The following is a 72089-nucleotide window of genomic DNA, read 5'->3' as shown; positions in this document are numbered from 1 at the left end:
CAACGTAAACTTCAAGACGTTATGAATGGCTTTTTGTTTCTCTTCCTTAGTCTTTCCACATTCACTGTGTCTTGTGAGATTATATGAATCCTGCTGATTTTCAACCCAGCACTAAACTTTTTAAAAGGATCACATGTTTAAAAGGCTAGTGGACAATTTTTTAGAAGACAGAAATCCTAAGATTTTGGTCCTAGAGTTGAATCTTGGTTAGTGGTGAATGAAAATTCTCTTTAAAATTTTAAATTCAGTGATATCAAGTTTTAAAAATAGTTAAATATTAGTAAATTTCATTAAACACTATAGCATTTATTTAGCTTTAAGCCTGTTTCTGGGGCAATTTTGCAATGATTCCCTCCCTTTATTGATTCCCTCTTTAACAGAATCCTTGAGAGGCCCCTGTCATCAATGTCAGTATCATCATCATCATCATCATCATCATCAACATCATGGAACTGATTCCTCTGGAAGATTCTAGGAAAATAAAGAGATGGACGGGGTTATGTGTAGGTCAGTGTGTGTATATAAAATAAGAACAGCTGTCAGACATTAGATGCAAGATACCTATTTCATTTAGAGAAGAATGTGGTCATGAAATCCTGATGTGGTGAATGAAGGAAGCAGTGGGAACAGGATAGTCAAAGGAAAGGAGGAGGAAGTGAGCACAGCGGGGAGCATAGATCCTTGGTTAGGTGATCAGCACATTGTTGAGAATGAGGGGAGTGTGATAGCAGAATCACGTCCCTCCCCGGCCACAGGGTAGCCAACTGTGACATGTTACTCTACATGGCAAAAGGGATAACAGATATTTTAGGACAAAAATCTTAGAGGATTTCTGTCTCCTAAATTGTCTATTAGTTAGCCTTTTAAATCCATAATACATTATTAAATATTAGTGCATGGGCACAAATAAAAAGATTCATATAATCTCACCAGACATACTGAATGTAGAAAGGATAAGGAAGAAAAACAAAAAGTCACTTATAAGTGCCTTGAACCATAAATTGCTCATGAGAGGAAATGTTACACAAGGTGAATGTCACAGCCACATACATAATGCCTGAGTGGGATGGGGCAAGGGGATCCTGAGATGAGACAATAGGGTGAGTAGCCTGGATTGTCCAGGTGGGCCGAATGTAATCACAGGGGTCCTTAAACTGGAGGATATTTCCCAGCTGAGTTTAAAATCAGAGGGAGGTGTAGCCATGGAGCAATGTTCAGAAAGGCTGCTGACCATGAAAATGGAGGAAGTTGTGGGGCACAAGCTAAGGAAGGTGGGTGACCTCTGTAAACTGGAAAAAGAAATAAAACAAGGAAAAAATCTCTTCTAGACCCTCTAGAAGGAAGGAACCCTGCTGGTACCTTGAATTTAGCCCAAGGAGAACTGTGTTGCATCTCTGACCTCCACAGCCATAAGCTGATAATTCTGTGCTAGTTTAAGCTATTAAGCTTATGGAAATTTGCTACAGTGGTAATAGGAAAATAACATAGTGAGCGGTAGTGTAAGAGATTAAAGGTATAGGATGGGGTGTGGATAGAATTCTGACATTTACTGCTAAAAAACAACCAGGTGAAGTGGGAAGGTGTTTTAAGGAAGACCTACCTGGCAGGGCTGTAAAGCAGACTGGAGCGAGGGGAGCATTGGAGTTAGAGGAATCAATTAAACCTCTACCAGAAAAATAAGGAGTAAAATGTAACAGGGCTTCAGTGTTAGTGGATATAGAAATGGAAATGGGCAGAGAGATATAAACACTACTTTGAAATTAGCTACAGGTTTGATGACTGCATGTTGGGGAGAGTTAGCCGATGTGTGGACTGAATGTTTGCATCTCCTCAAAATCCATATGACGAAACCCCATCTCCCAGGGTGATGGTATAGGGAGGCGGGACATTTGGGAGGTGATTAGTAGGATAAAATGAGGTCATGAGAGTAGAGCCCTCATGAATGGTATTAGTGTTCTTATACAGGGCCCTAGAGTGCTTGCTTCTCTCTGCTCTCTGGCCCATGAAGATAGTGGGAAGACAGCCATCTTCGAGCTGGCAATCCTCTCCCAGATACATTGACCTTGAAAGCATCAGCCTCCAAACCGTAAGGAACATGCTGTTTGTTTAAGCCACCCGACCCATGGTAATTTGTTACAACATCCCAGACTGACGAAGACAGTGGAGAATGCCACTGAGTTGACACTGATTGCCTGGAGAACGCTGAAACCCAGGGAAGTGGGCAGCCCAGACGTTTACTCATTTAATCCTGCCAACACAGTAGGGGATAGAGTCTACATATTCCTCGCTATTTAAAAGGTAAGGAAAAAGAGGCACAAATAATAACAATGACAACAACAACAACAATAATTTGTCCAAGATTCACACAGAACCCCTGGAAGGAGAGTGAGAATTTATACTCACGCAGGCTGGCCCCAGAGCCCCTGCTCAAAACTACTAAGTCAGATCACCTTGCTTATGTGGGTCAGTGTTTCTCAACTGTGATATGAGGGTACTGTGTCCAGTAACATATAATTTCAAAATACCTCACTGTATGGGAATCATTAGTCGCAGGCATTACAAACCACAGAGAGCTAGACATACAAAAATAACTTGTTAGGGCAAGATAACCAATAATGTTTTTAAATATTATACCTGCTGACCCTTTGCAATAAAATGTTTATTTATAATTCTGTCTGGCTACAGAATAACATCATAATCCTGCATGTGGCTGGTGGCTCCCATGTTGGACAGCACGGGCCTAGAGAATTTAAATGACTTGCCCAGCCTTGCCCAGGAAGCTCGTGGTGGGATCAGAGGTATAGTCTGGGACTTTTCCTTCCTATCCAACAAGTTCCTCATGGAAGTTTAGAAGCTTCTCCTTTGGTGCCCAGCTGTCTATCCATACTTATGACATCTTGTCCGGTGTCCCAGCCTGCTCCTGAATATCAGCCAGAACCCACTTCTGCTCTTTTTTGGGCTGGTAATACCTTCTAGCAACTTCCAGTGCATTCTTGGCATCAGTTCTTACCTGGAAGGGTAGTGGCTAGTGATGGAAATGTGTCCACATGACAAGTTTTTCATGAACATAGCAGGAGTGGTCAAGAGAAGAAAACGTCAGGAAGACGAGTGGAAGCAGGTCATTTAATATACCAAATGCGTACTTTCAATATATGTTTGTGCTTCCGAGTCCAGGCTTGTTCTGCTCGTGCCTTACAGGCCAACATATCAGGAGACCAGATTTTGGGGTAAGAAATATCGACTTTAAATTGGAAAGCCAGCTGAGAAGATGGTAGACCAATGTCCTGGAGAACCATCAATCCAAGTCAGAATTCAGGCTCTTCTTATATTAAAAAGGGGTAGCGGGAATGCTTGGTTGTTGCAAACTTGGTGTGTGAATTCTTTGTTGTTAGAATCGTTTGTTCTTGCAGCTCTTCACCTGGGTCAGATCCGTGTAAATCTCCAACAAACAAATGTTATTTTCTATTCTGTATCTTGTTATCTTTATACAAATGGAAAAGTGTTAATATCCTTCAAAGTCAGAGCCTTGAGAATAGAGTCTCCTGTATATTTCAGGCTCTAGGCAACATTGTTTCACAAAAGCTGCAGAAACAACAAGACTAAGCCTAGGAAACAGGGCACAGTGTCAAAGTCAAAGGAACAGATCTAATATGGAGTCAGATTTGTTCTTTCCTATTTCAGTAGTGCCATGGGGAAAGCACTTTGGGAAGCTTTCTGTAGGGTCCTGGAGGCTTTCTCTCTCAGCCTCTGGGCGCCTCTATTGAAAACTCATCATCGCTATCTGGCCTGCTGGAAAACCACTCCGCCTGTTTTGCCCTGAAGATGTGTTCTGTTTATAACTCATCTCTACTCCTTGGAAAACAACTCAATAAAAACTCAGTTGGTTTTCCACCAGCCCTGGGCAGGGGTGAGGGATAGCATATTATTATTTAAAAAAATGTATAAAAGAAGTCTTAAAACAGCACTGGGAACATAGGAGAGAGACAATCATTGCTTCCTGGCTTAAATCAAAAGTGATGATTCAGTGATTCCATGGCTGCTGTATTTGCTGAGCTAGTTACTCTTTACTCCATTACACTTTTATTTTAACTGAAAAAGAAATATATGCATATGGTTAAAAAATTCAAACAGAGCAAAAAATACTCAAGTGAAAGAAGTTTTCCCTCATCCTCTGTTCTTACACGCCTCCCTGGAGATGCCACTGTTTACAATCCTTTGTGTGCTTTTCCAGGTATGCTATGCACATTCCCAGCAATGTATGTAAATTCCTTTAAAGTTTAACTTATTTTTAACATAAAGGGATTTAAATCCTCAAGTGGCTTCTGCCACGGTAATAGAAAAGAACAAATCTGACTCCATATTAGATCTGTTCCTTTGAATTTAACTCTGTGCTCTTTCTCCTAGGCTTCATCTTGATTGTAAAACAGTGTTGCCTAGAGCCTAAAATATACAGGAGAGCCTATTATGAAGGCTCTGATCTTTAAGGGTATTTTAAACTTTTCCAATCATATAAAGATAACAAGTTGCAGAATAGGAAATAACGTTTGTTTTGTTGGAGGTTTACAGGGATCTGACCCAGGCAGATAGCTGTAAGAACAAAGGATTCTAACAAGAAGGAATTCCTATACCAAGAAGTTCGCAAAAACCAAGCACATAGGAAAGGAGCCTTAATTCTGACTTGCGGAGATGGTTTTCCAGGACATTAGTTTGCCATCTAGGTCTACAGAAACTATCTATTCCATGCCCCAACACCTTGTCTCCCAACTTATTGGCCTGTCCTGCACTGAGGAGAATGAATTTGGACTCAGTAACACTTCTACCTACCTGTCAAGCTGGGCACTGGAACTGAGGGCAGCTCTCCCACACACAGGGGCCTACTGTGAGCCCTTGATTATTCCCCGAGGTTGGGGTGTGGTTTACCCAGGAGGGATGGGGACTATGCACCAAGAGCCAGGCAGTCGGCTCCTTCTGGGTCTCTGACATTTTACCTCCCGCTCCCTGCCAGCCCAACACTTGGGACAGTGGAGCTAAGGCAGAGATCGTGCCTACCTGTTTCCCAGCGTGTAAAAGGGGAATGTGTACACTTCCCAAGGTAGTTATGAGCGACACCTGCGGGTGCTTCGTTCCTGGAGAAACAGTAAACCCAGCTCCTTGTGGGGGCATCGAGTGTGATACCCGTAGGGGTTCTGCAGAGACCTTAGCTGGAGGGCTGGGCCAGGGACGTAAAATATGAACTGTGGGCATTGAGGGTTTAAGAAGGGTGCATAGGCAGGACTGCTGCCTTCTTTGCGGTGCCCCCAGAGGTAAAATGCTTTCTCCCCATCTCTGCTACTCCCCTCCCAACTCCAGATACCTGCCTTCTCTCTGCACCTCCTGTCCATCTGTCTCCCTCCACTTTTCCCCTCCTTCCCTTCCCCTCCCATATCTTCCCTCCCTTGGTTCCCCACCTTCTCTCTCAGGACCCAGAGCGGATCGCTGGCCCTCCCGCGCATGAGCAGTCGCTGCCAGCTGGACCGCGGGTTGGAAGCTCCAGCTCCGAGCCGGGGATCGGCCCCAAAGGCTTCTCAGCTCTGTCGCCCGGTAGGCCTTTGGCTCCTGCCTGGGGCCGGGGATTCTGGCTGTGGAAGTGCAAGGTGGGGGGATCTCGGGAAAGGGGTCAGGCGGCTGCGGGAGGGCGGTAGGCGTGTCACAGCCCCCCAGGGCGCCAGTCAGCGTGTTTTCAGCTGAATTCCTCAGGCCAGTCCCCTCTGCCCGCGCCACCTGCCCCGGCGCCCCGGCCACAGCTGTCCTAGGCCAGGTGTGCCCCTGCCGCCTCTTGGCCCAGCCGGGCTCCCCTCAGTCCGCGGATGGCGACCGCGTCCCCTCTCCCGCCCGCGAGTCCTCTCCTCCTGGGCTTCCTCTCCTTGGCCGCCTACCCGTCCGCATCACTGAGTGGGCTATGTCGCGGGCGGGCGGGGTCTGCGGACCCTAACGGGGGCGGGCGGCTGGGGCTGGGGCTGGGGCTGGCCTCCGAAAAGGGCTGCAGCCCGCGTTCCCCACCCCCCGCTTTACCTGACCCGCGAACCCGGGGCTGCCCTCCTCTCCCTTTCCCGATCCCTGAGGTCCAGATCAGCGGCGTGGGCGCTGCTCTCCAGGCTGAGAGCCTCTGGCTGTAACGCCCAGCTTCTCCTGGTGGAGTCGGGAAAAGGGAGCGCCAGTGCTGAGGGAGCTTCTGTCTCCTCGCTCAGTATTTCTGCCCCAGGTAAGTACCTTGAACACTTTCAGGTGTTATGATGGCAGTGCTTGTTGATGTTACGTGTTTTTATAGTAAGAGGGATTAAAGTGGTGAAAGCAGGGCTTGGTTCAGTTAAAAATGAGCTGAAGGCTTCAGGCTGTGACATCCTCCATCTTTCGTTCTCCCAGGGTGAAACGTGAGACCATCGATCTTAAAAAGATACTCACAGTCCCTAACTAGCCCAGCCCAGTTAGTGTGTGTTAACAGGAACAGCACCACCTGAGGCGTTGGACTCCCAGGGACATTGCAGTCCTAAAGAGCTCCTGGCAAAATCTGGTTTGTTTTGTTTTTTTGGTTTTTTTTTTCTTAAATTGTGGGACAGACTAGTAGTATAGAGGGAAAAATAATTGGCAAGAAGCATTTTTTCATATAACAGCTCTATTGTGATATTGTTCACACACCATGAAGTCTACCCACTAAAATGTTACAATTCAGCAGCTTTTAGCATATTCACATTTGTGCAACCATTATTATTCCAGAACGTTTTCATCACATCAGAAAGACCAGTGGAAATGCATGACCTATCCACCCCTACCCAGTGGTGGTTCTAAAGAAGTTTCTTGGCTGTTCCTGACCATAAATTAACTTGTTACATTCCATGAAATATCTGGGAGGAATTCTAATCAGAATTGCAATGAATCTGTCTATCAAAGCAGGAAGAATTAATGTCTTTATGGAATAAACTTCTTCTACCCATGAATATATCTGGGACCCTATATTTTCATCTGTCCAGAGCCAGACCTTTGGGAAATCCTCATTAATTCTTGGGTTTGTGAATGATGAGATTCAATACATCGTTAGATGCAACTGAAGCCTTTCACAGAAGAGAAAAGTAACCTCGTAGAAGCCAAGTGATTCTCTGATATTTGGAATGAGTGACAGCCAGTGCTGGAGTGTTCGAGTGGACTTGGTGCTTGCAGAGTTCTCCACCACCTACAGCTAAGGGGATTGCCGTGTTCTTTTACTTTTTTTTATGGTGTTGATTTTATTTTTACTTATTATATAAAATTATTTTTTATTGAAGTGTAGTCAGTTTACCATGTTTGTTTCAGATGTACAGCAGAGATTCAGTTATAAGCATATGCATATGTATATATATGTCTTTCAGATTGTTTTTAGTACAACTCATTACAAGAAATTGAATATAGTACCCTGTGCTATATAGTAGGTCCTTGTCATTTAGTTTATATTTATTAATGTGTATCTGTTAATCCTCCCTTTCCTGCCTGCTAACAACAGTTTGCTTTCTATGTCCATGAGTCTATTTCTAGCAGCACCGTTGTTGCTAGTAATATATGTTGGTTGGCTGCTTTCCGTTTCATTAATTCCATCTTATGTGTCGGCGTTTTTCTTCTGGTGGGCCTGTGTGTGGTTTGCACACGTGATAATAGAGATCTGTATTTGGGAGAACTCCAGGCCTCGTGTAGTCCCTCCCTGGTACAGAGCGCCCACTGAACTGATGCTTGAACTTGGAAAAAAGCAGCAAATGTTGGAATTTCCACTATGGTTGAGACTTCCAGCTTTCTATAACCTGTTTAGTCCACCTTAATGTTGGCTGCACCCATACTGGAAAATTTGGTGGAACTTCATGCTATGGTGGTATAGAGACAGGGCCTTGTATGCTTCTTCTCTTTCCTTTCTCGAACACTCATTCTCTTGGGCCTCCCAGATCCTCCCCCAGAAGGGCCCAGGACTGGCTTGGTGCTGTGATGAGGCAATATTTGTTAATAAGTCCCTTTCCTCATCTCTTCTGAGCCTCCTTTTCCTTCTCTGCACAATGAGGGCTTAGACTAGATAAGTGCTTTTCAGTTTCTTTTAAAGCCATGTTTCCTTTGAGAAACAGAAAATGCAAATCTCTCCTCCCATCCCAACCCTTTAGATTTTGACACGTCCTCCAAGGAGTGACATAGCTCTTTGTGGTAAATTGATGTGATTGTGGTTCCACGTGGCACAGAAAAGACTGTTCAGAGATTTATTGCAGGGAGAGGGTAGGAAGGGGGCAGTATGTCACACTTTGCAGTGTGAGCACTGGAGCAAAGGCTTGGGTTTAAATACGGTGTTTGACGAGGCCTCTCTCTAATCTTGCACAGTGTGATAAACTTCTCTACCTCAGTTTCTTGATGTGTCAAGTTGGGGTGATAATATTTTAAGGCTTTTGTGAAACATTATACATATAAGACATTTGTGTCTCGGTAGAAACAAGACCTGCAAGGAATTCAGGGATTTGTTTAAAAAAAAATCTTGTCCATAGCACTCTGTCTGTGTGTATTTTGAAGTTCCTGGAGGGTGAGGGTGAGTCTAAAGTCCATCGTGGGACAGGTGACCCATAGTTGTCTGTGCCCCAGATTACCCCCTCCTCCCCAGTCCTCTTCCTCAGTCCAGGATGAAGTTCCCTAGTAGATTTACACAGAGGTCTTGTGGAAATGGCTTTTCGTTTTATTGTTTCACCAAGGAGGGTTGCCATCATGATCTGTGTGGTCAGATTTTGGTGAACTGAAGGCTATGCAATTGGGGATTTCTATTTCATAAAAAGAAAAAAATTACAAATACAAATTAGACCTAGGGTGATGGCAGGGGATATTGAAAGTGGGGACCAATAGCTTTGTTAGCTTTAGGTGCAGTGGCCTCTGGCCACGAGGAACCTTCCTCATGCTCTGAAGTTGGAGGGACCAGTGGGTTCAGTGGGTATATTTACTGAGTGTATCTCATGGGCTGCGCATTGTCTTATTTGTACTGTCTGATCCTTATTTGAGACAGTGAGCTCATTTAACCTCAATAGCCTCTTTAAAAAATTAGACTTTTTATTTTTAGATGTTATGTAGATTCTCATGTAGTTGTAAGAGATAATATGGAGAGGGCCTATGGACTCTTTGCCCAATTTTCTTTAATAGTTCCATCTTGCAAAGTTGGGGTACTATTCATTCGTGACTCACTAACGCTTTTATGTTTGTGTTATTGCCCTCATTTCTATTTATGAATAAACTGGTGTTTAGAGAAGCACACAGGCCTGCCCAGGTCACCCACGTGGTTAGTGTAGAGTCGGGTGGAACGTGGGCTTGGCATTTTCAGGCAGTACCATTATGATGGTCTGTGGCAGGGAGCAGCATTCACTTTGCTTGTTTATTCATTCATTCAACAAACATTTATTGAATAAACTGTATGATTCAGATGCTTTCATAGGGTTATCTGATTCTTCAGCAGTATGGAGAATCAGGTAATATTTTCTTTTTTTTTTTTAATATGAGAAAAATATCTCTGAGAGGTTATGATCTCCCCAAAGGAAAAATAGCCCTTAAATGAGGGATAGCACATTTGTATAATTCCTTCTTATGCAGGTGGTACTCTAGGCATTTTACAATTGCAAACTTCCATAATCCAGATGTATTCTTGTAAGGCAAGGATTTTTTTAAATTGTTTTATAGTCAAGTTTACAATGTTGTGTCTATTGCAAGGTGTTTTTATTTTGAATTTTTAATTGAAAAATATTTTTGAGGGGGTAATAAGGTTTCTTTATTCGTTTCATTTTTTAAAATGAGGTACTGAGGATTGAGCCAAGGTCCTCGTACATGCTAAGTACGTGCTCTACCACTGAACTGTACCCTCCTCCCCAAAGCAAGTTTTCTTACCCATTATTCTGCACCTTCGGAGTTCAAATAAATTGGAGTTGAAATCCAGATCTTTTGATCCCACTATGGTTCTTTGCATTATATCCTGCTGAGAGGTGGGGAAGCAGTTCCTTTATTCATTCCTTTATTCAGCAGTTTTGAGCACTGACTTTGCATCAGGGCCTGGCTAGGTGCTTGGAAACAGAAAACAAAAAATGACCCTTTTCTGCAGGGGATGGAAGCCTAGACCAAAAGCTGGGTAATGTGATCTTAGCTACAGTATCCATGTGCAGACGCTGAGGGCAAACTTACCCCTGATTTGCTTGGGCTTCCCTTGCCTTCTGGCTGGTGCAAACCAGGTCGCCTCAACCCAGTGAGGCCCGCAGCCCACAGCACAGTATGTACATCGGTTTACTCTCCCCTCTCGGCAGGGCCTGCAACATGAGCGCCCCTGACTACGTGCAGTGTGCTGAGGACCACCAGACTCTCCCCGTTGTGGTCCAACCAGTGGGGATCATCTTAGAGGAGAATTTCTTTTTCATTTATAATGGAATCTCCTTGGTGAGCCAGATCAGCCCGTGCGGCTCCCAGTGGGCACTCTGTATCTACTATAGGTATCACTATGCACCCGAGAATGGATGGAGTGACTTCCAGACACACCGCAATGTCGTGGGCCTTGTCACCATTACCAACTGCCTCTTGGCCAAGACCATCTAGAAGCTCCACGCACAGAGGAGCTGTATGGCACCACGCTCTAAGACTCTCAGCTCTTTGTCTTTGTGCTGTATGGGGAGGTGGCCGAGCAGCCGCGCGCCGACATGGCCTTCAATCTACGAGGACTGCAGGGTGGTGGAGAAGAAGATCAAGGACTTCACTGAGTCTCTCTTGATCTTGCCCAAGTCCAAGTGGCTGGATGGGGCCCCCGAAAATTCTGGGGAGAAGACTCCCTTCCTCTACATCCTGTTTGAGAAGGAGGACTTGGTGGGACTGAACACAGACAGCAGGCAAGTCAACCTGGAGGCCGGGCCACCCTGGTTGTGTGAAAGGTTGCTTCCCTACATCCTGAATGGGATCAGCAAGGAAGAGGGCTGTCTTGTAGCCAAGGCGGGAAGGAGGTGCAGCCCGCCGGTTTTCAGACGTTTAAAAGTGAATCCGCCTTTGTTTCAGAGAGATCCTTTTAGGGTTAGTGTGGACACTTACTCCCCCTTTTCAGCCAGGACACTTGGTGGGACCCCTGGAGTTGCAGTGCAATAGAGTAGCCACAGCCACTGATGCTAGGAGCGCTGGGGAGGAGGCTGGTCTGAGCTGAGATGTGCTGTAGGTCAAATGCACATCAGACACTGAAACTTGTCTAGTAAAAAGAATATAAACTATCTTGTTACTTTCTATATTGATTACATGTCAAAATGATAGTATTTTACATACAGTAGAATAAGTAAGATCTGTTCTTAAAATCAGTTTCTAGTTTTTTTCTCTTTTTTTTACTTTTTAAACGTGGCAACTGGGAAACGTTATTTACATGACTCTCATTTCATTCCTGTTGGACAGCCTGTCCTTGGACAGTTTCATCCCTTTGCTTATAGATGAGACTCTGAATTCTGAGACGCAGAATGAGGATTTGGTTGAGCTGGGGGTGGAGCCGGTGTCTCCTGCCTCCCAGGACCAGCACCAGCACAGCTCAGGCCCTCTACCCTGCCTGACGGCCGCCATGCCAAGTTAGGACATCAGAAACACTGCCAGGGGCTTCCGAATGAGCTCCTTATGCAGGGAAATTGGTGTCACGGAGAATGGGACAGAGCAGGGAAAAATTCGTCTTCACTTTTTCCCTGTGATTAGGTCAAAGACCCCACTCTGCCTTGGAAGTGCAGATAGCTCTTCTGGGCTGCCTACCCCCTCACCCTCTACGATGTTTCCCTGTGTATCTTTCAAGTTGTTCCTCGGGCAGAAGAGGGTGAGATGTGTTTGCCGATGGGTGGTCCCCCTTTACTCGGGAGATTGAGGGTAGCTGTGTCCCCCCGGCCTGCGGCCTCGGGCCTTGAGTCTGGAGAGCGCTCATGGCGGTCCCACAGGTGACGGTCGGAGGATATGGCACGTGCTGCCAGGCCCGCTGTGGAGGAGGTACTCTGTGATTCTCTGATTCTAACGTCAGATTTTACTTTCTGTTTGTTGGTAAGTTGGAGAAAATGCCAGAGAATTGATAAAAAGAAAGTCCACACCATTCCTGTGAATGACAGGCACAGGGGATCCGTGTCCCACCGGCGTGTGGTGCCTGGCGGGCTCTGGATTAATTTTCACTTCCTCCGCGGACATGCCTCTGTGGCTTAAGGAAGGGGAGAGGCATGTCGTGGCCATGATCTGTACTTGTCCTGGTGGGGCCCTGTGATCTATGCGCCCGCACTCCCCTTCAGCTCCTTGTAGATGAGCTGGCAAGTTTAGTGGCCTGGGCAAAGTTGAGGGCACAGCTGCCAGCACCGGCCACTCCCAGGCTGGCTCTGTTCACCTCACCTGTCAGCTCCTGCTGAGCCCCCAGGCGTTAGTCAATGTAGGTGCATCGGTGCAACGTAAGCAGGGACCACCTTCTCACCCTGCACAGTCTGGTGAGTGAGCAGTGGAAGCCCGGATCCCTGCCCCAGCCCCCAGGCCAGTGCCTCCTCTTTTGTCATAGGAGGAACTGGTGACATTTTTGCTCAGCAACTGTTTGGCTCTGAGTCTGCAGACCCACCAGAGAATGCCAGCTTGTTTTTCCCTTTTGAAGTCTGTCCTTGGGATTTGGCGGAGTAGCTGGATGTGTGCTTAGCCCATAGTAGTTGACACTGTCACCATTGTTTACCCAGAACCTCATGTACCAGGCATGGCTCCAGGCATCAAAATACAGCAGCGCATTCAATCTACCTCCTTGTGGGTCTGTCTGTTTTGGTACCATAAGGGCTCAGCCAGCATCTGAACGTCAGTGAGGTAACGCGGCTAGTGAGCACGGGTCAAGCACTTTCTCTTCCAGTCACTTTTACTCCATTGTTGCTTTTACTATTCCACAGTCATTAATTTTTAAAACAATGCTTTGGTGCAGGAGCAGTGCCTAAATCTCCCCTGTTTCTCTTGGTGGCAGTGAGTAAAATTGTCCAGCTTGTAATGTGACCACATTTTGTATCTCAAAAGCTGTCTACACGCATCTAGGTGAAGTTTTGGTTTGGAGCGCTGACCACGTTGGAGTCCCCCGCAGCCCCGCTCCCCTCAGGCCCCTGCCTTCCCTGGATCAGGAGGTGAGGGTGGGTCTCACCGTCCCCGGGTCCCTGTCCTCATCACACTCACGTAATTTCTTGTAAATGCTGTCAGTTATTTTTGTTCTCGTGTGTTTCTAATTTTCGCTGTTCCTCTTTTCCTTTTTCTATTTTCCTTTTTCTCTTATACCACCCTGTGAGCATGTTGTTGGGTCTGAAAATGTGGGCTGTGCACACCCTGCATTGGAAATAGCCAGATCGCCCTCTGTGCTGTCTCCATGGTTTTAAAAAGCTAAAACTTAATAGTTGCCTTGATCCATATATTATCCTAGTCATCTTTTTATTTTCTAGTTTTTTGGAATTTTTGCTCTGTTAGCCCATCGCCCAATGGAGTTTGATATCTGTTAAATTCCTTGCTTTGAGGAACCTGTTTGTTCCTCCTTATATTTGGTGACAAATGCGCTCTTACTAATTTTGTTTATTTGTTTTGAAGAAGTGAGATGCGAATTGATTTAGGCGGCTGCTGAGGGATTTTTTTCATGGAGTATTTAAACTTGGAAAGTCAAAATCTGCAGCACCTTGCTTGATTCCGTGTTTTACACAAACATGGTCGGCACGTGGTTCCTGGCTGTCGCTGTGTGATGGGCGTCACGGCGCTGCCTGGCTGGCAGTCACTGGTGAGGAAGTGGTGGGCTCGGGGCTGAGCAGCTGCAGGGGATGCTGTTGGAGGAAGCAGTCACCTGTTTTTTGTTTTTTGTTTTTTGGTTTTATTTTTGCATTCACATTCCCAAGTGCCATTTACTTTACTTTGCATTCTTAGAGGGGCAGGAGCGGGTCTAAAATCCATGCCACTCTTCTGTTCCCTTAATGAGGCTGGTTTCTCTGAATATCAGGACAAAATGGCCTTCTCCTTAGTAGCTGGCTCACCTGGATCTGGTGGACACAGGGACCGCTAAAGGGGACCGTAGCTTCCTCTCTGCTTCAGCCAGTGGGCATTCAGAGCCGGGCATTCTCTGGTTTGCCTCAGCAGCCGTGCAGGCCTCCCTGCACCGGCCTTTAATTTTACCCCTTTTTGTCAGTAAGTAGCTGAATCTGTGTCTGTTGCAACTGATTCCACCACTGACGGCCGTGTCGTTATTTTGAGGTAGTGAGTCTCCAACACCCCTGTCAGCCTTGAAGGGACCTTGCATTTTCACCCCCACCCTGGTTCAACTCACCCAGGGGAAGTGTTTGGCCACCACCGTCATACTGGCCATGAGACCTTTTTTCTCCTTTCATGCTCTGGTCCAAATGTGGACACTTCATCCTTCACTGATTTGGTCTCGCTTGAGACAGGCCAGACTTTCTAAAAGAATGTATCACATTCTGGGGGGGAACAGAACAGAAGTAAGAGCCGCAAGTAGGATTCTAGGCTGTCCGGGTTGGCAATGCAGGCTGGGATCTGTGATGGCCGGGCTGTGCCCTGGAAACAGGCTTTTCCCGTGGCTCCCGAGAGACCAGGGGTCGGAGCGAGAACAGCCTTGCCTGGGTTCTCCCATCCTCATCTGCTAACTGACAGGAGTGTCAGCTTATTAGGAGCTCCCCCAGACCTCGGGGCCTTCAAAGCTCAGACTACAGGAGAAAGTTGAGTCCCTTCTCCTGGTCCTCCTTTTTGAGAATCCAGTGCCTTCTGACGTGACCGGCGGCAGGAGATGCCTCCCCCTCCAGGGAGCTCCCTTCAGAGGACTGTGACTCAGTGCACCTTGCTGTGAGCTTGTGGGTTTCCGTCCGTGGTCCCTGCAGAACCAGTCTTGAGACTGGCTTAGCGACAGAAATGATAAGACTGATTCCAGGGCAGGGCCGGGTAGAGGGAACAAGGGAAATTGAATGTGACCTCAAACACCTAGGTGGGTGCTGGGGCTGTTACTAAAATGGGAAGCCTGGGAGGTACCGGCTAGGAATCGAAGTCTAGAGTAAATGGTGGACACAAGGCTTTTTTTTTTTTTTTGACATAAAGCATTTTTAAGATGCCATTTGTCATTCAAGTTAGGACTTCAAAGAGACACTCGGGTCTGTGAGCCTGGGGCTCAGGTGAAGGAGCCAGACTAGAGATACACGTTGGGAGTCATCATTCTTAGGTGGTGTTCACAGCCGTGCAAGTGGATGAGCTCATCTCAAGAGGTGCAAACTGTGGCTGAGGGGGGGACAGGGTTGTGCCTGGTTTGGAGGAAAGCCCAGACCATGCAGCTTTGGTGTGTCAATCAGTGGTGTTTACGATTTTCAGAGCAATGGCATTTATCCTTAAAGTTCTGGTGGGTGAGCAGAGCCACCCAGGAAGAAATCTGAAGGGAGGGTTGTGGCCACGTGTGCGCATCTTGGGAAGATCCAGAGGCTGCAGGGTCCTCGAGGGGATCCTCCTCAGAAGCTGGAGTTGGGGTGGGAAGAGGGGAGATGGTAGTCACACTCTCCTGTGGGGAAGGGAGGGAGGCCTAGGGAGTCCGCACCCTAACGGACTCTCTTTCCCACGAACAAAAGGCAATCAGACAGAAGATTTGAGGTGAGAAGGGATGGGCGCGGGGAGAGGAGCAAACCTGGAATAAGGTGATTGAACAATTCTGGAATCGTCTCCCTGCAACATAGAGTTAAAAAAACCCAGACTTTAAAGAACATTGATAGTGACTGGGGAGGAGATAGTTCTTTTTCTGGCCTCCTAAGGGTAAGGCATGTATCTGGGGATACACAGAAGAATCGGGCAGTCTGTTCCGGGGTCTTCACCCTTACCAGGGGGAAGAGTGCAAGTTTAAAGGGGGAGAAGTTCAGCGGAGTGAAACTAGCCAGGCGCCGTGTCAGGTACCATTCGGCCGCCCTTCTTGGATGTTGCATTCACATCCATGCCTCCCAGGCGGGCGGTGGCAGCCCCCTTTTGCAGATTGGGAAGCCTTCTCAGAGGGGTTAAGGAATTGGTCCGTTTAGCGGCTAGTAAATGCTGTAGCAGGATTCAAGCAGGGCCTTGTCAGATTTCAAGGGCATGTTCTCTCTACTAATTCCGGTACCTCCCTGTTATGCCTGGAATGGTGAAGTGGGTCAGTTTCGTAGCCTTTCAGAAAAAGTACGATTTAAGTGCCTCAGGACTGTTTCACAAAGCTCAGTGTTCTTTGATGGTTCGGAAGCACCGCAGTGCTTTACGCCCTACAGATGTATGGTCTTACTCCTTTGATGATGACGTGGTTAGAAATGATGTACAGGTGCAAAACCAGACTTAGCAGCTTCTGAAGGGAAACACTCCTGTTCTCCCTTGATCCTCTTTCTTCCGCGGGATGTAACCTACTGCAGTGTAAGCCTGAGCTTTCCGTATGGAGTGAGGGTTTGATATCCAAAGTTAGCATAAAACAGTCAGATGGAAAAAATCGAAGATGACAATATATTTTTGGGTTCCATTAGTCAAGATATACTATCTGTTAATGGCCCATAATGCGAATGAAATTGAGTACAGAACATTGCATTTCTTATTTTCTACCGAGAGCTGTCTTCCAACATAAGGTTGTCTGCTTTGGAACTTCAGCTCAGCCACTAGGGCACCTGTCATTGTGTTGGTGTGATTGCACTTACACAGTGTATGTAATCTGGGCTTCCTTAGCCCAAACACTCCAGTGCAGAATCATAGGCTGTAGCCATCTTAGTTATACAAATACTTCTAAAACTATATGATACCAAAAAAATAAATAAAAATGAAAAGAGAGAGGGAGATTGCCTTTATCAAATTTCCCTTGGATTTTAACTGCAAACTGTTGCTAAGCAGCTTTGGTTTCCTTTGGATATGAATATATACATTTCTTTGAATGAAACTTGGATTTTAGACTTGAACACCAAGCTCTTGTTTTCCATGAGCCACAAAAATCGTAGCCCAATGACACACGTATGAAAAATTTTATTCTTTTTTTCTGAGACAGATTCCTTGAATTTGGGACTTGGGCTGTGATTTTGTTTTTTGCTCTTCCCACCCTTCTTGTCACCTCACTCCTTTTTCCCATGTGGCCTCTAAGAGGTCATGGTCTTAAAGGAGCAGGTGGACAAATACCAGTTGGTCGCCAAGCAGTGCTGCTGTAGAGGGAGCCCAGCCAAGAGCTAAAGGACATCATCAGAGAGGACTTCCTGGAAGAAATGGGCCCTACATTCAGTTCTGAGGACAGAGTAAGAGTCAGCCAGGAGAAGGAATCAAGAGGGTGATTCAGGTGGCAGGAGCAGCCTGGGTAGAGGCCTGGAGGCTTGTGGGGTGTGGACACTGGGAGAGTGCCCTATGTGGTCCAGGGTGGTGGGTGCCCCTGCTGGGAAGGACACTGGAGAGGGCCTAGGCGTGGAGGGCTTTGGAGGAGCTTGGTTTTTACTAGAACTGACACAGAGGAGGCAGTGAAGGGTGTCAGCAGGAAGTGACTCTCAGGAGAGCAGCTCTGCCTGTCCCTTTGAGCCCCACCCCTTCATTCATTTATTCATAACACATGCAGTACTGAGTGTCTAGGGGAGAGGAGGTGGACCCACAGTAGTAAGCAAAATGTACTTGCTTTTTGAGAGCTTAGCAGTATCAGAAGTTGACTTAGTTTAGAATGTTCTAGGGACACAGCAGGGCACCTAACCGAAAGTGCGGAGGTTGGAGGGAAGGAAGGCTTCCTTGACAAACAGTCAAAATGAGCCTGGAGGCAAGTGGGAATTAGCAGCATGTCACGGGGCCCCTGAGGTCACTGGGGACCTGGGTACTGAAGTGAGTCTGGGCAAGCAGGGTCGGGGGTGGGGCTAGAACTCTTCCAGGGAGCCTCTGAATGGTTTGAAGTGGGGCTGATGTAATCAAATTTGTGCTTTAGGAAGGCTGCCTTGGCTCTGTGTGTGTGTGTGTATGTGTGTGTGTAGCGGGGAAGTGGGAGAGGGTGCCATCAACTGGGAGGGTTATTAGAAGACCATTCATTCAGGCTCAGAGGCCACCAGTGGGAGAGGGGCATCGAGGCTGCTTGGGGATGGCAGGGGCAGTGTGGATGCAGGATTTCCTTATGGGGAGGACTTGTTAGCGGGGTTGCTCTAGCGACACCTTGTGGCTGGAAGAAAACAGATGGAGGCCGCCAGGTGGACTTTCCTCTTCTCTCCTTCCCTGCCTTGTGTGATGATCTCAGCTCAGCCAACATATGGAACAGAAGGGCTGAGTTCCCGAGTAGCCCAGGACATTGCTGAGCTCGTTCGAGTGAGATCTGATAGGATTTAGGCTTGTTTTGAGATCTGCATGTTCACTTAGATAGAAACGTCCCGTCTTTTGGATTTCCATAGGGGTATTAATTCTTGATTAAGATTGCTTTCTTGGTGAGAGGAAATTTAATACAACTGTTGTCTTTCTCAAAAATAAATCTCCTTTAAGAAATTAAATATTCAAAATAATAGAAATATTTTAAAATGATAAACTAAGGCTTTCGTGTAGTTTCTTCTGTTTTCTGAGTTGATGTGTAGGTAGAGCCTTTGCATTAGTTAATAGCACATCTTTGTCAGTATTTAAAGAGCTGTTAGTGAGCGCCCCAGACCCCACTTTTGAAAGCATCATTAAAGCTTGCTCTGAAATACTGAAGACATATAGATCTTGTTTGCAGAAGCCAAATATTTGTTTTATAATCTGCCGCATAGCTCCCTTTATAAAACAATAATAGGTTCAAATTATGAAAGTGAAAGATAATTGATTTTTTTTAAAACTCAAACATAAACTTTCTTGTGCTAATGTTGCAACTGGAAATTTCGAAAAGAAAAATCCTACTCTAATATCATCTACGTGAAATACATATATGTCTGTCATGTTTGAAAAGTAACTGCTCAGTGGTTTTTGAATTCAGGATCATTCCAGCTCAGATACTGGCAGTGATGGTTGCTGGTTTTCAATGGAAGAGCCTAAATTTGCATCCTTAGCTTTATTCTTTTCTTTTTCTTTTTCTTTTTCTTTTTCTTTTTCTTTTCTTTTCTCTCTCTCTCTCTCTCTCTCTCTTTTTTTTTTTTTTTTGGTAGTGCGAGGGTTGAGTAGCGCTTTGCCAGCATGATTTTGGGGCAAATTGGAGGCAGATGTCGTGCACCAGCAGTGAGATATTTCCATGCATTTTACTTTCCGGGCATCACCAGGGAACATGTGTGGTTTGTGCCTGCAGACTGGGATGCTGCAGGACTCCCTGGTCCATCACTGTTATGTCTTGGAGCTGCTCCGGTCTGTGAATGATTTTCTGTGACTTGGAGGTAATGTGGTCTGATGCAGATGATCAGATGTGTAACTTAAGTACTGTTACTTGAAATAAGAGAAAAGCTAGCAAAAATGGCTCTAAAATACAGGAGGAGGTAGGAGAATTGGCTGAGCTTCTTGCAGTGGGGAATATTCTTAGGTGACTCCCTCACTGTGTCTCCTGTCACTCTCCCCCACAGCCCTGCACGGTAGTCCTACTGAAGCAACCATGCACTTTCTCAGAAATGTGCTGAATACCGTTGTGCCTCTGATTGTTCGCTTTTTTTTCTTGAAAGCACATCTTGCCCTTTGCTTAAATGCCATCCCTGCAAGCCACCTCTTACACTCATTCTTCTGGACCTCGTCCATATATAGCTGCTGAATGGATGAACAAAATGTAGTATCTCCATTTAGTGGAACATTATTCAGAGATAAGAGTGAATAAAAAAGAAAAAATAAATAAAGGGGAATATGAAAAAAGCAACCTGCTCTGGGAAGTCCACCCTGACTGCTCAACCCGGCCTTTACCCTTTGAAACCCCACCCCTTATAATCCTCTCTACTCTTTTTGATAGTATTTACCACCTTCTAATAAAGTTTAATATTTTCAAAAAAAAAGAGAGATGCTAATACCACTTCAACATGGACAAGCCTTGATAACAGCACGTTAAGTGAAAGGAACCAGACACAAACGGCCACATATTGTTGATTTCAGTGATCTGAAATGCCCAGAATAGGCTCATGCAGAGGCAGAGAGCAGATGATGGTTGCAAGGGGCTGGGTGGAGGGGGTTTGAGGAGTGACTGCTAGTGACAGGGGTGTTCTTTTGGGGTGATGAAGTGTTCTGGAAATAGATGGTGGTGAGGGCTGCACAACCGTGAGTGTGCAGAAGACAGCTGAGCGCTGTGTCTGGGAGTACCTGTTGTTGGGGCGGCTTTATTTTGTTCTCATCCTGCAATGTGCAGAGTCATCTTGTGCTGAGGCCATTCTACTCCTGTGAGAGGTGAGGCTAAGAGACTTTGCAGAGTCATGTTTCTTTTTTCCCCCTTGCTGAGTGTAGGCAAAAATGGTTTAAGCCTCAGAAAGTGCTCCATCTGCAGAAATGTCTTTCAGTTTTGCCTGGTGTAACAATCTTGTGAGCTTTTTAATCGTTTAGGACAGTCTGTTGGGGGAAACAGCCCGTGAAGCCTGGGTGAGAGCTGGAAGAGCCGGGCTTCCCTCCCAGACACGGGTGGGGATTTCACCCCCGTTCAGGCAGTGAAGGGCCAAGACCCGTGAGCGGAGTTGACAGTCGTGAATATTTACGTGTATCCGCTGCTTCATCTTGGATTTTAATTTCTATCTGAGTCATTTTGTGGCGGCAGCCTCATCCTACATCAGGAATTTATAGTATCTGTTTTTTGAGGTGAAGACCTGACAGACTTGATTATTTAACAGTCTCCCTTGAATTGATATCTCAGATTCCTTTGTCAATCGCAAAACAGCAGAAATACAGACGTCCTTTAATGCTGATGTGACCTGGAGCAGGTTTAGTTTCTGTGCCTCAGTGGCCTTATCTGCGGGCGGGGAAGATGATAACAGTGCTTCCCTCAGAGGGGCTGGTGAGGGGAGAGTGAGAAGCACAAATGGAAGACTTTCACGAGATGCTCATGAATGACAAAATTTAGTGCTCTCAGCCTGGTGAGGCCTCAGGGGCAGAGATGTCAGAACAGAGCAGTCCGAGCTGAGCTCGATCTGCGTTGGCAGCTTTTATGATCAGTATAACCACTGTGGGTTATCAGGTAGTTTGAAGACTTGGTAATATGAAATCATGAATAATGTTAAAAGACTAGGCAACTCAGATCCGGTTTACATAGTTCTCAAGATTTCCTGTGAGAAATGGATTTTTTTTCCCCATCTTAAATCTGAGTTGAGTCTCTTAAAAAATTCTGTAGTCCTCCATCTTTTTGCTTTAATTCTCCATTTAAAAAAAAAAAGTTTTTAAATGGAGTTACTGTGGACTGAACTGAGGGCCTCATGCATGCTGAGCACATACTCTCTCAACTGAGTTATACTCTCCCCCATAATTTTTTTTAAACTTTACTTTCTTAGTATTCAGAAGTTAGAGGCCTCTAATTCTTTTTCTGGAGACTTGTCCATGAACTTGTAAATCTATAATTAATGGACAAAATTTGGTCTATTAAAAAAATCAATAGAACGTTCTTCAATCCATTCAAAAGGAAAAGCTCATTGAGTTAAAATGTTTCTCCTTAATGGTGATTTCTAATTTTTGGTCTAGCTTAACTTATTAAAAGTAATCCTCATCATCATAATGACCAAGCTTGCTGTGAGTGGACACCTACCAAAGGCTAAAATGTTTTTCTCATGTTTTAGTTCAAAGCAGGAGTTTGACGGTAGGTATCATTGTCTCTCCTTTTTTGCTGCTGAGGGATTGAGAAGTGGACAGCTTGTCCCAAATCACACTCAGCTGGCGGTGGCTAGCTCGGTGCTGGAACTCATGCTGCGCAGAATGCATTCTCAATTGCTCCTCAGATCAGCCTCCCGTTGAGTGGATTCCCGAACACCTGTGAGTGTATAAATGATCGATTTTGGCAATCTCAGCCTGATGAGGCCTTCAAAGGAGAGACACCAGTGAGAATGTGAGACAGAGTGGCATAAATTAAAATTGTACATTTTCACAAATGTTGCATTCTCAGGTAATGACTTAAATAGTTTATGTTTTCTTTATTTTAGTGCTATGTAAGCACTAAAAACAAAACATTAAAAATGATTATAGTACAAAATAGGAGTGGGCTTTGAAAGTCCAACCATTTCTAATGATGTTGCTTGTTTTCCTTTTGTGGTGCTTATTGACAGAATAATTTACAATGACTGAATTTGTTTTATGTAGTATTAGTATGGAGGAAAACTTTGTCAGTGAATATTGAAAGTAAAATCTTTACTCTTTTCTTTCCTGATGATAAATATGTAAGTTGTTTTCATGGCTTAAGTATAGTTCCTCATTTGTGAAATTTGAGTGATGCCGTTTACCGTGTCTGACTGTGAGGGGTAGACGCCTTGTATACAAAGCATCCAAGAGCTGCTTAGTAAAAATGTGCTTTCACAATGATAGATAGTTTAGAAGGATCAACTGTGAAGACTAAAGAGGGTGGCTTGTTTCTGATGCACATTCAATATGGATATATATGAATATGGCTTAAAATAACAAGGATTCAGGGTTTTGTGTGTGTGTGTGCGTGCAGTATGAAGTTTTAATGAAATCTGTATCATTCTATTGAGACAGGGACTAGTTAAATTGACTTAAGCAGACGACCTTGAAGATTATTTACACAGAATGTGTATTGTTACAACTCAGTATTCATGTTGCCGTGTAACTATACACTCAGACGTTTAAATTCATAGGAATCTGACCAGAAGCATTAAGTTTAGAAAAATCCACTTTGATCATTTTTAGGGAATAAGCTTCTCTCTTTTGTGGTTAAAGAAAATTTTGATTTATTTTTCTGCACTCTTAAAAGGTTTTAAAATATCTAAACATTGATTTGACATGTCAGCTTTTTTAAAATAGAAAATAGCTCATGCTGTTTTAATATGTAAATAAATGTTTTTGAATTTCAATACACTTGTATGATTTTCTGGCTCTTTGAGAAGTATTTTGCAAGAAACTTAGAGTACCTACTGTTGGAAAAATACAGACATGACTTTTATGAATATAGGCCTAGTACAGGTTTGTTGGTTTTTGCTACAGTGCAAGACATGAGGACTAGGAGAGCTTTGCTGCCGATGGCCAGGAGGACAGATCCCAGATCTCAGTCTCCCCTTCTGTAAAATGAAGTGGCTGGACTGGATTCTTTCCACTTCAAAGATGAGTTTCCATGAGTCTGTGTGTTTTGTATATATTCAGGAGTATTAGCAATACCAGATTAAATAGTGAATACCCCTCCCTTTCACGAAGCGAAGTGCAGTATGTGCTGCATAAGCTTTTAGTTATCTGATTCTTGTTTCTGATCCACAGGCAATTTTTGTGTTGCATCTTTAGCGGCAACCTGGAAGGTCTTTTTAGCCATAGGTGGCGCTGTTACACCTTCTTACAGTCTTAATATTCCTGTTTGTAAAAGAAGGTTTATCCAAACTTATTTTGTTTTGAATCCTTTGCTTAGTGCTTCAGGATAGCACAATGTCCATTATGCCTGACTACCTGGATATATTATTCTGCTTATATCTTAGTTTTATTCTATCATCTCACTGTGAACATTTCAGACTTCCTGTGCAAACAATGGCAACATCGGACTTTTCTTCCAGTGTTAGAAACCAGTGAGCCGGAATTTTATAAAACAGCTAGAAGCGGCCTCTGCAGGACCTTAAAGCTGAAAAATGTACTGATTTCCCTAAGTATTGACCCCACCGCTGTGTGTCAATTGGTGGTAGGAGATTTGGTACATATACGAAGGGGTGTAGTGTTTTGACTTGGGTTTGCGTGTACGTGCTGCCACTGAGCCACGTGATCCTGAGTCAGTTCGTTCTGAGTTTTTCCCTCGTCTGTGAGATGGGGACACTCATTTCTGCTTTGTACAATTGTGAGAATTAGAAATTATGTAAAGTGGGTATGTCAAGAGGACCCATAAACTTAAATGCTGTTTGGTGTGAAGCCATCATTTGATAGTCTTTGGCAATTACTGAGAAACAGGAAAATAAGAAAAGCTGGTTTTATGATGAAAGATATTTGAGGAGGTTCCATAGTTCCTATACACATAATTTAGCATCAGCAGAGTCAGGTCCGTTACACAGTCGCCCTGAACCAATGTTAAGCCACAGAATTTTTTGTTACTTCATATATGTTGGGGCTTAAGGGGACCCAATAATTATACACATATTGTCTCCAGCAGCCAACTGAGAGATGACAAAGACGAACAGGCAGGCGATAAATGTCTCCTTTATTACTGATGAAGCCACATTCTCCATGAAATTTAGGGCTGTGGAAGATTGGGTATCATGATACTATGTCCCAGAATTAGAGACTCACGCATTCCCAGGTAACTCTGGGCCACAGCGAGCCTTCCCTTGAGAGGATCTGACCCATAATGCACAGGACTGTCTTGTCATGGAGCTGAGCATCCCGGGTGCTTCCTAAGGGTGGCCAACACTGGAGGGAAAGGAAAGGTTTCATATGCCCTGCTTGTCTCCCCGGACTCACACCTCAATCTGTTAGTGTGAGGAGGGCTAGCCGTGGGCCAGGAGTCAGGGGTGTGAAGGGAGAAGCAGTCTCCCATGGACCAGAGGAGTGGGGATGAGGCATCCCCTCCCTCAGTTTAAACAGGTGGTGGCTTGGAAAAGAAAGGTGCTCCCCAAGAGTTTATAAGAGGGGAAATAAGGATTTCCTTTGGGACTCAGACTAGCCATGAAACACAGAAGATGATTAGATGGGAGACATGTAAATCATTTTCTTATTAAATTGACATTTGTTGGGCACCAAAAATGTGCTACATTCTTTTCTGAGAGTTTTACAGAAATGAATCCTTCAATCTTCACAACAAATGAGCAAGAAAGATTTGATTGTTATCCTAGGTTTACAGTGTGGAAATTGAGACACAGAGAGGGTAAGTACGTTGGCCAAGGTCACAGAGCTAGTAAGTGGCAGAGCTGGGATTTAAACCCTGGCTGTCTGGTTTCCAGGCTCCCAGGTATGGGCTTTGGGTGTTTAGAGGTATCTGCATCCCTGGATCTCTGTACCGCTGTGCATCAGTGAGACCAGAAAGGACAGGGAAAGGAGAGGAATACAGGTGCTCATAGTCATGTCTCAGCCACTGTCCACGGAGTGTGCACCGTGATTGGCGTTAATTGTCTTCTGGGCAGTAGATCTGTTCGTATAATAGAAATTTAGTTCATTGAGTTAATCTAGAAACCCTTCCTGCTCCGTTTCTGTCCATGCTTGCCATGTGACTGCCTGCCCGTAATTGGGCCATTGAGGAGAAACTGTACTCATGGTTGAACTCTGATATTTCAGTCTGGTTTGTAGTTTCACATCTCCTGTTACATTAATAAATTAAATTTCTGGTTTTCTTGCATCAGTGTGTCATAAGTTTGGTTAATGTGAAACCAGTCCATGGGAGCACAGGTGTGCTGACTGTATAACTTCTGAGCACGTTGTGGCATTTCTACCCGTGCAGACATGGCTGGAGGATGTCCAACTTCCTCACTGATTTCTCCCAACAGCAGGGTCCTCTCCCACCCCCAGATGTGAGGATGGGAGCTCTCTGATTAGGCCAGTCAGAGGCCGAGTCCACCAATCAGAAAATGATGAAGTACCTGGAAGTGAGTTTAATAGAAGAAAAGGGCTTCCAGGTAGTCCGATGGGCTGTTCCAGTCCGTTTGGTGAAAAGCTGTCCACTGTCTGTGGTTGAGCTGCTTCTTTGCTGTTTAAAAGTCTGTATTACATGAAGGGATTTTAAAAAGCAGAAAGGTGTGATTTCAGGTGGTACATCCGCACCGGTGAGAAGTGCTGGATGACCGCCTGTGTGAGGCATAGACAGAGTCTTACAAACTCCATAAAACAGCTTTAAAAGCTCTTGCATCTGAGTGCACATCATATTGGGTCCAGTTCATCACTGGTCACGCTGAGAGGGCAAGTAACTGATGATGGCAGAAAGGACACAGAAGCATCGAAAAGGACTCATTTATTTTCCCTTTTTAAAGGATGTGGCACACTGTAATAAATTTGAGCTGGTTTTTCACTGAAAAATTTTTAGCATTTTCTGGGACTCCCTAGTGCCCCATGGTTCCATGCAGCTGGGTGTCCCCTCAGTGCAGCTCTGCCAGTGCTTGCCCTAGGCTGACGCGGTGTCACGGGGTGCAGGACGGTCAGCATCCCCGGCTCCTCCGAGCTCCGTCTCCTCATCCGCAGCACCGGGTTCCTCATCCGTGTCTACTTAGTAGGGTTGCTGAGAATCACACGTGATGGTTGTCAGGTGTGATTTGTGGTTGTCTCTGTGATTGGCATATAGTCAGTATTTGATAGAAACACTTGTTTTTATTATAATTGTGGCTCCTAGATTGCAGTGGTGTTTGGTCTGCATTAATTTTTTTTATAAATTTATTCTTATTTTTAAATAAGCACTTGTATTTATTTATTTTCATGAAGGTACTGGGGATTGAAGTCAGGAACATGTGCATGCTAAACGTGCTGTACAATGGAGTAATACCCACCCTCCTTGTTTGCACTTAAAAATAAATATTTGAATACACAAAATAGTTTTTAAACACCATCATGGGACCCACTTTCTACGTAGAAATTTGAATACATATGCTATTTCAATAAGAATAGATGTCGTAGGGACATATCTTTCTGAATCTGCTAATATGATTAAAAACGATCATAGTTAGTGATAAACACGAGTCTTGGATCCACTACTTCTTAGGGTCTGCTTTGCCATCATGGGAACTTACATTCAACAGAGAAGGCTAATTGGGTCTCGTTGATATTTGGATGATTTAGCAATGTTCATGTCTTTCAACAGCTGACAGTTTTGTATTTTAAACTACCTTCAAAGTTATTTTCTAGAAGTTGGAAGTCCTCAGCTTGTGAAGTGCCCAGTAATTCAGTGTGTATATGTCTGTGTCACTGTGAACGTTTGTGTGTATGATTTCAGGAATGTAGAAATAAGTTCCATATAGCCTTCTGATACCTTTCTCCTCCCATTTCAAGGTGTAGGTATATATTTACACAAATAAATTGATACTCTTTTGTCATTTGGTATATTTGTGGGAATAAGAGGTTCTCATACTTGATTCAGAAGGGTTGGGGAGCATGAGCTTAGAAAATGGGAGGAGATAGAGGCAGGGAGGTTCTTTACACTTTGTGCAGGTTGAGAAACAGTAGCTTTTCTTTTTTCTACTAAAGCAAACTGGCACTGAATTGTAACATACTAATACTCAGAATTGCTTTTCTGATCAGAGACAAGTGCCTCAGATTTTTCAAGGCAACATGAATGATGAAATGTGTTTTAGCATTTATCTTTAAAAGTAGTTTTATTTTTCAAGTAAAGGGCTATAGCCTGTTATTCTTTCCAGCTGTGTAAGAATTTCTCATTGATCCAGGTACGTGATCAATGTGTTTAGTTTCTTTGGGTTTTTTTTTTTTTAAGTGCTTGTTTCATTCTGGTGTGAATGAATGTTTAAAATTTCTGGATTTTGATCTTTAGAACATGCTGATTTATCAGAACTGTTAAAAACCTGATGTTTGGTCCTCGTTTGGTGGGGCAACATATTGATTTATGTTGTCTGTTAAAGAGGGAAATTCTTCCTCTAGCCTGCAGATAATTAAGTCAATGGTTTGCAGTGTGTCTTAAAAATTATTTGAATGCATTGAGCATGTTTGTCCAGTGAATTTTGAATTGAGTCATAATAATGACTTTGCTTTGATTCTGTGGCTTGTGTCCTCTCCACAAGAATTTGAATTTTCTGTTGCATTTTGTATTCGTGTTCTTAACAGGGGAATAAATTTTGCATTTTTTACAGAGGTGGGTTTTCCTATCCCCTCTGAATGCCTTCTGTAATTGATACAGCGAAAATCTGTTATTTCACTGCTTAATTATTTCATAAACAATTTTTTGGCTTAATCAGAAACAATGACAAAGAACGATAAGAAAAAATATAAAAACCTTCCTTCCTTTGAAGAATAGAAATGAGGTGGTCAGACTCAAGCATGCTTTGTACCTGACACACTTACTTTCATGTCATTGTGTATCATTATTCGGAGATGGATTTGCTTCAGGTTTATAGATTTTTGTTTTAACATTTGTGTTGAATTCACTCTCTAGGCATGATGATTCCTGTTGCCTTAGTGGAAAGTGTAGATGAAGGGAAACAAATGCTTTGTTTTGTTTTCAGGAGGCCTGAGATGCTGATGAGAAGAGAGTAGAGGGTGGGCTGAGGAAAATAGTGACACTCCCTGAACTCCAGGCTGAAATTGATGAACAAAGAAATCAATTATGTGTATCGGTATTTGACCAATAGAAGTCAGACAGCCCAGACTGTCTAGTTATGCCCAAAGGAAAGTACTGAATTCACCTGCAGAATTAGGTGCTTTACCAAGTAGAAGCAGCTTAGAGCAATCAGAAAAATCAGTCTTATAATGAGATATAAAAAGAATATAATATCTTTTATTTCTGAAACTTTTCTATGTAAAGTTGTGCAGAGCTAAAATTAAGTTTCAAGAGACAGGAGTTAAGAGTTTAGGTGGTTCTGTGGAATCGTTATTCAGGGATGAGCCTAGACCCTGCTGGAGTGGCTGAACCTGGCAGGAAAAGACCCAGAGCCAGGATTTGTTATCCTAGGATGTCTTCTAGAATGGTTCCATGTGGGAGCCCATGATTGGGTTAACAAGTTGTGATACACCCCAGCCGCTTGTCAACTTTAAGAAGAAAAAATGTGCTTACTAAGTGCTTTTAAGCAAGCACCTGTGCATCCTCACTCCTGTCTCCTTACCATAACAAGCAGAGACAATGCCTTGCATATTTGAGGTTTTAGATAGCACTCTGCCTATTTTACAGCAATGACCCAGGCCCTCAGCTATAAACGCCGGGCCTGCGTGGTGTTAGATAGTCTATTACCCCCAAAACAGGGACCTGGCTGGTCTGGTGGTCTGCTTTGTAATGAACATGTCTAAAGAACGTATCTTGTTCCCCTCACCCCATGACTTCCCTAAAGGTAAACTAAGCCTTTGTACTCATGGTGGATTCTACAATCTCTGTCTCATCCCTTCTTTCCCCAAGTTCCTGCCTACTATCTCACAACTGTTAATGACTTTTTCCTTTGATTATACACAATAAATATGGGAGCATTTGTGAGACTCGTGGAGTTGGCTCCCTAATCCCTTTTGTTTTCTTTCCTCTTTCCACAGTGTTCAGTAATTCATTCCGTGTCGGTAAAACTTCTGCCAGCCAGAACCCACAGTTCCAGGTGAGAAGGATGCAGGCTTTATCTCTCCTACCCGAGGGAGAGAGAGGAGATAATTGAGATATGTTCCCCTGTGGTCCCTTCCTGCCCCAGGGCCACTCCAGTTCACCTGCATCCTTCTGGCCTCTGCTCACAGTGCCTCTGTCCCAGGACTGACCACAGCCTTTTATTCCCTTGTCAACTTTTCCTGCTCCTTTCAGAAGTTGGTCTCTTCTCTGCAATTCAAACCTGGCAAATGTGATGGTGGTCAGTGTGCTGGTGGGCAGTTACTTGGGGACTCCCAGGAGCCATCTTGATTCTCCTGAGTCTCTCATTCGGGGTTACAGAACTGTCGAGCACCAGAGGAAGCCCATTCACCTGAGGTCAACACAGCATTACATCACTTTCATTTTATTTTTGAATTTTCAGTGGAGAAATTATTTGTAGCAAACTGTTCCACATTTTAGACTGTCTGCTTTCCTCACCACCATTTCCTTGTTGCCTCTAGTGCTTGTTTAAGAACCAGGTTTCTTCTCTGGTCATTTGTAGCAGCTGGGCTTGCCGAATCCTTGATTTGCATTTGAAGCAGAATGCTTCTTCGTTATGTCAAACTGATTTTCCTTGTCATGTCTGAATATTTCGTGTACACTCAGCAACAGTTTCAAGTGAAATGCTCTTGTCCAATTTCGGTTAACTGATATTTGCTGATCTCCTGCTTTGATGCTGGGGGCAGTTTCTTCTTCCTGTAATAAAAGTTAGCAATTTGCATTTACTATGGAAGGTACTAGCCCGAAGTGCTTTTGTTCTTAACAGTTTTAATACAATTCACCCATTAAAATGTACAGCGGATTTTACTCTATGCCCAGAAATGTGCATCCCAGTCAATCTTAGAACATTTTCATCCCCCCAACTGGAAAACCGGTACGCATAAGCTGACATTATCAACTTCCCCATCTTCCCCCAGCCCCAGGGAGCCACTCTTCTCTCTCTGTAGATTTGCCTGTGCTGAACATTTCATGCAAATCGAGTCACTTCATGTAAGTGGAACCGTCTATTGTGACTGACTTCTTTCACACTGAGTAACGCTTTCAATGTTTGTCCACGTTGTGGCCTGGGTCAGTACACTATGCTTTGCTATTGCTGAATAATATTCCACTGTATGGCTGGGCCCCTCTGTTTACCCATTCATCACGTGATAAACATTTGGGTTGTTTCTGTTTTTTGGCTCTGAATAGTAATGGCACCGTCAATATTCCTGTAGAAGTTTTTATGCGGACATTTGTTTTCAGTTCTCTTACGTGTGTGCGTGGACAGCAGAATTGCTGGGTAATTCAGAAACCAAATGTTCAACTCTCTGAGGACGTGCCAGGCTATTTTCCAATGTGACCACGCTGTGTTATGTCCTCACCAGCAAGGGCTGCGAGCTCCACTTCCTCTGTGTCCTCATTAGTGCTTGTTACTCTTTTTTTTTTATTATTATAACCTATTGTAGTGAGTGTGAAGCGGTTTCTCCTAGTTGTTTTGACTTGATTTCCTTTAGGGCTAATGTTATTGATCATCGTTTCATTGTACTTATTGGCCATTTGTATATTTTCCTTGAAAAAATCTTTCCAGATCCTTTATTCATTTTTTAATTGAGTTGCCTTTTTATTGTTGAGCTGTGGAATTTTTTTTTTTTTTGAGATACAAATTCCTTATCAGATAAATGATTTGAAAATATTTTCTCCTCAGTGTTGTTTCTTCACTTTCTGGATGGTGTCGTTTGAAGCAAAGTTTTAAATTTTAATGAACTCCAATTTATTTCTGTGTTCATTTTTCCTTGTGCTTTTGGGGTAATATTTAAAATCTGAGGTATTTTATTTAAACTTGTATATATAAAATAACTTAATTCATAGGACCGTTCTAGGAGATGGGTACTGTTGTTGTCCCCAGTCTATGGATAGGAGACTGAGATGCAGAGAATTTGACTGACATATCAGTGTCACAGCTACCCAGTGCTGTGGGAATTCAGACCCTCATGTTTTTCGCTAACATCTGAGCTCTTCACCACCATGCTCCACTCTTTCCAGGAATCGTTAATGAAAACGTCTTTTCTTTTTTGATTTCTTGTTAGTTTCTTTTCAAATTGGGGACCTCATCTCCTCATTGTCCTTACAGAGATCAATGTAGGTTTATTTTAGGTCTCATGTAGGGAGAAGCATTGCTATCAGTTAACTTCTTTATTACTCACTCTCAAGTGATGATTGTTGCTAGTTGACCTAATCAAGTCATGCTTAAGTCTTTCCTGCTCATGACACTAAAAACAGTCATGACTTACAGAATGCTCAAAGAAGAAAGTACTTTATTGATTTTATTTTGCTACCCAATCAAACCAATCAAATAGAAACCCCGGTGTTGACACAGACTATAAGCCCTCCAGAATAGGGTCACTGTCTTCCTTGTGTTTCATTTGTTGGGTCACAGTGTCTGGATAGTGCCTTGCTGTCCAGCAGTTTTGTGAGGATACGGTGATTGTGAATCATTGTAAGGACAGAATTTTGACAACAGACTGTGTTGTTCATTTCACGAGGGAAAAGTTAATATAGAATTACTGCTCAGATCTGTTTTAAAATTAAGCTTTGAATTTTGAGAATAGTTCAAGAAACCATAGAAAGATTTTTTTCACTAATTTTAGATCTATCTTAGACACAGTATGTTTACATAGCAGAGTAACTTATCAACTAGATTTGACAAGAGGAGTGTAAGATTGATTATTTGTTTTAGTTGAAATATTCCACGTGGGATAAAGTAATCAGTGCCCATAAATGAACAAATTTGTTTGTATTTCTATGCAACATGGGTGCAGACTTCATATGTTTCTATATAATATATATGACTGTGTGTTTTATTCTTTCTGTCAGTGTTTTAATAGTTTTTCAGCAATTTTGTAACTTTAGAATTCTTCTAAGAAAATCACCCCTGATACTACTGCAGTTTGTACTGTGTATCTTGTCTTATGCATGGGATTCCATTCTCCCGTCAGTGAGGAATTTCCTCTCCTATTGAGTTAGTAGCAGAGTTAAAGGAACTGTGATTTCTAGGCCTTTGCTCTCCATGTGTTTGCAGTTGGCTGTCAATCACGATTTTCCCTTTCCTGAGTTTTCATTGTTAAATTAGAATTTCTGAAAATAACTATTAATATTTTGCATTGGTCTCCCTAGAAACTTGACGTGTTTGTGCTTTTCAGTTTTCAATGTATGAAAAATGTGAATGCACTCTTGTTTTTAGGTAGTCATTTTTCACTACATATTTGTTTATCTCTTTATTGATAAAATTTTTCCCAGTGAATGAATCGGTGTGCGTGTTTTAAAGGATAACTTACTTTTTAGTTTTCTTATTGTAACAGTTATATTCATTGTAGAGAATTTAGAAAATAAGGATAAACACAGTAATAACTTCACAATGGCCTCTAATCTCACCCGGAGATACAGTTGTAAGGTTTGAAATTGAGAATGACAAGTCCTCTCAATTTGTCCTTCTTTTTCAAGTACGTTTTGGTTACTGAGACCCTCGAATTCCCATATGAATTGTAGCAGCAGCTAGTCAGTTACTGCAGAGTAGCCCGCTGGGATTGTGATCGAGACCACGTTGAATATACGGATCGCTCTGGGGAGAACTGCCATTCGAAGAGCACTGTCTTTTGATAGAGAAATGTGCGTGGAGTGTCTGTCCTGGTATTTGGGTCTTCTTTAACTTTTTTTTTTTTAACAATGCTTTGAGTTTACAGAGTATTACTTTACTTTTTTTTTCTTTGCCTTTATACTGAGGATAACTGTGCAAGGTACCGGGGTCAGAAGTGTATTTTAGCCCCGCAACTTGCTGCCACCATGGACGCTGCGCTCTTGCTTTGCCCGCTGTACAGAATAGGACCCCAGTAACTCTTTCTTGAATGAATGATTATATGATTGTTGGATGGTGCTTGAGAGTCATTGTGATGACTTTTTTCCCCCAGCCTTTCCCCACTTCTTAACTATGCCCTTTCTATTTCTAAACTCCAGCCTGGGTTTCAGCCTGCCTGTGGCATTGATTTTCCCTGTCTGTGGACTCTTCCTTTCACTGGTTCACGATAATGTTACATGTGGGCTGCGGAAACTTGCTAGATATCAAGAAAGAGCAAATGCATTGTATGCTAGTATTTTTAGAGTGTGTTATTGTTTTATCGATTGAAATTAAATCAGGTTGCCCCCTGAGCCCTCCCATGAGCTCTTTTCACCTTCCTATAGCTGATACTGCTCTAGTTGCTGCATGTGCCCATTCCCCAGCCTTGGTTTTGGAATTGAGTAAGTCACCATCACTGGAGCCCTCTCTTTAAAAGATGAAGAGAACATTGGCTCCTTCTCCCTGGTTGGGGACTTGGATGAGATGAGGTACCAGATAAATAATGGAGCCCCACATCATTCTGACCCCCACTCTTTCCGTTCCTATCTCCAGGGGAAAAGAGTACAATTCAACAGTATAAAGATTGATTGTGACCTGATGAGATAGACAAGACAACCGATCATTTATTAAATATCCTTTCATGCTAGAAACAAATGTATCATACACACAAACAGCACACAAAGCACGGTAGTAACGTGGTTTCAAACGTGGGTCCGAGTTCGAGTCCTCCTCAGGAGTGACTAGTCCTGTGAGATGGAGAACTGGTAGGTCGGCTTAGCCTCTTCAGGACTGGTTTTCTGTTCTGCAGAGACGGGGCTCGCTAGGCGTCCCCCCCCGTAGAGGTTCTGTGGGGCGTAAATGACGCGCGTGGGCATCCCGAGCACAGCTGCTCATTCCTCATAAGTGCAGGATAGCATAGCTTCTGCGGTGATGGCTTTATGACCGCCCCGTGTAGACTCTCAGTGCTCCGAAGGGATGCCTTGTGGTTTGGAGATGGGATTCTCACTTCTGTAATTACCCAAGGATTGTGTTATTGGGCCCTGCTGATTTGAATCTATTCTTTAGAAAGTACATATTGTAGATATATTTTTCAATATGCGTGCTTTTTTCTTTTACTATTTACAGTTCTACCGTCTCATCTTTTGGTGTGACATTTGATGGAATCCAGGTAACAGTCCTAAGCAACCTGCCTCTTCACACTTCTCCGTGGTGGTTTCCTTCCCTGACTAGAATTGGGTTTTGCATAGGAAATTTTATTTTTTCCCCTTTTCTTGGAGTCTCTCTGTCTGTCTGCCCATCTCTCATCTCTCAATCTACCTATTTATCTACCCACTGATTCTTCTGACATGTTCCAAAATGCATTTCAGGCAGCTTACAGAAGAACAGATATCAAATAAACAGGTGAGAAAATGAGGCCAAGTTCAGACAGTGAGGCTAGGAGGCGAGCCTGTTTGAGGTTTGCAAGCTTAAGACACATGCGTCTGCCCTGTGACTTATAAGATCGACAGCAAGAGTGTGCCTGAGGCTCCCAGCAGACACAAAGAAGCAGGGTTTGTGGGAGATGCTCACTGGCTGTGAAATAAATAAGTGGTTTAGGAGAAGCTCAGCCTATCCAGCTACTAAGGCTCAGGAGAATTATTTGAGTGTCTTCCAAAATCAGAGTATTGTATCTTTTATTTTCAGAGTTCTATGTATAGTTGGTTACATTCTATACCTGGAAATTTCTCCAAAACTGCTTCCCACATGAGTCCCATGGCTCGGGAATGGTGTGCTTCCGTTCATTGACGGGTGTTGGCCAGAAACAGAAAACGACAGCCTCAAAGGAGCCTTGGAGTTGTTACTTAAGTTTTGTCAGTGCTATAGATTTCAGAAAATGCTTTCACTGTTTCTCTCCATCTGAGGCGTGAGCGTGCTCTCTTAGCAGCATCAGGAGCTCATGGCCGCGGGATGGTGGGGGCTGACTGCACTGCCATCAAGACAGCTAAGGTAGTCACTACAAGCGTGGTGTTTAAAGTAGTGCATATCATGTTCTTTATTAGGTGTCAACAGGTAGTTAGTTAACTGAGTTAATTAACATTAAATAAATATGATGCTTTGTTGAAAAGACAGTTATAGGCAGAATATAAGTTGTGAACACTTTAAAAACAGTTTCATTACTGAAATTTCAGTAGGGAAGATTCAGTTTATCTTATTTATGCCTGTCTCTAAAAGTAACAAAGAAACAAGACAGAAAAAGCAGAGGATGATTTCTGTTCTTCCTCTCGGCTTGCAGGTGCCCTCACCTCCAGTGGCATCCATCCAGACACCAGCACTGACACTTGGCAGTGCTCAGAACTGCCTCAGCCCTGAAGACACAACTGACAAATAGAAGGGGGCCATGCCCTGTTACAGCAGGTGCTCTCACTTTGTGGGTCCTTATGTAACTGTGCTGTGTTATTCAGGATCACCCATTCTACACTGTGTGACGCTGTTACGGTGTCTCCTAGTTATTTGTTTCTGTAAGTACTCGTATATTTTTTTAATGTGTGGTACTAGACATCTAAATATGCTTTTTTCAGATGAAAAATAATGTGTATTTAATATAAAAGTCTGAAAAAAGGGGCAAAAGTGTCTATCCTGGTCACACTACTCAGAGATAATAATTAACACTTTAACATCTATTTTCTGTTCTTTTCGTCAGTGTGTATCATCTCTGTCATAAAAACCAGCGAGCACTCTGTGCCTTTTTACTGTGTGGATACCTCCATTTTCCATTCGGCTTATTTCACGTTTTTCTACAATATTCTATCTCCCCTGGCATGATTTTTAATGACCAGTATAGCATTCTGTCTTGTGGAGGCATCGTCCATTTTACTTCGGACTTAAATAAACCTTTAAATTCCAAGTATAGTTTACTGAAATATTGAAAAGAGTACTGTGGTGATACCGAAAGGCCCCTGCACTCCTTCCCATTTTTCTGAGAGTAAAAACTGCTGACAATGAGGTGTATATATTTCATGACCTTTATGCCTATGTCATATATATATACACACACATATATAAAAGTATATGAGAAATCTATGTATATGTGTGTGTATATATGCTTTATTGAAAAATAAGGCCATACTATATGTTTTCTGCAGCTCGGTTTATTCACTCAGGTGTATATCATAGACGTCCTCCCACTCCAGACTCACCCGGTCCTTTCAGATAGAGTAGAGGGGTCTCCTGATGTGCAGGTTTGGTGTTTTGTGTAAGGACACCTTTGGTGGGAGAGTACTGTGGACAAGGCCTTGGATCACGCCGCCTTGATTTACCGCATCATTTTCTTGATCGTGGACACTTAAGTTTTCTCCAATTTCTACTATCAGAAAGGATGTTTGACTGGCCTCCTTCTTGTACAAACATTCCTGTGATCTTGTATGAGTATTCCTTTAGTTAAGGTTTCTGGAAATTTAGTCCCTGGATGTGACAATTACATGCATCACAAGCTCCTTTCAAGTGACTCTAGAAATTCCTTCTCCTGTGGGGAATGAAAAGATGTAGAATAACTTATGTAACCAATGCTCTATCGCTGAATATGATTTCACTTCAGCTTTTCTTCCCACCATTGCAAACATTGTTGTGTAAATGCTCTGATGAGTACATCTGTTTGAACTGATTTTTATTCTTAACGAAATGATTCCTAAAGTGGAGTTCATTCTGTGTGTGCACACGTTTTTCAGGGTTTACATATCCATTGACATGTCGTCCTCCAAAAAGATTGCTCACAGTTTGTTCTCTCAAAATAGACACTAGCTAGATTATCTTTTAAAAATATTTGCCAATATGATGAGCAAAAATACTTTTTCATTGTTTTAGTTTGCACTTGATGACCAGTGAGGTTTTGAGCATTTTTCACTCATTAGCCATCTGACTTTTAAAAAGTGAATGATCCCTTTTGACCTTTGCATACATTTAAGTGAGGGAGCTTCTTGTTGCTTTGTGACAGCTCTTTGTATGTTATGAACATTAACCACTTGTCTTCATCAACATGTATCACAGAGCTTTTTCTTGTCATTTCTTGCCTTTCATTTTGTTCAGTAGGTTTATCTTTGTTGTGGCCCAAAATAATCTTAAGATACTAAATGTCTACTTTTTGGGTTTTATCCTTGATATTATTTTTAGAAATAATTTCTTATAATGGTATAAATCTCTTCTGTAGGTTTTTTTTAATCTCTAAGATGGAGGTGATAATAGTACTTGTTATAGTGAGGAGAAGTTGAATTAATATGAGCAAAGTGTTGTATTTCCTGTTATTAGTACTTTCTGATATTTACATCACTATGTGTAATTTTTTTTGTGGTCATTATTACTGGAATAGAATTTGTTTGTTCCAGGTGATTCTCTGATTGTCCCAAGACAATTATTGAATTCATACTTTGCTCTTTGCTTTGAAATCCCACCTGTACAAAATACTTATGTACACTAGAGTCTCTTTTTGAGCTCATGGTTTATTTCTGTCAATCTTACTTTCTTACTCCAGTGCTATATCTTACATATTGTAAAAATTTATTTAATATCTGACTGCAATTTTTTTTGATTCTTTTTTCCATCCCTAATTTTCTTGGCTAGTATTATGACTTTATTACTCCTGAAGAATTCTAAAATACTTTTTTCAAGTTAAAAAAAAAAACAGATAAGAGATGTCATGGGATTTTTTAATAAGTTTTGAATTATCTTTAGGAGAACGTACATCTTTACAAAACTGCTTTCCTCCATGCAATATGTTGATGTCTCTACATACACACCTCTTACTTTACCCCGCATTACAGTTCTGTAATTTCTCCATGTACAACATGGGCATTGTTTTTGAGTTTATTCCAGATTATTGTTGATGTTTTTGTTAATTTTGTATGTGAGAATTGTTTGCTACTATATTTTTTAACTGTTAAAACTGACATCAAGGATGGCAGATTCAGTTTGTAAATACTCACTTTGTAACTTGTCATTTAAAATTGTAAGTATTAAGTACTTGTTCCAGAATCCTTTCTTTTCTGTTTTTAAAAATTTGTTTCCAAGATTCTCAAAATGGTCATAGCTAAGTAGTATAGGTGGGGAGACAGATGGAGAGAGGTAGTGTGGCTCATGTGCAAACTGTGACCACTTTCATGGCTGCCTTTATGCTGGAAAAGCCGCTGAAGAGCCCAGGTCAGACCAGGGGTGGTTTTGAATGCACTTGAAAGCCAGCTTTCCTGCCTGTATGGTGAAGCCTGGTGGGCGAGGCTGGTAGATGATCAAGGTCGCATGGAGGTTATTGGCTGCACAGAGCGCTGTGTCTGAGAACTGGAGACCATCGCCATGGGAAATGCTTGCTGCCGGGAACAATGCAGTGGAGCTGGGAAGCCTGTGTGTTAAGGATTTTCCAGCCCTGTGAGTGGGAAGATCAGACTCTGCATTCAGATCTGAGTTTGAATTCATCCTCTATAGTTTACTGGTCCTCAGACTTTTGTCAAGCTATATACCCTCTTTCATTTCCTGTTTTCTTGTCTCTCAAAATAGGAGAATTACGGCCTGCTGCTTGAGTGATCAGTGTAAATAATTTGTGTCTATAAGATGCCGCGTACAGTCAAAATCTCAGTGAGAAATGGGCTGTCGCCTCTTCTGCAACTCAGTGCTTGACAAGAGATGGGGGAAAGCCAGTCCCTAATTTGTGTGTGATGAAAGCAGGAACAAAATTAATGTCTTGCCTTTCCCTAGCAGTATTCGTACTCCTTTGCTTCATTTACTTCTTTCCTCCTTTCCTTTCCCCTTTCCCATCCTCCAACAAAAGAGCCTGAGACTGTCTCAGAACACTAGTTTCAAATTAATTTAAAGGTTGGCTCATCCTCATGAAATGACAATAACATAAAAAAAATCTGTACACATCCCAGAATACATTGTATTTGATTTACACAGACACAAACGCGTGCACACACACACACACACTATCAGGCTACCTCCCACTTGCAGAGGGAGAAGGAACACTTTTTCTGAGTTTTCATTCACTGAGCGTGAGAACAAAGTCTCTTACGCAGAATTTCACCAGGCTTCGTGCATGGTGTTTTTAATTGGATTTCTGCTTTATGGCCATGGATGTAGTCTTCTAATAGAAGAGAGAAAGTGGAGACATAGACATTCTGCTGAGATATTGGTGTCATCATATTTGAGTTGGAAAGGACTTAATCATCATGGAGTTGTAACTTTTTATGGGTGAGAATCCATGATGGTGTAACTTGGACAAGAACCTGGGTCTTCTGCCATCTTGTCCACGTGGGTGAAGAGGCAACTGGGCAGGGAATGGCAGGGATCCATCTTGCTTGAGTTCCATGGTCTTGCCAGTTTTCATTGCTCAGCTGCCTTTAGTTTATGTCCATGGGGCCTCTCTTGTGAAGGTCACTCTGCCCTGATAGATTGAGTTTCTTATCAGTAAAAAGCTCTGGACACACTCATATTTCCCAGAGTTTTCTGCTGACCTGCTGACACTTTATATAAATGAGACCTAAGAAACTACTGAATATAAAATCCATATTGTTATCGTTTGCCCTCGAGTTCCAAAGGAATAGGGTGTTGTCTCAGGCTGTCTAAAGCTAGAAGTGAACAAAGATAGGGTGATAGGCTGTGGTGCTGGACCTCCACAGTTGAAGGGGATTTCCACCTTAGTTTTTAGAATCAGGCAGATGAGTCCAAATCTTGCCTTTACCAGTTATCTTTGTGACTTGTGGGAGAAACTACTTTTCTGTGTCCAATTTTCTTTATCTGTAAATAAGTTCAGTATTTATTGTAAGGTTTCTGTTTTAGAATTGAATGAGCTAATTCACTCATTTATATATAAAATAGTGATCGCGTAGTTCTATGCTGGTGCCTTGGTAGTTGATTACTAAGGGAATCGGCAGTGAGAATGGGGGTGTGGGACCCCCGGATAATAGAGCATATATTCCAGGATATGCTTGTAAAAGACTGGATGTGCAGTGGATTTTTAGTAAATATCCACTCCTTTCCTAATCTGCATTGATTGTGTATACATCTTTATACGACTATATGAACAATTTTTATTGCAATTTAAATATCTTTGTAGTATTTACAATATGTAGCTATAAGGAATACGTGAAATAAAATGATTTGACTTTTATTTTCTTTTCAATAAGCAAAACAAAATAAAATAGAAAACAAAAAATGTTTTGAATGAGTAGAAATAACTTTATTTCCATAGAATCAATTCCCTAAGGGTGGTTTTCTGGTGGCATATAAAATTGATAGGTTTTGACATACTGGAAGTTAGGAAACAGTGGAGGCATACTACCTCTAATGCAGTCATTTTGTTACCAATCCCAAACTCGTTCTGCTTGCTGCATGACAGGCCAATAAATCGGGAGATGAGATATTGGAGTAAGGAATAGTGACTGTATTTGAAAAGCTGGCAGACCCACAAGATGGCATACTGATATCCTGAAAACTCTCTTCTCCAAGTCAGAATTCAGTCTCCTTTTATACTAAAAAGTGGTGGGGCTGTGGTTGGTTGTTGCAAACTTCTTGCTGTATGAATTGTCTGTCTTTGGAATCCTTTGTTCTTGCAGCTGTCCATGTGGGTCAAAACATGGTGCCCCACTAAAACCTCCAAAAAACACAAAGGCTATTCTCTATTTTACAACTTGCCATCTCTATATAAGTGCAGAAGAGCTAACATCCTTAAAGATCAGAGCCCGGAGAATATGCTCTCCTGGATATATCAGTCTAAAGGGAACTTTCTTTTACAAAATGTGCAGAGCTAGCAAGTCTGAGCCTAGAAAACAGGGCACAGGTTTAAAGCCAAACGAACACATCTAACATGGAGTCAAATTTGTTCTTTTCTATTTCAACTTCTTTTTCCACCTCATAAATAATTTTACTAAGAAACATGAGCAATTTTTTTATTTTTGCTTCTTAATAACGGATAAGTGGGCCAACTACATTTTTGTGAACAGGGATGCTGTGCGTGCATTGTGGTCACAGCAAACTCTTATTGGGGGTGGTCGACCCTGCAACATGTCTGATGCCCCGTGACTGTTGGTGAGGGGCCCCCTAACCAGGGGCTCTCTTCAGGAACCACCATATGGGCATTGACCTCTGGAGACCTCTTTTTCAGGTGAAGGAAATTTTCTCACATACTGTGATGGAAAAATCACTCCAGCTGGGGATAATCGGGGAATAAAGGAAGAGGAAAAGGGTTTGGAGTAGAGTAGAAGAGAAGGACAGAAGATCAGGGAGCCTGGAGGCTTGGCTGCGGGGCCTCGGGAGAGAGAGGAGCAGGGGTGGGGAGGGGACTGGCTCCGGAACCAGCTCCTGCACCTTTGCCCGCACCCAAGCCACACACTTTTTAATTGGGCCCAGGACTCTCTCCTGTCTGGATGTCACCCTGGGCAGAACCTTGAGAATCGAAGGTAAGGGGTGGGCAGCACTCCCCTAAGGGGTCACGGAGGACTTTGGTCTAGTCCACTGTGCCTTTTCTAGTCATGTGCCTTCACCTGTTCTTTATCTCAGGATCTGAGAAGCAGGAGCAAGGAACTCAGGGAGAGATCCAGGAAGACATCTGACTGTGTTAAGAGACGACAGTCACAGCGACACGGGGAGCGAAGACACTTGCAGCAAAGTAAAATAAATTCACAACTATTGCACAGAGCTGCAGGTGTGAGAGAGCCCAAGCCTGTCTCAGAGTGCAGGGGACAAGCAGAAAGTAATGGTAAAATTAACACTGACAATTGAAATTTTGTTAAATAGCCTGCTACTCTTACTTGTATCACTTGAATGTATGTAGGTGTATTTCTATGAGCATTTATAGGTTCACACAACCACACCAGCCCCTCTTGCCCCCATCGGGGATGGGCTTTCTCAAGCACAGTGCCCCTCCTGCTTGGGTGGGCCACGCTGCGGGTCCTCGCCTGGGGCCGGACTGCTGCAGGACACTGAGTCCCCGAGGCGCGGCCTGGGAGACATGACAGGAACATTTCTGCTCTTGACTGGGGGCCTCCTATTCCCCCTGCAGTGTAAGAATGCCGGTGACTCAGTTAGAAGCATGCATCCAAGCCGTCCTTCTGTGTCATCACCATCTAGAATCGGTGCCTGAATCTTCTGAATTTCTCCAGAATGTGGTTTACAATCACCTTCGACAAGTGAGTGTCTGTCCCCTTACAAGTAGAGGAATTACTGCTGTTTTCCTGGAACTTACTCACCACTAGTCCATCTGATTTTTCTGTGCTAGGATTCAGCATGGCATGCTAAAAATTCCACAGTCAGATCTTGAAACCCTGTTGAAGAGGATTATTTATTTTATTTCTTTATATGTTAGTATTTTACTTTCAAAATTCAGAGTTTTCGGTTCTTGGTGGAATTTTTTCGGGGGTTGGAGAAACAACTTTGCTCTTACAATCTTTGTGACCTGTTGTTATATGCCTCTCACCTGTCTTCTGTCACTTGTGAGGCGGTTCCATTTGTGACCCTGTCCGGGTTTTTCATGTTATAAAACATAAAGTCTGTAAAAGTACTGTCCCTTTTACTCCGAAGACATTCCACAAATGCTCCTTTAATCTGGGTGTGGTTTTAAGAAGACAGAATCATTAGAACATGTCCTTGCAGGTTGCTAGTGCAAAATCCCCAAATCAATAGTCTAGCTCAACATCTAAAATCTTTCTAATTTACCCTGGATTTGTAAGGATAAGTGAAGCAGTTTGCTAAGAACTCAAGACCAGGTTTAGAATACAGGCTGGTGTAGCTCAGCAGGTCCTCCCAAGCTGATGCTCTGCCAGAGGGTGGGGCCGAGGTGAGAGGGTGTGTCCTACCCTCCCTGAGCTGACACTTTCATGGCAAAGACCTTCACCAGGTGAAGAACTTGGTATTTCTTCTAAGAACAGTGAGTCTGAAAAGAGTCTAAAAGCACGGGAGTGACATAATCCCATTTGTCTCAAGTAGGGGAGAGTGGCTGTGGGGCCACTTGGGAGACTCATGAGTCCTGGTGGGCAGTGTTGGTGGCTTCCACTTGAGCGGTGGGACGGTCAGTGGGTAAAAGCGAACAGATTGAAGGCATATTTAGAAGGTAAAAAGAAAGGATGGATGCTGTCTGTGAATGTAGGATGGAGTAAGGCCCAGGTTTCTGTGTGGATTAATGAGGTAAATGATGGTCCTGCTTTGCTGTGAATAGGGAAAGCTGCAGAAGGAGTTCTGAGGGAAAACTGATGAGTTCAGCTGTGGGTAAAGTGAAAGGCTCTTCAATGTGTGATCTGGGAGCTCAGGTGAGAGCCAGTAGTGAGTAGGGGGAGGGGAGAGGGACTTTCAAATCATTATGTCTTGTGTACATACAAATAAGTATGAGTAATGACACACTTAACACCTCTATATTCTGGATTTAAAGCCCAGTTACATTTTGCTATACTGACTGCAGAGGTTCTTAATTTTTTAAAATAGAAATAAATAGAAACAAACTAGTGGAGTTAATGAACAACTTAGAATTGTTGTGTGTCCTTGTATGTATTTTGATACCTCATTTGTTTATAACCATAATCTACAAAAAGTTAGCTTGCTTAGCATAAGAGTTAAACTGAGGGCCTTGACAAACATTGTTGGGGATTGAAGCTGATCTTCTTGGGCAAATTATGTAGCCTCTCTGTGCCTTATTTGCATCTTCTGTGACTGCCCTCGGGCCCCTCATCACAGCTGATTTCCTAGACTAGATGTTGGGAGGGAGGCTGCTGAAGGGAGTAAGAAGTGGCAACTGCTAGGGATACTGAAGAGAGAGACAAAAACTGATTAAAGCCGATAAACTGAGTACAAATACCCTCAAAAGAAAAAGAATCTCGCAGTGTTTTGAGCCACTTAGCATAAGGGAAACAAAATCACGTGGATCCAAAGCTCTTGAGCATGTGAATATTGTGTGTGGGAGGGTGTCATCAGAAAAGTGTTGAGAAAAGGCCTCTTCGTTTCCCTTGACGTTTCCACTAAGGATGGGGAGCAGAAGCGAAAACCTCCTGCTTCACATTTGAAGGTGCTCTTTTGTACGAAACTGACCAAAGATTGGAAACCAGTTATCAGCTGTGCTGGCAAATGAAGAGGCTTCTGGATTGGGTGGGGCACTTGCTGTGACTTCCAGGTGACCTGCTGGCTGGGGGCGGTGAAGAGTGTAGTAGGTTTGCAGGGTGGCCTGGGCATAATCCCTGGCTCTGAGGCTGCTGGTCTGATTAGCAGACCTGGGCACCTGCAGTCCTAATGTGGCAGCGCGACACCTGCCGTGCTGAGGGGGAGAAGAGGGCTCCCCTGAGGGGTTGTCCCTGTGGAGAGTGGAAACTTCCTCCTGCAGGGGAGGAAGAGCCTCTGAACAGGGGGCCGGATGCACAGGCAAGACCAGCCTAAGCACTGAGGTTTCTGGGAGCCGGAAGTCATACAGTGGCCCAAACCTCCTTGTTCCTGAGAGGCTGGAGGGAAAAGATGCTGAAAAGGCAGGTGGGTTATGAGTGACAGGAAAGGAATGTTCAGGCAGACACGAGAGAACCCTGTGGGCGTCCCAGCTGGGGCATCACGCTGAAGGGACGAACAGAGTTATTGACTTTGCCACTTATTAGCTGTGTGACTTTGAGCAATATCACCCCACCTCTCTCTATATATATATTCATCTGTAAAGTGACAGAGTGACAAGCTCGTGTCATCAGAAGGCTTAGTTTAGCTCTGATCCTCTTTGTCCAGTCCTGTCAGTGCTGCCCTGCAAGGTTCTGCAGCAACTGCTCTTACCCTAAGAAGGGAAGGCGTAGGGGGATATTGTAGCGCCCGAGGGCAGGAAGGGGTTACTTGAAAAGTAGACATGTAACCGCCTGCAGCTGCAGACCTGCAGGCAGTTTGGTTGATGGTCCTTGAGAGGACTTTGGAGGACTTAGCATTTTCTTAAGTCTTGTTTTCACTTGGGGACCTGATTTGCCTTTGCAGATTAATGTTGAAGATTTGGGCTTCTGGCAAAGCTGTTTTCATAGATGGGTATATATGTAACATATCGTATAAAATCAAATGATTTATTTAACGTGTGCGACTTTGCAGCTGTTGGGAACAGCTCTGTTGGCCTGGTCTCCACGGAGGACCCTAAGGGTCAGCAGAGCGCGCGGGAGGGCAGACGGCCTGCAGTGCTGCTGCGGGGGGTTCTCCCCAGCACGGCGCTCTGCTGAGTTGAGTCTTCTATGAGTTTGGTTGCCAGAGGAGCAGACAGCAAAGTAATGAGTTCTGGAGGGATTGTATAATGACAGGAAGAAAGAGGAACCCGGAGATTTTCTGGACTAAAACACTCTTTTGGTTCCTGATTCAGAGTGTTCCATTACAGAATTGATGAGTTGTGTCTATTCTGGGACTTCACTGAAATAAGTGTTCAGCCTAAATGTTAAGGGCTTTGTTTTATTTGGCTGGAGGTCTCGAGCCGGGATGACATCCTCTCAGATCACTCTGAGGGACTGCTCCCAAGAGTAGGAGAGGAGCTAGGATATATAGAAACTTTACAAACAAAGGCCAGGTAATTGGAACAATAAAATTTTGCTTGTTATCAAAAGAAAACCAGATAACTCAAGTTGAATTATTTAGTGATTTTCTATGTATGGTGGGAAGCAAACATTTGGGTCATTGATTTCATTCCTTTGGCCAGCACCTAGCTATATACGGCCAGTATCCTGTCCTTTCTTTCTCTGAGTCCACCCAGAGGGCACCACTGTGAGTGGCTGAGAGGCCGGGCTGCAGGCATGTCCTCGCTGGGGGTTGGCAGCAGCTGCTGATGACTTGGATTCAGCATTCTTTGTTTACTGACATGGTTGCAGTATTTTCATTCACATTGTAGTATCTTCATTCACAGTGCACCCCCTTGGTCCTAAATTCGACCAATATTTTGAGAGACATTTCATGACCAATTTTGTCCCACGGTGCTAGGATGGCTCATTCCTAGTTCAGGTGAAGAATCTTCTGAGTTGCCATTCAAGGTGTTAGTTTTTTTATCAGGCCCTGTTGATACTAAAAGTTCTCTGGATCACCTGTCTTACTGGTCTATTATGATCCAGGAAGTGTTTACACTTCATTGCTCATTCCCATACGTAGAATCACAGTATTATGTTTATTTTATTCAGGGTTATAAATTTTATCTGTTTCTTCAAGATATTTAGCCATCATCAATCTTGTAGGCCTAGTTACACATTGGGAAATGTAACAGACAATAATGTTATAAAATAGACAGGATATAAGTAATACAGCTAGTAGCGTTAATAAAGTCACGAGTAAGAATTTAATAGTTGAGAAGTTGTATTTTGGGGTTAAATTTTTGCTTGTGTTTCTGATTACGTTTGATCTTATGAGAAAGTTCATATTTATGGTCAGGGTCAGAACAGGTATTAATTGGCCAGGTGAAGTCTCCCACCTTGTAAGATCAACAGTGGCCTAAACAGAACTATAATTTCTTTTGAGAATAAAGTTTCTGAGGGCTACCTAGTTAGAGCCTTGGAGTAGGGAAACCCACCAAGGTAACACAGAAGTACTAGACATAGGTAATTTATCATAAACTTAACAATTGGAGTAGCTCATAATCAAAGGTTGGAGAAATTATCAAAGTAATTGCTATACAGGCCTGGTCCGGTGTCTTGGGTCAGCTGTCTAGCTCAGATGTCGTCTTCTTCTCATCCTGGCCTGGTAGCTTTTTCTCCATTTGGGCATTGTTTTAAGGTGAGCAGTGCTCTATAGGCCAGTGCACTTCAGGCGCTGTTTCTGATAGGAAATGAATCTTAAAGTCATTTTCCTTCAGCTTTGGTGTCTATGGTCTAGTTAAGAGTACCTGAAAAAGGGTCTTTCCGTTCAGGTTGGAGACAGTTCTTTAAGGCATGCCTGTTCCAGTATGTATAATCCCCTGGCTGCAGGTCATGGGGCATTGGATCTTTACCCAAGGATACATTACTTAGCTTCAGAAACAAACCTAGAGTATCCTTTTCATAATTCAGTTAAACTGTATAGCAATATGACATAACAACAAAGAATGATCTGGGAAGTGTCTTAGTAAATATGGACCTCAATTAACCAAACTAGAATTTAATATCCACTAAAATATAATCTTTTTTCTCTCTAAAGTTACCCTCAGTTTTCTCCAATAAAGCCAAATGAAGATTAATTTCTTTAGAAGTGAAGTCTGATTATTTGATCATATAGGCTTTTTTAAATTGGCTGTGTTGGAAATTTTAACACGGAGTCTCAGTGTAGAATGTTAATAAGATTTGTTAAGGCCAAGAAAGCCACGTCAGGGCTTTTCATGTGTTTCTGCCTTACAGATTTAGGTAAATTCTTTTCTCTTTAAAATCCTTAAAATACCTTTAGAGTCCTATATCTGTTAGGAGATGATCTTCCTAATTTGTCTGATAGAGCCACTGGGGACCTAAGTGTTTTTAGTCTCTTGAGGGATCAGTTAGAAAAGATAACTTTCCCAAGTCTCATTACATAGGTATAATTTATCAAAATGATGTGAACCATAACTAGCTAAAGGAGAAGAGGTTCTTTATGTCTGGGAACAGGTTGAAAGCCAGTAGTATTTCAAACAATATCAAAAATTATAACCATATTCACCAGTTTACTCAGTCCCATGTAACTAATTCTTTTAATGAGAGTTTTCATTAGAATTTTAAAATTTCTTACCCAGTTTAGTTCAGTGCTATAGTTTGAAATTAATTAGAAATCAGTAAATCTCCTTGAAGAGAAAGCATTTTGCAAAATCATCAGAAGAAAACAATTAACTGTCTATAAATGACAAAAGATTTAAAAGCATGGTTAAACACCGTTACACTATAATCGATAAAGAAACCTGTTCACTATACCCATAATTATCACTTTTAACATTTCAGAGATACCAGAATTTTAGAGAGTCCATATAATTTCTATAATATCTATATTAATAATATTTTCTCATTCAATATAACCTTAGAAGTTTTATGATTCATTTGACAATACCATATTATTTAAAATGCCATATGAAACTTAGTAGTTTAAAATCTCTCTTTGGGATGTTTCAGGGGCCCCCTGTAGCATCCCAAACTTAACTGGAGATTAAAAAGCTTCAATTAGAAATTGATACTTGGGGAGCTTTTTGAAAGATTTCAGAACACTTGGTCAGATAAACATATAGATCACTGTAAAGTAGTACTAATACATTAACAAGAAAATAAGTGAAAGGTAAAGGCAGAACAGATCAGCTAAGTGGTATAAGAAGTTTTACAATCTGTTACTGAAAGGGGATTAACATTTTAAGAAAATTTTTTCCTCTTAACAGATAGAAAACCAAATCTAATCTTGTACCAATTTTCTTTTAAGATTCATTTACGTTGCCCAATTTGATTCTAAACTTAGACAATTCTGACCACATAGAAAACTCTTTCCTCAGGTTTCCTCTTCCACAAGCCTTCCACAGCTTTCTATACTCATATTAGTGAGTCCCTTATTTTCTCTTCCATTCAGAAGTAACCAGCTTCAGGAGAAAGTCACTATTTTTCATTAAATAAATATAATTCCATTCTTATATCTTTCTTTACACATTTATATTACTTTCCTAGGATACTGAAATCATTCCCTTACTAATAGAGACTATTTTAGTGTGGCACCAACCACTTATTAATATTTCTAAGCACCTTTAGTTTCACTGTAAGAGGAAGTTAAGTAATTCATATTTCTCTCTTATTTTATCTGAAAATGGCATAGCTATTTAATAAAACCCTGTCATTTAACTTAATTTATCACAACTCTAGAATTTAAAGATACTAAACTTTTAGAGATTATCTTAAGCATACATATTAAAAATATACTTTAAATATTTACTCAAAGCTCTCATCTCATTTGCATTTAATTTACTTAAAATTTTACCACACCACATTACTGTTTTTTTTTTTTGACAAATCTGCAACAGATATAACAGGATCTTATTTGACCTTCATTAAACCTAGGTACAGTAAAGGTATTGTACAGAATATTGATAACTTTAAAGATGTCTATATTAATTAGAACATACTTAAACTAAACAATATCCAATATTTTCTTAATATTGAATATTTTTCATTTCACATGACGCTGAAAGTCAATTTGTTCAGTTTTTATTTTAAAAATACTTAATTTTTAAGCTCTTGTTTTTTACGTCAATTAAGCAGAGCTCTTTGACTTTGATTTTTTTTTTTAGCAGTAGAAATATCTCACATCTATAAAGTGTACGCAGGCTTATAAACAGACAAAAGCTAGAGATCTCATAGCTTCACTTTGAAACTTACTTAAAAGATAGGTATAATAATAGTTGGAGTAAGCTGAATTTGCTTGCTCAAATCACTAAGGCTTACTATTCATGAGGCAGACAGTTAAGATTTCTTCACAAAGTCTGAAGGACCCGTCAGAGTTCTGAGTTCTAAAATTCCAAAAATTTTTTGGCCTTAAGTTTTATTTCGTTGAGCTAATTAGGCTCAGTCCTAGATCACTGTTTGTTGTATTTATATTTCTGATCTGCAAGACAAAGACACTCTCTTCCAGGTCCCCAGAGAACTGCTCTATCACCTAGACCGAATTTTATCTCCTTAATTGGCATTTTTGTATCAGTGAGAAGAGCTGTAAACAAAGAATTCCATATTTTAAAACTTTAAGGTTAACTTTATTATGTCTTCTAAAGCTTGCATAAGGCATTTAGTAAGGTCTCTTTTCCTTGAGTTATAAGTTAAACCCAGGGTAAACCTATATCTTTTTATTTGCAACTCAAATTAGTTTTTAGTTTTACATTATATTGGACGGCTCATATAACTATATTGGTTTCCTTTAATTTGTTCAATTAATATTTTCAGAGGGACAGATATGTGACCAGCCTTATAATACCAAGAAGGGGAAGCATTTTTCCACTGAAACATATCTATCCCACAACATAAGCAAAAGATTTATATAAAGACCATTTAAATATACCAATTTTACAAACTTTTATTTCAATTTTATTAAATCTTATACCTTTAATTTTTATATTTATTAGATTTAATCAATGATTCTTATTTCTAGAAGGAGTGCCAGAAGCCTTTTTTTTTTTTGTGCATTGTGTATAATTTTATAGAAGTCTCTAGGATGCCCAAGTTTCAGCCAAAGAGCTTAGGCCCTTCTCAGTTTTTAATTTCATTAATTGGTCAGTTGTCCTAATCATTGATCAAGTATTTCAGTCTATATATAAATATATTTTAAACTGTGGTAAATAAAATGGACTTGTTTGAACTTTAATGTTGGGGGGCACTAGGTGATCTTTTGGCCCTTTTTTTTAACTTTATGTAGTGTAGTATCAAAACCTTCTATGTAAATCCAAAAATGTCCATTTTCTTTATCTCATTCAAAATAACCATATAAAAATATTTATCCATTTGGGATAAGCCACTTATCTTTTTTTTTTTGACATTTTTTCAATCTTTTTCCAGTTATTCAACCTAATTAACATTAATTATCCTAAGTTTTTATTAGCATCTCTAGAACCATTTATCGGAAAGGAAAAACACAAATGTAGCTTTTCAAACCAGTTTTATTTTTTAACTAAGTTCTTAGGTTAACCATTAGATGTATTTTTCTGCATTTAAACTTGATTTTAATAGGTATCAATAAAACAGCTGTTTATAATGAGATCTCTATAAACTTTCACCAATTTAAAAGTATTTCCAAAATAAAAGATCCATCATATGGCCATCAATTTATATATATAGTGATTTTAAACCAATAAGATGAAGAGGCTCTTCCATATGAGAGTGGGGTTGTTCCATAAATAAAATTCAAAGGTTTACTCTCCAAAAGCTAAAGGCCTTTGTGATCCAGGCTGATGCAGCAAAGTTTAAGATGGCAAAATATCTAAAAATTGATACAATCAAAGAATTGCTTTGAATCCCATTTTATTTGTGTGGCCATCATATGTACACATTACTTGAACCTTTTGTATGGCAGAGTCCAAGGTTTCCTTTAAAAAATAAACTAAACATATATATACTTACATACACACACTTAAAACACCTAGAGAATGATAAAACATTTACATTTCAAGGACACAGGAAGAGAAATCCAAGTTCCCCCTAAAGTGGATTTTGTTTTTATAAGTTCAGAATTCCAAAAAATGTTTTTATCGGGCCTGTTTAGTTACTTTCAGAGTGAGTTTTTTTTTTTTCCCAATTAATGTTGTAAGTTTTGTATGTACATAAACCTGGCTGGGGTAATAGTTGGAGACTGGCAATCTGTCATTTCTTTTTTTTCCTTTTCTGTTTTTATTTTTTTTGAAAGTTCTATTCCCCATTGTAAGGTCGGATTCGCAGAATAAATTTGCTAGTAAGATTTCCCACAGGGACAACTCTGTGGCATGAAGTCTTTGTCACTACCACTCCTGGAAGATTCTCTGTCACCCGAGAAAGCTGTTACCAGCCAGGAGGATGGTCCGAATTTTGGAGTTGAATGGCTCCTCATAAGAGTTTTACTTTTATCCTGAAAAATTCAATGGAGGTAACCAAATTGAGGAAAATATTAGACCAGCCTCTTACCTAACCACTCAGTCCTGAACCCAGTGTCTTTCAACTTGGACCCACTCGGGATGCCTCCACTGGGTGAGTATTTTCCTCATATGTTTCCACCAGCCCCACTTTGGGCATCTCCTCAAGGTGGGCATTTCCTGTTAACTTTCAACCAGGCCCCACCCAGTATGTCTCAACTGGGTGGGTAATTCACCCCAGTTTCTTTCAACTGGAGGGCCACGTACCTGGATACACCACCAGATAAATCTCAGGATCATCAACCAATATGTGAGATCCGAGAACCAGGAGAGACTCACCCAAATTCATCTGGACTCCCCGAAGAGGCGGATGGGCACAAAGGGCCACTGCTGGTACCAAGGCTCCGGTTACTTGGAGAGTTCAGGTGGAGAGAAATCTGCTGTGGGTCCCTTCATGGTGTTCAAAACTGTTGACTGGAATACATGTGCAGCCTAAAAGTTAAGAGTAATGTTTTATTTGGCGGGAGGACTCGAGCCGGGATCACAGCCTCTCAGATCTCTCTGAGGGACTGCTCCCAAGAGGTTGAGGAAGAGCTAGGACATATAGGAGCTTTACAACAAAGACCAGGTTGTTGGAACAATAAAAGATTACTTGTTATCTAAAGAAAGCCAGGTATCTCGAGTTCAAGAATTTAGTGCTTTTGTATGTATGGGAGGAAGCAAATATTTGGACTCACTGAATTCATTTTTTAGACAAGCACCTAGCTATCTAGGGCCAGTAGCCTGTTCTTTCTTATTCTGAGTCTGCTCAGAGGACACCATTGTGAGTTGCTGTAGCGGCTGGGCTGCAGGCCTGTCCTAGCTGGAGGGTGGCAGCAGCCTTTAATGACTTGGTTTCAGCATTCTTTGTTTACTGTCATGGTTGCAGTATTCTCATTCACATTGTAGTATTTTCGTTCACAGACTGATTATGGATAATCTGCAACCTTGGAAAGCAGCCGAGATGGAATTACTGCAGGTATCTTCTACTTTAATAAGCCATGTGCAAACATAAACATGGAGGAAGCATACACTTGGATTTGGTGGTGTAAGGAAGGGTTTCTGCACATTACAGGAGAACGCAATGCAGAATTCCTTAAGTCCACCTTTCTTTATTGTAGTGGTTTCTGAGAACAGTTTATGCTAATTAACCAACATTGACAAACGGTGGCACACATTGCGTTTAAGAGCTGGCCGGCTGCAAACTTGTGTATTGGACCTGTGGAATTCATAGGCAAGTGGTCAGGTGGATGGGAGAGAGTTGAAGCTAAGGCCTAGGCCCAGATTCCGGTTTAAATCGCCATTTCTTCACCAAAGGGCGTTGGACTAGAATGTAAACTCTCTTAACCTGTTGGAGAATCTGTGAAATGGACATGATAATATTCATTTCTTCCTGGAATTGTTGTAAGTTCTAAAGAGTATTATAGCACACATGAAGCACTTAACACACTGGCACTTAGCAGTGTACACTTTGTGCGGCCAGCCCGCTTTGTGTGTGTCAGAGCCGTAAAGGCAGCATTTGTCTGTTGAAGATGCACTGGTAGCCCCTTGGCTAGGTTGTGAATTTGGTGATTTACTTTAATGCTTGTAACTCTGTGTGCCATGGGCAGTTATTTTCATGGACAGATGAGGAATCTCATGGTAAAGAAGACTGTGTAATTTGCCCAAAGTCAGACCATAATTTTGGGTGCAGGGGCCTCGGTTCAGCATGGGCCCCTGGGCCTTCTGACCTCTCCGTTCAGCACCAGAGCCAGATGTGGGCTCGGCTGTTTCCCTGCCCCGAATATCCGGCAGGCCTCAAGACACACCTGGCCCTGTGCTTCTTGAGCAAAAACTCCGCAGGAGAGGCAGTTACAAAAGGGATCAACATAAAAACAGACAACAGCAAACTGTGATCAGCTCTGAGAAGGAAAGGATCATGTCTCGCCGTGCAGAGCTGGGAGCTTTCCCGTCAGGCTGCTCTGGGGGCATTCATCTCAGCTAAACAAGCTCAGCTGCTGCACCAAGGCAGGTAGGCAGGGCGCGTGTGGCCAGGTAGACAGGGCCTCATTGATTGTACTCATTCCCCATTAAGCGGCAGCTGTCACTGGCACTTACCTAGTAAATAGATGTCGACCATAATCATCACGCACTTTGCTTGGTATTTGTATTGGCCCCACCTTTGAGATGAGGTCATTGAAGCTGGGAAGTTTGCTGCATGCCCATTTATACCATGGAAATACCCCCACTCGTCTTTCAACCTAGACTGGTGTGGCTGTCATGCCCCAGCCCTGTGAATGACAACGTGTAGCTTCTCCCAAGTGGCCCAAATTACTGACATTGATATGCTTAATTCGTAGGAAATGGTATGTGACAATAAGAGAAAAAGGTAGTAAGAAATTGTTTGGAAAAGTAGGAAAAAACCTATTCTTCCCCAGCTGGGGGAGTGTACCCTGTATCACTCACCCCACTCACTGCCTGTCACCTCCTCCCTGCCGACTCCGTGTTCAAAAGCCACTCTGAGCCTTTGAGGAACATTTTGCCTCATGACACTGTTGACTAGGACCTGCGACTTCTCTGTCCCTGGTTAACTCTCTCTTCATAGCCATTTAACTTTTTTGCAGGCTCCTCTGCTCAGATGTAAGAATAGCCTCTTTAAACTTCTTGATGCAGCTCCTTAATGAAGATCTTGTGAAGGAAACCTAGCCAAAACCTGGGAGGTGTGCACATAGTGACTGTAACCTCAGCACTTTTTGAAGTTCAGAGTCAGATGGGTCAGGGACTCAGGAAAGGCTTTTTTAAGGTAAAAAGGGGAAAGTGAAAGGACGCAGGTTGTGTGAGGAAGAAATCTCTCGGTCCAAACCAGTAAGGCACCTGCGTTCAGGATGGTGTGTGGAGAGTGCAGGGTTCTCACAAAAAGAAGTGGTGGGATGGGAGGGAGGACAGTTGGGTACTTTACTGGTGAGGGAAAAAGTGGGCTGAACATTTCCTGGTCGAACAAGAGGACTGTGACATGATGTGCTTGTATTTTGTAGAGAAGGGTATTGTGGAGCCAGGCCTAGGAGAACACTCTCTGGCTGGGGAGTCAGCCCAACAGGGAAACACAGAGAACCGGGCAGACCCCAAGGCCCTTGCTGGGGGAGAGGCTGCCCGCCAATTGGAGCCCTGGAGGCTGCTTCTGTCCCTTAGCTGGGGCCTCAGACCTCCCTTCACAACCCAGTCCTGTTGATACAAGAAAAAAAAAAAACATGGCGCACGAGAAGGGCTGTGTCCCAGGCTTTGATTTAGCCCCTGGGATTTGCCCCACCAGATTTTGTTCCTTGGCTTCATGCATTAAAGTATTCAAGAGCAAGCCAGTGGTGAGTAAGTGTAGATTTATTCAGAGAGATACATTGAAAGGCAAGAGAAACGTAATGAGGTATGGGGGTTGGGTGCTCAGATTAAAAGTAGGGACACACTCCACCGACAGAGTGTGGGCCTTCTCCGAAGAGGGAGTGAGAGTGGTGACCGCGAGGTGGCGCTGTGTTGCTTGTTTTCTTGGGCTTGGTGGTTTCATATGCTAATAAGTAGAAGGACCAGCCTTAGGGCAAGGGGCTGTGATTCCCAGGGAGTTGGCCATTTCCCATCCTTTGACCTTTTGTGGCTAGCCTTGGGACTGCCATGGTGCCTGGGGCATGTTATTCACCATGTTATTATTACAATGGGTGTTTAATGAAGCTCAAGATCTGCTAGAATTTAAATCACTTCATCCTGAGCCTCAAGGCCTATTGGGGGTTGAATCCTTCACCATTTTGATGTTACTTGCTGTGGCCTTCCTTGAATGGCTGTGCTCTTCCCCCTTCCATCCTGCCTCACTGTGATGACACAGAGAGAGCAAAGGCCGGGCCCTGCTTGTGCTCCTGCATTTAAGGGCGGGATGTGTGGGGTGGGCTTATGATGACTCTGAGTGGTGAGAAGGATGTTACAGATTTTCCCACGTGAGACATGGGGACCTGCCAGCAGCCAACGCAGATTTATCTCACGGGCTTTATAGCTTGTGTTGTTACGGAAAGAAAAGTCCAGCCAAGAAACAGGCACTACTCAGAGGGTTGGAGTACTGACATTTATTACGCCGGCGGGCTCAGAGGGGCTTCTGTTCCGAAGTTCTGAGCACCTCCAAGACGTGCACATGAGGTTTTATAGGGTTAATTACAAGTATGGGGCTATTAGCCAATAAGGCTCAAACAACAAAAAGCAAGGAATCAGTACAATGAAGCTTATCAATTTGGAACAGATCACGTTGCTGACAATTGTTGACCCTGGATTTACGAGTTAGCTTGTTAGCCCAGTAAACTGACACCAGTCTTCAGATTTACGAGTTAGCCCAGCAAAACTTAGATCAGTAAACCAACACATCACACTTGGATTTGTGACTTAGCTTGTTAGCCCAGCTGGGCTTTTCCTTCACAGTCTCACTTATCTTTTCTATTTTTCATTTTTTTAAGTATTTAATCCAAATATAATATCAAGGTTTTTGGAAAAGAAATTTCTTTTTCTTTTCTTTGGGGCTCTTTAGGGGGTGTAGGAAATTAGATGTATTTATCTATTAGTGGAGGCCCTGGGGCTTAAACCCAGGACCCCTTGCACGCTAAGCACACGCTCTACCACCAGCCCCATCATCTTTTTCTTTTTGCTTTAGCTGCCAGGAATCTTATAGCTGAATTCCTAGTCGGCCTTTAACACTTGCCCTGACATCATGGAATCCATTTTTATGAATTTATCTCCCCCTGGTTTCATTTAAATATTGAATCTCCATTTTCTCTTCACTCTCAGTTTTGCCTTTTTGTTGTTATGGTTGTAAAGCTTTGCTTAAAAAAATTGTTTAATTTCTCTTTTAGCAGGAGGCTGACGGTAAATAAATATGTAAACAAACAGCACAATTAAATGCTTTTATATATTGTAAGCTGTTTAGAAACCGAATTGAATATTAAAGTGGTAACATTTTTAAATTATTTTTTAATTTTTTATTAAGATATAGCTGATTTAAAACATGATATGTTTCAGGTGTACAATAGCTGCTCCATTTATAGTTACTGTAAATCATTGTATTCCCTGTGTTGTAAGATACATCCCTCTAGCTTGTTTACATTACATGTTGCAGTTTGTGTAAGAAAGTTGGGTAACGCAGAGTCTGTGACGTGGCTGTGTCTGACCCAGGTTCAAGCTCACCCTGCCTGTCAGAGCTCAGGCCCTTACTACTTTCTGCAGGGGAGGGAGTTGAAGAAGCTCTCATCAGTGCTGGCACAACCCTCTGAGTGGCAGTGACAGCAGTGACTGTCTGTGGACGTGCAAAGTGTTGTTCCAAGAGCTTTACATGCATTTCTGCATTTAATAATTAAAGCCCTCCTGTGAGGAAGCGTTTTATGTTTTTAATGAATAATGCATTTTATTTTGATATTGATAGATTTCAAAGTTACGGAAAATTTACAGGAGTAGTATAATAAACGCTTAGATACAGTTCACCTTAAAGGGCACTATTTGGCCTTTTGTGTCTGGCTTATTTTAGTATAAATTTTCAAGTTTCATCCATATTATAGCCTGAATCAGTACTTTATTCTTTTTGTTTGATAATATCCATTTTCTTTTTTTCGTTTTTGGTCTATTTAAAAATATTTTCATTGAAGTCTAGTCAGTTTATAATGTTGTGTCAGTTTCTTGTGTACAGCAGAACACTTCATTTAAATACGAACATACCTGTATTCATTTTCATACACTTTTTAAACATAAGTTACTATAAGATATTAAGTATATTCTCCTGTGCTATACAGTATAAACTGGCTGTTTATTCTTTACATACTCAGTATCTGCAAATCTTGAACTCCCAATTTATTCCTTCCCACATCCTCTCCCCTCTGGTAACCATAGTTTGGTTTCTATGACTCTGTGTCTGTTTCTGTTCTGTAAATAAGTTTATCTTTTTGTTTCTTTGTTTTTTGTTTTGGTCTTTTTTTTTTTTTTTTTTTAGATTCCACATGTGAGTGATCTAATATAGTACTTTCCTTTCTCTTTCTGACTTATTTCACTTAGAATGACATTCTCCAGGTCCATTGATGTTGCTGCAAATGGCATTATTTTATTATTATTTTATGGCTGAATAGTAGTCTATTGGACAAATATGCTACAACCTCTTTATCCAGTCATCTGTCAGTGGACATTTAGGTGGTTTCCATGTCTTGCTATTGTAAACAGTGCTGCTGTGAACATTGGGGTGTAGGTGTCTTTTTGAATTAGGGTTCCTTCTGGATATATGCCCAGTAGTGAGATTGCTGGTTCATATGGGAGGTCAATTTTTTGTCTTTAGAGGAACATCTATAGAGTTTTCGACAATGGCTCCACCAAACTGCATTCCCACCACAGTGTAGGAGTGTTCCCAATTCTCCGCAGCCTCTCCAGTATTTATTGTCTGTGAACTTCTGAATGATGGCTATTCTGACTGGTTAGAGGTGATACTTGATTGCAGTTTTGTTTTGCATTTCTCTGATAATGATATTGAACATTTTTTCATGTGCGTACTGGCCATTTGTATGTCTTCTTTGGAGAAATGTTTCTTTAGGACTTCTGCCCATTTTTGAATTGAATTGTTTGTTTTTCTTTCTTATTAAGTGTAAAAGCTGTTTACATATTCTGGGAATTAAGCCCCTATCAGTTTCATTTATTGCAAATATTTTCTCCCATTCCATAGGTTGGTTGTCTTCTTGTTTTTCTTACTGTTTCCTTAGCTCTGCAAAAGTTTGTAAGTATAATTAGATCCCACTTGTATATTTTTGGTTGTTTTTCTACTGCTTGAGTAGACTGCTCTAGGAAAACATTGCTGAGATGTATGTCAGATGTTTTGCCTATGGTTGCTTCTAAGAGGTTTATAGTGTCTTGTCTACATGTTTAAGTCTTTAACACATTTTGAATTCATTTTTGTGTATGCTGTGAGGGAGTAGTCTAACTTCAATGATTTACATGCAGCTGTTCAGTTTTCCCTACACCATTTGCTGAAGAGGCAGTCTTTACTCCATTGTATGTTCTCACCTCATTGTCAAAGTTTCAATGACCAAAAGTTTGTGGGCCTATTCTTGGTAATTTTGTTTATCCGTTCATAGATGGATGGTTATTGTTAGTAACTTTTGGCTACTCTGAATGATATTGCTATGAATATTGATGTGAAATTTTTTATGAGAATATGTTTTCATTCTGTTGGCTGAACAGTTGGCCCGCCATACCTGTAGTTTCCACTACATGGATCCAGATGGCTGATTGTAAAGGGACTTGAACATCCTTGGATTATAGTATCCAGGGTGTGGGGTTCCTGAATCCAATCCCCCGAGGATACTGAGGGATGACTCAATATGTAAGAGTTGAATTACTGAGTCATATAACTCTAAGCTTTTGAGGAAATACCAGACTTCTCCAAAGAAGCTGCACCGTTGTCCCTTTCCACTGGCCACATATGAGGTTTCTCTGCCTCCTGAACGACACTTGTTATTGTCCTTGTTTTGGTTATAACCATCCTAGGGGGTGTAAAATGAGATCTCATTTTGATTTTGATTTGGTTAGTGATGCTGAGCATCATTTCATATGCTTATTGGCCATTTGTATATCTATTTAATTTCGTGGTAAATTTAAAAATTGGGTCTATTTTCTTGTATATTTCAGTTGTAAGCATTTGTTATATATCCTGGATACTACTCTCTTATTAGATACATGCTTTGCAAAATTTTTCTTCTATTCTACACATTGTCCTTTCACTATATTTTTTTAAACATTAAAACAATTTCTTTAAGGAGAGGTAATTAGATGTATTGATTTATTTTATTTTTCTTGCTAAGCATGCACTTTATCACTTGAGATACACATTACCCCTGTCATTTCACTTTCTTGATGATGTCCTTTGTAAGAAAAAGGTTTTAATTTTGATGAAGTCCAGTTTGTCTGCTTTTTTCTTCTATCACTTGTGCTCTTGGTATTGTATCTAGGAAACCAAAGCCTATCATAGGACCACAAATATTTATACTATATTCTTTTAGAAAGTTTATAGGTTTAATTTTTACATTTCTATCTGTGATCAATTTTGAATTAATTTTTCTTTGTTATATAAAATATGGGTGTTCAGATTCTAGATTGATTCTTTTGTCTGCAGATACCCAGGTGTCCCTGCACCATTTGTTGTATAGACTATTCTTTCAATGGAGGTTTTTTGGCCCCCTTGTGGAAAACAGTCTGTAAATGTAACTTTTTTTACCCCTGGGTTTTTATTGTGTCTCACAGATTTATTTAACCAAACTTATGCCGTACCATACTGACTTAGTACTATTGCATTTTAGTACCCTTTAAAGTGAGTCCTGCAACTTTACTCTTCTTTTTCAAGGTTGTTTTGGCTGTAATGAGCCCCTTGCACTTCCATATGAATTTTGGGATCAGTTTTTCAATTTTTGCAAGAAGTCAGCTGGAATTTTGATAGAGATTCCAATGAATATGTAGATCATTTTGAGGAGTCTTAACATTTTTAATAATATTGTCTATCATTCCATGAAAATGGGATGTCTTCCATATATGTAGATCTTTTAAAATTTATTTTGGTGATACTTCAAATGTTCAATGTATAAATCTTGTAAATTTTTGTTAAATGTATCCCTCATTTTATTTTTAATGCTGTTGTAAATGGAAAGGCTGAGTTTCTTATGGGTGAGACAATATATCAATTTTCTTATTTCTAGAATTCCTTCACAGCAAATACCCTAGGTATATACTTGCTACATAAATCTATCCACAACTATTCCCCGCACCGTGTTATAAGAAACCAAGACCCAAGTTAAGCTACCTGAACACCTATGTGGAAGTGAGAAATGAGACCCTTGGGTGGGGCTTTGTACAGATGATAATGAGAGCTTATTCAGGATGGCTTCTTCTTAATTTCTTTTAAACAACCCTTTAAGGTGTATTTAGTCAGATACATTAAGAACATGCCCTTTTGATGTGCAGAGGAGCTAAGACTATAATTTTCAAATAATTTCTAGTGAGAGTGTTGTACATGAAAGTTAATTTGCATCAATCTCTAAAGATTTATGTTTCAGGAGTTTGACAAAAGAACACCTGTCTTTATTCAATAATGACAACTAAATGCTCAAGCAACATGTAAGAGTTTGAGCAAACTGCCCACACCCCGCAGTGCTGGGTGGCTGCAGCTGTAACTGGAGTCAGCGCTTACCTCCCCCAGTACGCTTGTGCTGATCTGCTCAAAGGGGTTCGTCCAACAGTTTGTCAGTAGTCTGTTGGACAAAGTCATAAAACATTGATTGAAGGTAGCTGGAATGCAATATATTCTTACTAATATTAAGTAAGCACATATTGAGTGCTTACTGTATAGTGGAATTGTCCCTCAGCCTCACATGAATACTATTTCTCTTAAAACCTCATATATTTCCTTGTTATTCTCACTTTACAGAAAAGGAGACTGAGAATTAGGTCTTCTCTCTTTTGTGGGGAGCTCATTATCAATGATGGGAAGTTGTAAGGAAAAAGATTTTGATTCAGCCTGAGAAAACATTTTTCTGAGAGTCAGCAATGAAGAAGATGACCACTGAAGAAGGTGTTCATTGTTCGTGTGAGACAAGCCCTGGGTTGTGTGGAGTTAGCATCCCTGTCCTGGACACGGCATGTGTAGAGCTGCATGGTGGTTGAGGCAGCGTGGCCGCGCAGGGAACGCGGATGCCGGGCCGTTGGGCTGTGCTCAGGCCCGGTGGGGCTTTCTCCTAAGGGCAGTGGACCGTCATTGACAGATTTTAAGTAGGGGAGTGGGGTGCTCTCGTAGTTCACTTTTGTCTTGTAGAGTGCTTGGAAACATTTAGAAGGCTTGGCAGGAGGTGACGTGATGAGTCAGGGTAGGGTGGCTGCGAGGTGAAGCAGTGTTCAATTTTCAAGTGGTTTTCAGTCCCAGGCTTGTGGCTCAGTAGCCGTGTCACTTTGGATAATGCACTCAAGGAAGTGAAACAATTTATCTTATCAATTGAAGCAGTGATGTACCTAATTCCCAGGACTGTTGTGGAGATCCAGTGAAATAACGTGTTCACAGTGTGCAGCATGGTCTTCAGCACAGAGTCCGTGCTGAGTGAGTGCCAGTGAGTATCTGGTAGGTCAGTTGAGGGTGGTAGGACTAGGTGACTGAGGATATCTGGGCCCTGAAGGAGGGGTCCATTCACATCTGTGAGTGATGTGCCTGAGTTGGGAGAGGCAGGGAGACCTTACCACCCGACCATGTGCCCTGGGCAAGACGGCAATGGGAGGAGCACCGTGAAGTCAGCTCTTTGCAGGTGGAGTTGGAGGGGTCCTTGAGACATCTAAGTGCAGTGTCACGAGCTGAAAGAGGATGTCTGGGCCCAGGCTGTGCATTTTCCTATAATCTCAACCCCTGAGGACGCCGAAGTATTGATCACTGAATGTGAAGTCATACTTTACAGGACAAATGAATAGTAGTATCATCTATGTCATCAAAGCTCACGTCTATTTATTCATCACTCACTTGGCTAATTGGGTACTTACAGAGCTCACTTCACCGTCCTCCCGTGGGCTCAGGCTCCACAGAAATGAGCTGGTGAGTCTCCCTCCTTTCCAGAAGAAGGCACATTTAGCTGGTAGATTTCTGTACCTCGCCAGACTTAGGATATTAGTTTGTTGGTTTAATTGTATTTTCTGTTGGCCATATCCTGACAGGAGAGAAATTTTTCCTCATGATCATGTTTCAATTAGCTGTTACTGAGAATTGCTGATCTGATAAATAGTGTATGTATTATATTAACTTTGTAGAGTAGTTATCATTTTTCTGTCTTTGCCCTTTAATTTTGTTTGCCCCTTCAATGTTCTATCCTATTTGAGGCCTTATTTTTTTTTTAATTTAAAAATTCTCTTAACAGCTAAGAAAACAAAAGCAAAGAAAAAATGCACATGAGAGCTAAATCTCAAAAATATCTAGTGTGTTTTCTGTCTCGGCAATGGAGGGTTCTAGAAACTCATGAAAACCTTCATTACACAAGTTCCTTAAAATGCTGATTAAGAAATAAAACCTTCCTTCCTCATCTTTCAAGCTGCACAACTAATTGTCAAGAAAGTGAGGGGAAATTCTCAGAAGCCAAGACAAACGACAAAGCAGCGATTCTGGGAGATACACGAGCCTTAGAATCCCTGGGGTGCCGGTTGGCTCCTGAACTGATTTTCAGTTGCCTTGACAGGAGGGCAGGAGTTGAGCCCCAGGCCTCTCACACAAGGAGTTAGATGGGTTATCATATTATGGGCCAAGCCCATCCCGAGTATCTTGGTTTACTAAAGGGTGAAATAGGAAAAAAAATTCCTCAAGGCAAGAAAGTAAGGAAAGTCATTTTTGTTGGAAGAGGGGAAAAATAACAAATCCAAAGTAAGGATATAGTTTAAAACTGTTATGGCATGAGAGTGACCACAAACTCCTGGCAGAAAACCACAGCTACTCCTTGATTGATAAGTTGTGTTTTGAATGAATCAGTGAACAGCCATTCCGAAAAAATGCCTCCAGAGTCATGTGGATCAAGATACTGGACAGCAAACACCTCTCTTCCAAGGTCTCATTCAAATAACCAGAAAGTTTTAAAGGAAAATAGCAATAATCATAGTTCTATTTATTGACATTACTATATGCTAAAACTTCAGAGGTGACTATGTAGTTGTCTCCTCTTTTATGGACCTTACTTTCTCTTTGGGAGACAAAATGACATAGTTGGGTAGCTTGGTGGAGGGAGGTGTTAGTCTGTTGCAATTAGCCAGGAGAGGTGTTTAAGAAAGCAGAGAAGGGTGGGTGAACTTTTTAGCTGAGGACAGTTTTGTTCACTTGGCTTTTAATTGCAGGCTCAATGAGCTGTCACTGGAGGGAATAGATTTTACGGAGGATGGACTTAGCTCAGGCCTCATTGGAATGGACATATGAACCTGGAGAAAGACAGTCAAATCTGTGCAGACATTAAAGTTCACTTGAACGTGCTCCATCCCTGAGCCAAAGATAGGACAAATATGCAGCACTTCTTGAGGACAGAGGAGTGGTTTTTAAGGTTCTTCAAGAATGAATCCCAGGGAACCGAGATGGCCAGTTGTCAAACTGTGACTTTGCTCTTTGGATGGTGTACCCAGCAAGGGTATTGGCCTTTTATATGTTTCTGTTTCTCTTTAATACATGTCTGTTGATGAGGACGTGGGCATAAGTGTTTGACATCTTGTCGAGGCGACTTTGGATACCTGCCTAGAAGCACGGGCACAGTTGAGGCTGCATCATACATTTTGCTGCCCATCCCTTTCTTTGGCTCCGTGATCACGGCAGAGTGGTTCCTTGTTGACCTGTCCATCTCCTCTGTGACATCATAACCCATGAAAAGACCGGAGCATATTAACTTGGCTTTGTTAAAGTCAAAGGAACAGATCAAATATGGAATCAGATTTGTTCTTTCCTATTTCAGTAGTGCCATGGAGAAGGCAGTTTTGGCAGCTTTTTGTAGTGTCCTGGAGGCTTTCTCTCTCAGGTTCTGGGCGCCTCTGTTGAAAACCCTTCATAGCTCTCTGGCCTGCTGGAAAAGCACTCTGCCTGTTTTGCCTTGAAGATGTGTTCTGTTTATACCTCATCTCTACTCCTTGGAAAACAACTCAATAAAAACTCAGTTGGTTTTCCACTAGCCATGGGTAGGGGTGAGGTATACCATGTTATTATTTCATAAAATAATAGTAATAATAGTAATAATAATAATAATAATAAAAGAAGTCTTAAAACAGGACTGAGCACATTGGAGAGAGTCAATAATTGCTTTCTGACTTAAATCAAAAGTGATGACTCAGTGATTCCATGGCTCTTGTATTTGCTAAGGAAGTTACTCCTTTGCTCCATTACACTTTTTTTTAACTGAAAAAGAAATACAAACAAATGGTTAAAAAATAACTCAGAGCACAAAAATACACAAGTGAAAGAAGTTTTCCCTCATCCTCTGTTCTTTCAGCCGTCTCTGGAAATGCCACTGTTTACTATCCTTTGGGTGCTTTTCCAGATATGCTTTGCACATTCCCACCTATGTATGTAAATTCCTTTAAAGTTTTAGTTATTTTTAACTTAAAGGGATTTAAATCCTTAAGTGGCTTCTGCCCAGGTAATAGAACAGAACAAATCTGACTCCATATTAGATCTGTTCCTTTGACTTTAACCCTATGCTCTGTCTCCTAGGCTTCATCTTGCTTGTAAAACAATGTTGCCTAGAGCATGAAATTTACAGGAGAGCCTATTCTGAAGGCTCTGACGTTTAAGTATATATAACACTTTTTCATTCATTAAAAGATAAAAAACTGCAGAATAGAAAATAACGTTTGTTTTGTTGGAGGTTTACAGGGATCTGACCCAGGCAGATAGCTGCAAAAACAAAGGATTCTAACAAGAAGGAATTCCTACACTAAGAAGTTTGCAACAACCAAGCACGTAGGAAAGAAGCCTGAATTGTGACTTAGGGAGATGGTTTTCCAGGACATTAGTTTGCCATCTAGGTCTACAGAAACTTGTTATTCCATGTCCCAACATCTGGTCTCCCAACTTATTGGCCTGTCCTGCACTGAGGAGAATGAATTTGGAATTGGTAACACTCCTATCTACCTAGAAAGCTGGGCACTGGAGCTGAGTGTTATGGAAACAGGCCAGCCAAGAAACAAGCACCAATAGGAGTGTTGGAGTACTCAGAATTATTATGCCGGCGGGCTCAGAGGGGCTTCTGCTCCAAAGTTCTGAGCACCTCCAAGACGTGCATATGAGATTTTAAAGGCTTAATTACAAGTAAGGGGGTATTAGCCAATAAGGCTCAAAGAACAAAAAGCAAGGAATCAGTACACTGGAGCTTATCAACTTGTAATAGATCACGTTACTGACACTTGTTGAGCTTGGATTTATGAGTTAGGTTGTTAGCCCAATAAACTGACACTAAACTTCAGATTTATGAGATAGCCCAGCAGAATTTAGATCAGTAAACCGACACTTATCACACTTAGATTTGTGACTTGGCTTGTTAGCCCAGCTGGACTTTTCCTTCACATGAGGACAGCTCTCCCACACCCAGGAAACTACTGTGAGCCCTTGATGTTTCCACTAGGTTGGGGTGTGGTTTACCCAGGAGGGATGGGGAGTATGCACCAACACTCAGGCAGTCTGCTCTGTCAGGGGCTCTGATCTTGTACTACTCCGCTCCCTGCCAGCCCAACACCTGGGAGAGTGGAGCTAAGGCAGAGATCCTGCCTGCCTGTTTCCCAGCGTGTAAAAGGGTAATATGTACTCTTCCCAAGGTAGTTCTGAGCGTCAACACCTGCGGGTGCTTGGTTCTCAGAGCAACAGAAAACCCAGCTCCTCGTGGGGGCAACGAGTGTGATCCCCGTAGGGTTTCTGCAGAAGCATCGGATGGAGGGTTGGATCAGGGAGGTAAAACTTGAGCTGCGGGCCTTGAAGGGTTACAGAAGGGTACAGAGGCAGGTCTGCCGCCTCCTTCGGGGTGCCAGAGGTAAAGCTTTTTCTCTCCAACTCCGCTACGACCCTCCCCTCTCCAGATCCCTCCCTTCTGTCTGCTCCTCCTGTCCATCTGTCTCCCTCCACATTTCCCCTCCTCTCCACCCGATCCCATCTTCTCCCTCCCTCGCTGTCCCACCTTCTCTCCCAGGACCCAGAGAGGATCGCTGGCCCTCCTGCGCATGCGCAGTCAGTGCCAGCTGGTCCGCCCGTTGGAAGCTCTATCTCCGAGCCTGGGATCGGCCCAAAGGCTTCTTAGCTCTGTTGCCCGGTAGGCCTTTGGCTCCTGCCTGGGGCCGGGGCCTCTTGCTGTGGAAGTGCAAGGAGTGTGGCTCCCGGGAAAGGGGTCAGGCTGCTGCGGGAGGGCGGTCCGCCTGTCGCAGCCCCCCGGGGCGCCAGTCAGCGTGTGTTCAGCTGAATTGCTCCGGCCAGGCCCCCAGGGCGCCACCTGCCCCGGCGCCCCGGCCACAGATGTCCAGGGCCAGGTGTGCACCTGCCGCCTCTCACCCAGCCGAACTCCCCTCAGTCCGCAGCTGGCGTCCCCTCCCCCTCTCGCGTCCGCGAGTCCTCTCCTCCCGGGCTGCCTCTCCTCGGCTGCCGGCCCGTCCCCGCCCCTGGGCGGGCTGTGTCCTGGGCGGGCGGGGTCTGAGGACCCGGACGGGCCTGGCGGCTGGGGCTGGGGCTGGCCTCCGAGCGGGGATGCAGCCCGCGTCCCACCACCCCCTGCTTTCCGTGCCCCGCGACCCCGGGGCTGCCCTGCTCTCCCTTTCCTGCTCCCTGAGGACCAGCTCAGTGGCTTGGGCACTGCTCCCTGGGCTGAGAGCCTCAGGCTATAATGCCCAGCTTCTCCTGGTGGAGTCTGGAAAAGGGAGTGCCAGTGCTGAGGGAGCTTCTGTCTCCTCCCTCAGTGTTTCTGCCACAGGTAAGTACCTTGAACACTTTCAGGTGTTATGATGGTGGTGCTTGTTGATGTCACGTGTTTTTATAGTGAGAGGGATTACAGTGTTGAAAGCAGGGCTTGGTTCAGTTAAAAATGAGCTGAAGGCATGAGTCTGTGACATCCTCCTTCCTTCCCTCTCCCAGGGTGAAACGTGTGACCATCGATTTTAAAAAGATAGTTACAATCCCTAACTAGTCCAGCCCAGCTAGTGTGTGTTAACAGGAACAGCACCACCAGAGGCCTTGGAGACCCAGGGACATTGGATTCCTAAAGAGTTCCTGGCACAGTTTGGTTAGTTTTGGTTTTTTGTTTTTCTTAAATTGTGGGAAAGACTAGTGGTATAAACAGAAAAATAATTGTCAAGAAATGGTTTTTCATATAACAGCGTTATTGTGATATAGTTCACACACCATGAAGTCCATCCATTTAAATGGTACAATTCAGCAGCTTTTAGCATATTCACAGTGGTGCAACCATTATTACTCCAGAACGTTTTCATCACTTCAGAAAGAGCAGTGGAATTGAATGACCTATCCACCCCTCCCCAGTGGTGGTTCTAAAGAAGTTTCTTGGCTATTCCTGACCATAAATTAACTTGTTACATTCCAAGAAAAATCTGGTAGGAATTCTAATCAGAATTGCATTGAATCTGTCTATCAATACAGGAAGAATTAATGTCTTTATGGCATAAACTTCTTCTACTCATGAATATATCTGTGACCCTATCTTTTCATCTGTCCAGAGCCTGGCCCATGGAAGTCTTCACTACTTGTTGGGCTTGTGATTGATGAGATTCTATACATCGTTAGTTGCAACTGTAGCCTTTCACAGAAGAGAAAAGTAACCTCAGTGAATCAAGTGACTCTCTGATGTTCAGAAAGAGTGACAGCCAGTGCTGGAGTGATCCAGTGCACTTGGTGCTTGCAACCAGAATTCACCACCTACAGCTTAGGGGATTAGAGAGTTCTTTTATTTTTTCTTAATGGCGTTGCTTTTATTTTTACTTATTTTCTAAAATTATTTTTTATTGAAGTGTAGTCAATTTACAATGTTAGTTTCAGGTGTACAACAGAGATTCAGTTATAAACATATGCATATGTATATAAATATGTTTTAGATTGTTTTTAGCACAATTCATTACAAGAAATTTAATATAGTTCCCTGTGTTATATAGCAGGTCCTTGTCATTTATTTTATATTAACTAATTTGTATCTGTTAATCCCCCCTTTCCTGCCTGCTAACCACAGTTTGCTGTCTATGACCATGAGTCCATTTCTAGGAGCACCGTTTTTCCTAGTAATATATGCTCTTTGGCTGCTTTCAGTTTCAGTAATTCCATCTTATTGTGGGTGCTTTTCTTCTGGTGGCCTTTATGTGGTTTGCACACGTGGTAATAGAGATCTGTATTTGGGAGAACTCCAGGCCTCTTGTAGTCCCTGGTACAGAGTGCCCACTGAATTGATGCTTGAATTGGGAAAAAAGCACAGTAAATGTTGGAATTTCCACTATGGTTGAGAATTCCAGGTTTCTATAACCTGTTTAGCCCACCTTAATATTGGCTGCACCCTTACTGGGTAATTTGGTGGAACTTCATGTTATGGTGGTGTAGAGATGGGGACTTGTATGCTTCTTCTCTTTCTGTTTTCTAACACTCATTCTCCTGGGCCTTTCAGATCCTCCCCCACAAGTGCCCAGGGCTGGCTTGGTGCTGTGCTGAGGCAATATTTGTTAATAAGGCCCTTTCCTCATCTCTTCTGAGCCTCTGTTTCTTTCTCTGCACAATGAGGGCTTAGACTAGATAAGTGCTTTTCAGTTTCTTTTAAAGCCATGTTTCCTTTAAGAAACAGAGAATGCAAATCTCTCCTCTCATCCCAACACTTAAGATTTTGATAAGTCCTCCAAGGAGTGACATAGCCCTTTGTGGAAAATTGATGTGATTGTGATTCCAGATGACACAGAAAAGACTCTTCAGAGATTTATTGCAGGGAGAGGGCAGGAAAGGGGCAATAAGTCACACTTTCTAGTGTGAGCACTGGATCAGGGGCCTGGATTTAAATACGGCGTCTGCCGTGTCCTCTCTCTAATTTTGTAGAATGTGATAAACTTCTCTACCTCAGTTTCTTGATGTGTCAAGTTGGGGTGATAATATTTTAAGGCTTTTGTGAAACATTATACATATAAGACATTTGTGTCTCGGTAGAAACAAGACCTGCAAGGAATTCAGGGATTTGTTTAAAAAAAAATCTTGTCCATAGCACTCTGTCTGTGTGTATTTTGAAGTTCCTGGATGGTGAGGGTGAGTCTAAAGTCCATCGTGGGACAGGTGACACATAGTTGTCTGTGCCCCAGATTACCCCCTCCTCCCCAGTCCTCTTCCTCAGTCCAGGATGAAGTTCCCTAGTAGATTTACACAGAGGTCTTCTGGAAATGGCTTTTCATTTTATTGTTTCAACAAGAAGGGCTGCCATCATAATCTCTGTGGTCAGGTCTTGAAGGGCTGCCATCATGATGTCTGGTCAGGTGAAGGCTATGCAATTGGGAATTTCTATTTAATAAATAGAAAAAAATTACAAATAGAAAATTAAAACAAGGTTGGTGACAGGGCCCTTTGAAGTGGGCACCATTAGCTTTGTTAGCTTCAGGTGCTGTGGCCTGTTGCCACGAGGACCCATCCTCTTGCTCTGAAGTTGGATGTACCAGTGGGTTCAGTGGGAATGTTAACTGAGTGTATCTCATGGGCTGGGCATTGTCCTATTTGTACTGTGTGTTCCTTATTTGAGACAGTGAGCTCACGTAACCTCAATAACCAGTTTAAAAAATTAGGCTTTTTATTTTGAGATGTAATGTAGATTCCCGTGTTGTAGTAAGAGATTATATGGAGAGGGCATATGAACCCTTTGCCCAGTTTTCCTTAATGGTTCCATCTTGCAATGTTGGGGTACAATTCATTACTGACTCACTAACAATTTGAGGTTTGTGTTATTGCCTTCATTTCTATTCACGATTAAACTGGGGCTTAGAGAAGCACACAGGCCTGCCCAGGTCACCTACATGGTTAGTGCAGAGTTGGGTGAACGTGGGCTTGGGATTTCCAGGCAGTACCATTATGATAGTCTGTGGCAGGGAGCAGCATTCACTTTGCTTGTTTATTCATTCATTCAACAAACATTTATTGAGTAAACTCTGTGAGTCAGATGCTTTCATAGGTTTATCTGATTCTTCAGCATTACTGAGAATCAGGTAATGTTTATTTTTTTTCATCTGAGAAAATTAGCTCTGAGAGGTTATAACCCCCCCAAAGGAAGTATAGCTCATAAATGAGGAATAGTAAATTTGTACAGTCACCTCTTTTTATGCAGGTGGTACCCTAGGCGTTTTACATTTGCAAACTTCCATAATCCAGATATATTCTTGTAAGGCAAGGATTTTTTTTTAATTGAAGTAGAGTCATGTTTACAATGTTGTGTCAATTGTAAGGTGTTTTTTGACTTTTGAATTAAAAAATATTTTTTCGGGACGGTAATTAGGTGTATTTATTTGTTTCATACTTTAAAATGAGTTACTGGATTTGAACCCAGGACCTCGTACATGCTAAGCACGTGCTCTACCACTGAACTGTACCCTCCTCCCCAAGGCAAGTTTTCTTATCCATTATTATGAAGCTTAGGGGTTCAAATAAATTGGATAGAAATCCAGACCTTTTCATCCTACTGTGGTCCTTTTCTTTATATTCTGCTGAAGGGGGTTGGGGAAAGTATTTTCTTTGTTCATTTCTTTATTCAGCATTTTTGAACAGTGACTTTGCATAAGGGCCTTGCTAGGTGCTTGGAAGAAGAAAATAAGAAATGACCCTTCTCTGCAGGGGCAGGAAGCCGAGACCAAAAGCTGGGTAATGTGATCTGAGCTACAGTAGCCATGGGCAGACTCTGAGGACAAACTATACCCCTGGATTTGCTTTGGCTTCCCTTGCCTTCTGGCTGGTACACACCAGGTCACCACAACCCAGATGGGCCCGCAGCACAGAGCATAGTATGTACCTCGATCTTCTCTCCCCTCTCAGCAGGGCCTGCAACATGAGCATCCGTGACTACGTGCAGTGTGCTGAGGACCACCAGACTCTTCCTATTGTGGTCCAACACGTGGGGATCATCTCAGAGGAGAATTTCTTTTGCATCTATAAGCTGCTCACCTTGGTGAGCCATATCAGCCCATGCAGCTCCCAGTGGACACTCTGTATCCACTACAGGCACCACTATTTGCCCAGGAATGGGTGGAGCGTCTTCCAGACCCACCGCAAGGTCGTGGGCATTGTCACCATTACTGACTGTCTCTCTGCCAGTGCCTTCGAGAAGCTCCACGTGCAGAGGAGCTGTATGGCACCAAGCTTAATGACTCTCAGCTCTTTGTCTTTGTGCTGCATAGGGAGGTAGCCGAGCAGCCGCTCACCGACGTGTCCTTCAATCTACGAGGCCTGCAGGGTGGTGAAGCAGAGGATCGAGGACTTCACTGAGTCACTCTTCATCTTGCTCAAGTCCAAGTGGCTGGATGGGGGCCCCAAGAATTCTGGGGACAAGATCCCCCTCCATTGCATCCCGTTTGAGAAGGAGGACATCATGGGACTGGACACAGACAGCAGGTAAGTTTACCTGGAGGCCAGTCCACCCTGGGTGTGTGCCAGATTGCTTCCCTACATCCAGAAAGGGATCAGCAAGGAAGAGGGCTGTCTTGTAGCCAAGGGGGGAGGGAGGTGCAGCCCGCCGGTTTACAGACATTTCAAAGTGAATCCGCCATTGTTTCAGAGATATCCTTTTAGGGTTAGTGTGGACACTTACTCCCGCTTTTACTCCAGGACCATGGTGGGACCCCTGGAGTTGCTGTCTAATAAAGTAGCTACAGCCACTGATGCTAGG

Source organism: Vicugna pacos, chromosome 18, assembly GCF_048564905.1.
Source record: "Vicugna pacos chromosome 18, VicPac4, whole genome shotgun sequence".
In the NCBI taxonomy this organism is placed as follows: Eukaryota; Metazoa; Chordata; class Mammalia; order Artiodactyla; family Camelidae; genus Vicugna; species Vicugna pacos.
The sequence above is the reverse complement of the archived record's forward strand: the minus strand, read 5'-3'. Positions refer to the sequence as shown.